The sequence below is a fragment of the Coregonus clupeaformis genome, unplaced genomic scaffold, assembly GCF_020615455.1.
Source record: "Coregonus clupeaformis isolate EN_2021a unplaced genomic scaffold, ASM2061545v1 scaf0811, whole genome shotgun sequence".
Classification (NCBI taxonomy): Eukaryota; Metazoa; Chordata; class Actinopteri; order Salmoniformes; family Salmonidae; genus Coregonus; species Coregonus clupeaformis.
This window is the reverse complement of record NW_025534266.1, coordinates 165,968-238,056: the sequence shown is the minus strand read 5'-3', so window position 1 is coordinate 238,056 and position 72,089 is coordinate 165,968. Positions and strand designations below refer to the sequence as shown.

At 45.7% G+C, this 72,089-nt stretch overlaps 2 protein-coding genes and 1 pseudogene across 3 annotated transcripts; 1 reads left to right on the top strand and 2 right to left on the bottom strand.

The window, feature by feature from the left end:
* Positions 1-12,667: 12,667 nt before the first annotated feature.
* LOC121544513 (pantothenate kinase 2, mitochondrial) lies at positions 12,668-34,668 on the bottom strand. Of its 2 annotated transcripts, XM_041854439.2 has the most exons (8): positions 33,532-34,668; positions 32,571-32,717; positions 27,059-27,264; positions 24,673-24,923; positions 19,245-19,421; positions 18,349-18,472; positions 16,046-16,171; positions 12,668-13,610 (listed from the first exon to the last, which is right to left on the bottom strand). In XM_041854439.2, exons 1-8 carry the CDS (start codon positions 33,821-33,823, stop codon positions 13,560-13,562), a joined length of 1,374 nt encoding a protein of 457 aa, XP_041710373.2. In that variant the 5' UTR covers positions 33,824-34,668; the 3' UTR covers positions 12,668-13,559. The 2 variants fall into 2 exon arrangements, with proteins under 2 accessions (XP_041710373.2, XP_045072759.1); XM_045216824.1 differs by lacking the exons at positions 32,571-32,717; positions 33,532-34,668 and adding an exon at positions 27,368-27,407.
* A 1,614-nt stretch (positions 34,669-36,282) lies between these two features.
* On the top strand, positions 36,283-41,281 carry LOC121544208 (extracellular matrix protein A-like). Its single transcript, XM_045216823.1, has 3 exons — positions 36,283-36,315; positions 37,417-37,584; positions 38,838-41,281. Exons 1-3 carry the CDS (start codon positions 36,283-36,285, stop codon positions 40,731-40,733), a joined length of 2,097 nt encoding a protein of 698 aa, XP_045072758.1. The 3' UTR covers positions 40,734-41,281.
* A 20-nt stretch (positions 41,282-41,301) lies between these two features.
* Positions 41,302-56,866, bottom strand: LOC121544511 (annotated as a pseudogene).
* Between the last annotated feature and the right edge of the window lie 15,223 nt (positions 56,867-72,089).

Genomic DNA, 72,089 nt, shown 5'->3' with positions numbered 1-72,089 from the left:
TCTGTTGGGACTGAATGGTTCTATATAGTTCTGTTGGGACTGAAGGGTTCTATATAGTTATGTTGGGACTGAAGGGTTCTATATAGTTCTGTTGGGACTGTAGGGTTCTATATAGTTCTGTTGGGACTTGAATAACAATAGCATCACTCATACACAATCATACAGTGTGTGATGGAAACAATAATCTGATTGAGAGATTGTAGAGTAGTCTGGGTACCAATTTTCTTAGCTTACATTCCACTCCTTGACAGGAGTGGCGAGTTGACTGTAATAGCTGAACAGAGACGGCAACCAGGTTAATAACTATAGAGAGGGAAAAGTGGGACGCAAGTCTAACACAGAAAATACCAACCTTCAGTTATAGTTTGCTATTGAGAAGAGCTCAAATGCTCTAGAAATGAATAAAGGCTGCAAATAAAATAAATGAATGCCATATGCTGATGGATTCTAAGAGTATTATAATTTACCCATCATAATAATAATAATAATAATAATAATAATAATAATAATATGCCATTTAGCAGACGCTTTTATCCAAAGCGACTTACAGTCATGTGCGCATACATTTTTACATATGGGTGGTCCCGGGGATCGAACCCACTACCCTGGCGTTACAAGCGCCATGCTCTACCAATTGAGCTCCAGAGGACCACAATGTCACGCTCAGGTCTGTGGTTATGGACGTTATACAGTATGTGGGCTTCTGGTCTTTCACGTGTCATTTCAACCCGTAAGTACCTCTCTGTCACCATTAAGGGAGTACCATGCAGATACCTTTATTGAACTACCAGGGGTCAATAGGAATCAGATGAAGTTCCTCCTTAAAGAAACAGGAACCTCCTGGAAATAATCTGAAACAGACAGACTAGAAGAACTGAACTCCTGTGAAAGCAATTCAAATTCCTGCCTATGTTTACTGACTGGCTGACTGACTGAGAGTGTGAGACAGAAAGAGAGAGAGAGAGCGAGAGAGAGAAAGAGAGAGAGAAAGAGACAGAGAGGAGAGAGAGACAGAGAGGGGGAGAGAGAGAGAGAGAGAGAGAGAGAGAGAGAGAGAGAGAGAGAGAGAGAGAGAGAGAGAGAGAGAGAGAGAGAGAGAGAGAGAGAGAGAGAGAGAGAGAGAGAGAGAGAGAGAGAGAGAGAGAGAGAGAGAGAGAGAGAGAGAGAGAGAGAGAGAGAGAGAGAGAGAGAGAGAGAGAAAGAGACCACAGTTAGATATTTCCTTCCTTCATTAGAGCATTCCACAGGATTCCGTTTTCAGTGTAGACGTCTACTTGTCTGTCCAGCCCCCCCAGAACCAGAGAGAGGAGTGATATATTAACGAGACTGGCCTCTCCTTCTGGGTCTAGCAGACAGTCAGTGGCCCAGTCCCAAATGGCACCCTATTCCTTATACAGTGCACTACTTTTGACTAGGGCCTAAAATAGTGCACTATATAGGGAAAACGGTGCCCTTTGGGACGCAGACTGTGAGTGACAGGCAATAGCTCTTGTAAGAAAATCAGGAATTGTAACTCTCTCTCCTGACCAGGACTGGGATGACTTAAGGCCATTAAAGCTACAGGATTTTCTACTATAATAGAAGTCATCGGGCAGTTTAATATGAGAGAATGTCCTCAGTCACTGAAGAAAATACTAAATATCCTCCAATACTCCAATACTGTAGTTCATCCAAGCATCAGCATCAGAGCACTAATAGGATGGTTCTATGTCAGGGACAGACTGAGGCATTGATAAATTGGAGCAGCTTTTGTGACAGATCTGAACGTTTCACATTTTTCCAAGAAGTTAAAAAATTTAAAAAAAAAATATATACCATTTAGCAGACGCTTTTATCCAAAGCGACTTACAGTCATGCGTGCATAAATTTTTTGTGTATGGGTGGTCCCGGGGATCGAACCCACTACCTTGGCGTTACAAGCGCCGTGCTCTACCAGCTGAGCTACAGAGGACCACAGGACCAGTTAAGTTAGATATGACATTTATTGTTTGGAAAGGAAGAATGAAGAAGGCTTTTTTTTTTCAACCTAAAGAAAACTGCTTGCACTTACCTGTTACAAAGTGTCCAGCCTTTAAAGTTTATAACGGTTTTAGACGGTTCCAGGGTTGAACTCTTCTATACAAAATGATATTCCTCTAATGTTTTCAAAAGTCGACAAAATTCCTCCAAATAAAAATTTTGAAAAGTGTTTCGTCTTGATTTATGCCATAGAAGCATTCGGTTTACAGGGCAGAGAGGAGAGGACCGCCTATAGGCAATTACGACTTTCACCCCTTTTGGCTGTAAACTGCCAGCTGTACAGTCTACAGCAGAGAGAGAGAGAGAGAGTCAGGGAGAGAGAGGGGGATTCGGAGCAGAGAGAGAGAGGGAGGAGAGAGAGGGGGATTCGGAGCAGAGAGGGAGGAGTCAGGGAGAGAGAGGGCAGAGTCAGGGAGAGAGAGAGAGAGAGAGAGGGAGAGGGAGGAGTCAGGGAGAGAGAGAGAGAGAGAGAGAGAGAGGGGATTCGGAGCAGAGAGAGAGAGAGGGGGGGGATTCGGAGCAGAGAGAGAGAGAGAGAGAGAGAGAGAGAGAGAGAGTCAGGGAGAGAGAGGGAGGAGTCAGGGAGAGAGAGAGAGGAGTCAGGGAGAGAGAGGGAGGAGTCAGGGAGAGAGGGGGAGGAGTCAGGGAGAGAGAGGGAGGGGTCAGGGAGAGAGAGGGAGGAGTCAGGGAGAGAGAGGGAGATTCGGAGCAGAGAGAGAGAGAGACAGAGAGAGAGAGGGAGGAGTCAGGGAGAGAGAGGGAGGAGTCAGGGAGAGAGAGGGAGGAGTCAGGGAGAGAGAGAGAGAGAGGGAGGAGTCAGGGAGAGAGAGGGCGGAGTCAGGGAGACAGAGAGAGAGTCAGGGCGGAGTCAGGGAGAGAGAGAGAGAGAGGGAGGAGTCAGGGAGAGAGAGGGAGGAGTCAGGGAGAGATAGGGAGGAGTCAGGGAGAGAGAGGGAGGGGTCAGGGAGAGAGAGGGAGGAGTCTGGGAGAGAGAGGGAGGAGTCAGTGAGAGAGAGGGAGGAGTCAGGGAGAGAGAGAGAGAGAGAGAGAGAGAGGGAGGAGTCAGGGAGAGAGGGAGGAGTCAGGGAGAGAGAGGGAGGAGTCAGGGAGAGGGGGAGGGGTCAGGGAGAGAGAGGGAGGAGTCAGGGAGAGGGGGAGCTGACTCGTGGACTTCTGCACGACTTTAAAAGGGGCCGGATTTTCCTGAAGACAGACTGCCTCTTTCATGAATGATTCTGTAACGGTGCATTTCCATACAGGATTTATCACTGCGGTCAACCTATGCTGCAAACGAAAATCCTCGGTCAACCCATCCACTCTGTAGAACATAGATAGTGGAGTAGTTGTACTTTATTAATCCATTGAGTTTGCTGACTACCTATTTGAAACAGTCCTTTAATTGAGTCGCAAACATGGGATAAATGTCATTATCCCATGTTATTCCATATGGCGACTCAATGTCACGTAAGTAGGTTTGCATTTAGAAAATGGTACAATAACGATGCTTCTATGTGAGTAGTTGTATTGCATTAATCGTTTGAGTTTGCTGACTACATATTTGAAACGGTTGTTTAATTTAGTCTTTAATATGGGATAAATGCCATTATCCCATATGTGATGTACAGTAAGTAGGTTTGGATGGGTGCATTTCCAAAATGGTAAAGTAAAAATGCTTATAGTCCGTAACATCGATAGTGGAGTAGTTGGAACCCTGACCTGTTCACCAGACGTGTTTCCCGTACCTGCTGTTTCGTCTCTCTCTCTCTCTCTCTCTCTCTCTCTCTCTCTCTGTATAAGCACTTTGTGACAACTGCTGATGTAAAAAGGGCTTTATAAAATAAATGTGATCAAATAAAATAAAATGTTATTGGCCACATGCGCCGAATACAACAGGTGCAGACATTACAGTGAAATGCTTACTTACAGCCCTTAACCAACAGTGCATTTATTTTTAATAAAAAAGTAGAATAAAACAAAAAAGTGTTGAGAAAAAAAGAGCAGAAGTAAAATAAAATAACAGTAGGGAGGCTATATATACAGGGGGGTACCGTTGCAGAGTCAATGTTGAAGTAATATGTACATGTGTGATTGATTGAGTAGTTGTACGACATAAATACATTGAGTTTGCTGACTAAATATCTTGTACCGGGTCGGACCCCCCTTTGCCTCCAGTACTGTACAATTATTCGGGTCAAACGTTGATCAATTGGTATCAAGGGACCTAACCTGTGCCAGGAAAACATTCCCCACACCAGTACACCACCGCCACCAGCCTGTACCGTTGACACCAGGCAGGATGGGGCCATGGACTCATGCTGCTTACGCCAAATCCTGACTCTACCATCAGCATGACGCAACAGGAACCGGGATTCGTCGGACCAGGCGATGTTTTTCCACTCCTCAGTTGTCCAGTGTTGGTGATGGCGTGCCCACTGGAACAACTTCTTCTTGTTTTTAGCTGATAGGAGTGGAACCCGGTGTGGTCGTCTGCTGCAATAGCCCATCCGTGACAAGGACCGACGAGCTGTGGTGTCCTAGACGCCGTTCCGTGTAACAGATGTGATCTTTACATTTACATTTTAGTCATTTAGCAGACGCTCTTATCCAGAGCGACTTACAGCAAACGCCATGCTCTACCAACTGAGCTACATCCCTGCCAGCCATTCCCTCCCCTACCCTGGACGACGCTGGGCCAATTGTGCGCCGCCCCATGGCTACGACAGAGCCTGGATTCGAACCAGGATCTCTAGTGGCACAGCTAGCACTGCGATGCAGTGCCTTAGACCACTGCGCCACTCGGGAGGTCTTTACTATCTCTGCCGTTGTGTAATAAAGAATAAAAGTAAATGGTTCCAGTTGATCTGTAGTTTATTCTGTAGTTGAATCTGCGCCAATAGACAAACGACAGCACATCAGATGTGCGTAGCTCGATGATGTCGATGGCTGTAGATCAGTGGCGTTGACAGAGTGCCCCATGGTGGTGGTGGGGTTATGGTATGGGCCAGTGGCGGTCGATACAGTTTAAGATGAGGTGTGACAGAGTGCCCCATGGTGGTGGTGGGGTTATGGTATGGGCCAGTGGCGGTCGATACAGTTTAAGATGAGGTGTGACAGAGTGCCCCATGGTGGTGGTGGGGTTATGGTATGGGCCAGTGGCGGTCGATACAGTTTAAGATGAGGTGTGACAGAGTGCCCCATGGTGGTGGTGGGGTTATGGTATGGGCCAGTGGCGGTCGATACAGTTTAAGATGAGGTGTGACAGAGTGCCCCATGGTGGTGGTGGGGTTATGGTATGGGCCAGTGGCGGTCGATACAGTTTAAGATGAGGTGTGACAGAGTGCCCCATGGTGGTGGTGGGGTTATGGTATGGGCCAGTGGCGGTCGATACAGTTTAAGATGAGGTGTGACAGAGTGCCCCCATGGTGGTGGTGGGGTTATGGTATGGGCCAGTGGCGGTCGATACAGTTTAAGATGAGGTGTGACAGAGTGCCCCATGGTGGTGGTGGGGTTATGGTATGGGCCAGTGGCAGTCGATACAGTTTAAGATGAGGTGTGACAGAGTGCCCCATGGTGGTGGTGGGGTTATGGTATGGGCCAGTGGCGGTCGATACAGTTTAAGATGAGGTGTGACAGAGTGCCCCATGGTGGTGGTGGGGTTATGGTATGGGCCAGTGGCGTTCGATACAGTTTAAGATGAGGTGTGACAGAGTGCCCCATGGTGGTGGTGGGGTTATGGTATGGGCCAGTGGCGGTCGATACAGTTTAAGATGAGGTAGGACACCTTTTAGTTTTCATGAGCATGGCCTTATTTCTATTACAGCATATTGGATGACTGTCATTCATATTCCATTCACCCAGCTCAATTTAACATTGATAGGTTTAGGATAATACGTGATACTCACATGTTCCCTATACTCATCATGAGGTTGCTACAACCTAGCCTATGAATGAAAGTTTACAACGTAGGTGCACAGGTCGAGAGAAATTTTTGAGGTGACAGACAGTGACACATGGCCTGCATCTAGCTGATCTAGGGTGTAATCATTAGTCCAACAGTTGCAAACGAGAGTTTCTATTGGACAAATTCAGGTATGTTAATCCCCGTTTCGTTCCGTTTGCTTCCGTTTAAGAAAAGTTTTTCAACAGAATCGGCAGAATGAATACACCCCTGATTACGCTTTAACGCGGTTCACTTTCATAGCAGCCACGTTGTATTCCTTCTCGAATCTATGCACTCTCCTCCTCTCACCTTTTCCCTTCGTTTGTGGACTTCAATGAACAACACATCAGCTGTATGTGACCAGGTGAAAAAACCTTTCCAAGCCAAACCATATCATAACCGCTAACCGCTACACTCAGCCTACATCGTTGTCACCATATTAGCTAAGGTAATGTCCTAGTCAACATAGCTAATAGAACTAATGCGTTATTAAACCCGCTCTAATCATGCAGTAACGTTAGTTTGCAGTCAGTAAGCAGTGTAGCACTGACACTGGCGGGCCCCGGTGGCAATAAACTAGTAAAACCAAAAGCTTACCTTGATGGGGCTGTAGTGGAACAGGTTGAGAGCTTCAAGTTCCTTGGTGTCCACATCACCAACAAAGTATCATGATCCAAACACACCAAGACAGTCGTGAAGAGGGTACGACAAAGCTTATTCCCCCTTCGGGAGACTGAAAAGATTTGGCATGGGTCCTCAGATCCTCAAAAAGTTCTACAGCTGCACCATCGAGAGCATCCTGACTGGTTGCATCACCGCCTGGTATGGCAACTGCTCGGCCTCCGACCGCAAGGCACTACAGAGGGTAGTGCGTACGGCCCAGTACATCACTGGGGCCAAGCTTCCTGCCATCCAGGACCTCTATACCAGGCGGTGTCAGAGGAAGGCCCTACAAATTGTCAAAGACTCCAGCCACCCTAGTCATAGACTGTTCTCTCTGCTACCGCACGGCAAGCGGTACCGGAGCGCCAAGTCTAGGTCCAAAAGGCTTCTCAACAGCTTCTACCCCCAAGCCATAAGACTCCTGAACAGCTAATCATGGCTACCCGGACAATTTGCACTGCCCACCCACCCCCACCCCATCTTTTTACGCTGCTGCTACTCTGTTAATTATTTATGCATAGTCACTTTAACTCTGCCCACATGTACATATTACCTCTACTACCTCAACTAGCCGGTGCCCCCGCACATTGACTCTGCACCGGTACCCCCCTGTATATATAGCCTCCCTACTGTTATTTTATTTTACTTCTGCTCTTTTTTTCTCAACACTTTTGTTGTTGTTTTATTTTACTTTTTTATTAAAAAATAAATGCACTGTTGGTTAAGGGCTGTATTGGGGATTTATTATTCTCCTAAATTGATGGGATGACTAACTTAGAAAGAATGCAGTCTTGACTTGGCTAATGTAGGCTGTGACACCTGGCAAGGCTGTGATTGATGTGAAGAGCTGTTTTAGGGGGTAAAATAAGATAAGGATTGTGTCTTCAAATGCTAGACTATAATAGTTATTTGTGATCTGTGAGCCTTCCTTTGACTAGGAATGATGTCTAAGGGAGCTGGCTCTTCTCACTATGATAGGTTGTTATGATAATCTTGTGCCTGGCTGAAGTGTGTAACAAATGGCGCCGAGGAGATGAGAGCAACCCCTGAATCAACGGATTGGCTGAGAAAGTTTAAACCACGCTCAAGTCTTTACTCTAATTGGCCAGCAGAGAAGTGGGAAACTTTCTGTCAGAGTATTTGGGTATTGTTTCTGAAACAATGTGTTAGTTGTCTGGGGTGTTCTGCGAGACATCTCAGAGAGCCCGTATATACGAAACATCATATTTATCATTGAAGGTTTTTGCATTAATTAAAATAACTAGTATACCTTAGAAGTCGTGTTGACCTCTTTTGTTCCTGATACCAGATTTGAATTGACGCGACTTTGACAGCTGTAAGTAAGCATTTCACGGTAATGTCTACACCTGTTGTATTCGGCGCATGTGGAAAAATATTTTTGATTTGACTTGGAAGAGTTCCAGTGTTGTTTTGGATAGTCATAGCCAGCTAGCTAACGTAGCATCCCTCTGTTTGAGCCGGGTGTTTGAGTAGGCTAAACTAGCTAGCTGCATTTGCTAGCTAAGTAAGTGAGACTGAAAGTGAAAAAAAATTCACAGAATTTCTTTCTCTATCGCTCTCTTGCTTCTCCTTCATTTGTGAAGAAATTAATTAGTTAAAAACTGTTCAGTTATTTTCTCTCTCTCTCTTTGAGTCAACTACTCACCATATTTTATGCACTGCAGTGCTAGCTAGCTGTAGCTTATGCTTCTGTACTAGATTCATTCTCTCCTTTGATTGGGTGGACAACATGTCAGTTCATGCTGCAAGAGCTCTGATAGGTTGGAGGATTCAAAAATGTCTCACTTCGTGGGCTTATTTTGGGTTGAATAAAACCTCTTGCTTCGCCTCTTCCTTTCTGGTTTTACCCAAAAGACTCTGACTTTTCTGTTTTCATCTCCGCAGGCCGGCACCCCTGTCTCATCTACGCAGGCCGGCACCCCTGTCTCATCTACGCAGGCCGGCACCCCTGTCTCATCTACGCAGGCCGGCACCCCTGTCTCATCTACGCAGGCCGGCACCCCTGTCTCATCTACGCAGGCCGGCACCCCTGTCTCATCTACGCAGGCCGGCACCCCTGTCTCATCTACGCAGGCCGGCACCCCTGTCTCATCTACGCAGGCCGGCACCCCTGTCTCATCTACGCAGGCCGGCACCCCTGTCTCATCTACGCAGGCCGGCACCCCTGTCTCCCCTGTCTCACTGAGCCGTGGCTCCGGCGGACCTGCCCTACCTTGGGCCACTGGTACTTTTCAACCTGCATTTACATAACAATGTCCAGCTTTAACACCTCACAAAGCAACTGTTCTGATTATGCAGAGGTTGTTGATTCTGTTCTTCACAAGTCTCACTGTCAGCCCGAGCTATGGAAACACAACTGCACTAGATTTAACATAAAACACTGGCTACACACTGTTGTGGAGGTACAGTTGAAGTCGGAAGTTTACATACACCTTAGCCAAATACATTTAAACTTAGTTTTTCACAATTCCTGACATTTAATCCTAGTAAAAATTCCCTGTCTTAGGTCAGTTAGGATCACCACTTTATTTTAAGAATGTGAAATGTCAGAATAATAGTAGAGAGAATGATTTATTTCAGCTTTTATTTCTTTCATCACATTCCCGGTGGATCAGAAGTTTACATACACTCAACTAGTATTTGGTAGCATTGCCTTTAAATTGTTTAACTTGGTTAAACGTTTCGGGTAGCCTTCCACAAGCTTCCCACAATAAGTTGGGTGAATTTTGGCCCATTCCTCCTGACAGAGCTGGTGTAACTGAGTCAGGTTTGTCGGCCTCCTTGCTCGCACACGCTTTTCCAGTTCTGCCCACACATTTTCTACAGGATTGAGGTCAGGGCTTTGTGATGGTCACTCCAATACCTTGACTTGGTTGTCCTGAAGTCATTTTGCCACAACTTTGGAAGTATGCTTGGGGTCATTGTCCATTTGGAAAACCCAATGTCTTGAGATGTTGCTTCAAAATATCCACACAATTTTCCTTCCTCATGATGCCATCTATTTTGTGAAGTGCACCAGTCCCTCCTACAGCAAAGCACCCCCACAGCATGATGCTGCCACCCCCTGTGCTTCACGGTTGGGATGGTGTTCTTCCGCTTGCAAGCACCCCCTTTTTCCTCCAAACATTACGATGATCATTATGGCCAAACAGTTATTTTTCATCAGACCAGAGGACATTTCTCCAAAAAGTACGATCTTTGTCCCCATGTGCAGTTGCAAACCATAATGGCTTTTTTATGGCGGTTTTGGAGCAGTGGCTTCTTCCTTGCTGAGTGGCCTTTCAGGTTATGTCGATATAGGACTCGTTTTACTTTGGATATAGATACTTTTGTACCTGTTTCCTCCAGCATCTTCACAAGGTCCTTTGCTGTTGTTCTGGGATTGATTTGCACTTTTCACACGCAAGTACGTTCATCTCTAGGAAACAGAACACGTCTTCGACGGCTTCGTGGTCCCATGGTGTTTATACTTGTGTACTATTGTTTGTACAGATGAACGTGGTACCTTCAGGCGTTTGGAAATTGCTCCCAAGGATGAACCAGACTTGTGGAGGTCTACAAATTTTTTTCTGAGGTCTTGGCTGATTTCTTTTGATTTTCCCATGATGTCAAGCAAAGAGGCACCGAGTTTGAAGGTAGGCCTTGAAATAAATCCACAGGTACACCTCCAATTGACTCAAATGATGTCAATTAGCCTATCAGAAGCTTCTAAAGCCATTACATAATTTTCTGGAATTTTCCAAGCTGTTTAAAGGCAGTCAACTTAGTGTATGTAAACTTCTGACCCACTGGAATTGTGATACAGTGAATTATAAATGAAATAATCTGTCTGCAAACAATTGTTGGAAAAATGACTTGTGTCATGCACAAAGTAGATGTCCTAACCGACTTGCCAAAACTATAGTTTGTTAACAAGAAATTTGTGGAGTGGTTGAAAAACTAGTTTTAATGACTCCAACCTAAGTGTATGTAAACTTCCGACTTCAACTGTAAGTCTCCATGGAAATGCGGCATAAGAATTTGTCTACTTTCGTAGCGCAAATCTAACACTTTTATAACGTCAATAAAAATGTAAACAATAATTCAACATAGAGCCTATATAAGTCTTTCCATTTCCAAGAAGGTAAAAATATCTGACTCCATGACCAAGTAAAAAACAGCTTTCATTTTTTTTTTTTTATAATTTTTTTTTATTCCTCTTACTTTATGTGGATAGCTTGCTATCGAAAACACGTCTTGTAGATTTCCATTGCAGAATGTGCTATTATCAAATAAATAAGCATCACCTCAGAATGACATTCAAATAATTTATATTCAACACAAAATAGATTTATTACAAACATTTTGTAATAATAAAAAAAAAAGTACTCCCTTTTTTTTGCACATTGTACGTCACCAACAGAGGGAAAACTTGGTGTATGGAGTCAAAGACAGGTCTGATTATAAAAAGCATGTCTGTCTTTCTACATTTGATAGGCTACAACATATACCAGGCACTTAACAGGATTTATTTTGCTGAAAATGAAGCACTAGTATCTTTAAATTCTACAATTACGCTGCACCATAACACAACAGAAAAACTATAACTTAGAAATTATGATATAGCTGATTTGATAAGAGCAGATTGAACACAACTTGTGTATGTTACTTGCCTTTGGGAAGTAAATAATGTATATAAATAATGTAAATGTCATTACATAGTCCCTATTCCTTATAGACTCCGTGGCCAGTTTATTAGGTGCACTACTCTGTTCACGAAAATGCTTCGCTCCTTCTGACAGTCACGTGGCCGTGGCTTGCTATATAAAGCAGGCAGACAGGCTTTGAGGCATTCAGTTACTGTTCGATTGAACGTTAGAATGGTCAAAACGAGTGACCTAAGCGACTGAGCGTGGTACGATCGTCGGTGCCAGGCGCGCCGGATCCAGTATCTCAGAAACGGCCGGCCTCCTGGGCTTTTCACGCACGACAGTGTCTAGGATTTACCGAGAATGGTGCGGCGATCAAAAAACATCCATTGAGCGGCAGTCCTGCGGGCGAAAACAGCTCGTTGATGAGAGGTCAAAGGAGAATGGCAAGAATCGTGCAATCTAACAGGCGGGCCACAAACAAGACAATCATACCGGGTTCCAGTCCTATCAGTCCATGGTCCCATCCTGCCTGGTGTCAACGCTACAGGCTGGTGGTGGTGGTGTAATGGTGTGGGGAATGTTTTCCTGGCACGTGTTAGGTCCCTTGATACCAATTGAGAAACGTTTCCATGCTCCGAAGAATTCGGGATGTTCTGGAGGCAAAGGGGGGGTCTGACCCGGTACTAGATGGTGTACCTAATAAACTGGCCACTGAGTGTATATATATATATTTGCCAAGATGATTGCAAAGAAAACCCTTATACTGCACAAATACAGCAGATCCAGATCCCTGAAAGTACTCATTGAATGGTAAGTGTTGCCTACTACCGTGTCTTAATGTAATGTAAACTGTAAAGTATTTTGTCTGTAATGTCTACTACCGTGTCTTAATGTAATGTAAACTGTAAAGTATTTTGTCTGTAATGTCTACTACCGTGTCTTAATGTAATGTAAACTGTAAAGTATTTTGTCTGTAATGTCTACTACCGTGTCTTAATGTAATGTAAACTGTAAAGTATTTTGTCTGTAATGTCTACTACCGTGTCTTAATGTAATGTAAACTGTAAAGTATTTTGTCTGTAATGCCTACTACCGTGTCTTAATGTAATGTAAACTGTAAAGTATTTTGTCTGTAATGCCTACTACCGTGTCTTAATGTAATGTAAACTGTAAAGTATTTTGTCTGTAATGCCTACTACCGTGTCTTAATGTAATGTAAACTGTAAATTATTTTGTCTGTAATGTCTACTACTGTGTCTTAATGTAAACTGTAAAGTAGTAGTAAGTATTTTTAGTTATGCGTACGGACTCCAGGAAGAGTAGCTGTTGGCATGGTGATCTGAATAAAGGTAGTTAAAGTAGGTCCAATAGAGAACAGTTGAAACGACAGTAGTACTGTGGCGAGACGGAGAGATCGTCTCAAGGCGGTGTAAAGTTTAATAAGAGTCAGCTTCTTTGGTAACAGTTCATTCAGGTGAACATAAATGTTATTCTATGTCCAAAACAGACCCCACATAATCCCGCTTGGAATTATTGAATATCAAATCGAAACCTCCTCCATCAATATGTAACAATTACTTTGCAGTTGAGCAGCAAAATGTAACAGTGAACAAATGTAAAACAATAAAAAAAATTAAGTTAACGTAACAGACAATCAGGGTTGGGGTCAATTCCAGTCAATTCAGAAAGTAAACCAAAATTGCATTGAAAAGCATTGAAGAGAATTGGAATGTCAGCGTACTTCCTGTATTGACTGGAATTAGCCCTGCAGTTAGTGCCAGTAAAACGGCAAATTGGGCCCCGGCCATTGACGCTTCTCTGGAGGTTAACGTCAGAGCTAACACATCGGCTGCTGATGGTGACAAGAGCAATCAAGCAACTTTATTAAACATGCCAAACAGACATGTGATCATACAGCAGTAAAGGCAACAGTGGTGGCGTTCCTGGAGGGATTCACATTCCTGTCAAACATATGCAGACGGACCAGGCTACCTGGCTACCGTACAGGCTACCTATCTGGCTACTGTACAGTCTACCTATCTGGCTACTGTACAGGCTACCTATCTGGCTACTTGTACATACAAGCACACTGCACCAATGGAGTGAGGATAAACTTAAAGTATAAAGGTGTAGTCCCACTGGACGGACGGTCTTTGGTTTAAGAGCTTAAGTCTAAGTGCTAGTCTGTCCTTGGGTAAGAGCGGTCCTTGGGTAAGAGCGGCCCTTGGGTAAGAGCGGTCCTTGGGTCTTAAGCGCTAGTTTGACCTTCAGGGCCACCGTAGCCATCAGGATGGATCCAGGAGCTCCAGCAAAGCCCCAACTGATCCGAAGTAGCCCTGACGACAACAATCACGTTAGTTTACTGCAGATCTCTCACTTCTCATGGTGTTTGATATACAAACTGAGCAGATGGGATATGTTGTTGTACTCCATCAAGGATTGACCAAGGAAGAGCTTTACCTTGTGTCTTACTTTAGTCCCTGTTCTCATGGTGTTTGATGTAGTTACCAGTATGTGTATCTACAGTGCCTTCAGAAAGTATTCACACCCCTTGACTTTTTTCCCACATTTTGTTGTGTTACAGCCAGAATTTGAAATTGATTACATTGAGATTTTCTGACACTGGCCTGCACACAATACCCCATAATGTCAAAGTGGAAATTATGCTTTTAGAATTTTTTTAAAATTAATAAAAAGCTGAAATATCTTGAGTCAATAAGTATTCAACCCCTTTGTTATGGCAAGCCTAATTACATTTCATTAACAAGTCACATAATAAGTTGTATGGACTCACTCTGTCTGCAATAAGTGTTTAACATGATTTATTAATGACTACCTCATCTCTGTATCCCACACACATACAGATAATTCCTGTGTAGCTCAGTTGGTAGAGCATGGCGTTTGCAACGCCAGGGTTGTGGGTTCGATTCCCACGGGGGGCCAGTATAAAAACATTTATGCACTCACTAACTAAGTCGCTCTGGATAAGAGCGTCTGCTAAATGACTAAAATGTAAATGTAATAATTGTAAGGTCCCTCAGTCAACCAGTGAATTTCAAAACACAGATTCAACCACAAAGACCAGGGAGGTTTTCCAATGCCTCGCAAAGAAGGGCACCTATTGGTAGATGGGTAAAAATGCAAAAAGCAGACATTGAATATCCCTTTGAACATGGTGAAGTTATTAATTACACTTTGGATGGTGTATCAATACACCCAGTCACTTCAAAGATACAGGCGTCCTTCCTAACTCAGTTGCCGGAGAGGAAGGAAACCACTCAGGGATTTCACCATGAGGCCAATGGTGGCTTTAAAACAGCTACAGAGTTTAATGGCTGTGATAGGAGAAAACTGAGGATGGATCAACAACATTGTAGTTACTCCACAATACTAACCTAAATGACAGAGTGAAAAGAAGGAAGCCTGTACAGAATACTAATATTCCAAAACATGCATCCTGTTTGCAATAAGGCACTAAAGTAAAACTGCAAAAAATGTGGCAAAGAAATGAACTTTGTGTCCTGAATAAGAAGCGTTATGTTTGGGGCAAATCCAACACAATATCACTTAGTACCACTCAATATTTTCAAGCATAGTGGTCGTTGCTATGAAAAGCCAACTGACATTTCCTCCTGAGGTGCTGACCTGTTGCACCCTCTACAACCACTGTGATTATTATTTGACCTTGCTGGTCATCTATGAATGTTTGAACATCTTGAAGAACGATCTGGCCTTAAATGGCCATGTACTCTTATAATCTCCACCCAGCGGCACAGCCAGAAGAGGACTGGCCACCCCTCAGAGCCTGGTTCCTCTCTACCCAGTACAGCCAGAAGAGGACTGGCCACCCCTCAGAGCCTGGTTCCTCTCTAGGTTTCTTCCTAGGTTCCTGCCTTTCTAGGGAGTTCTTCCTAGCCACTGTGCTTCTACATCGCTTGCTCTTTGGGGTTTTAGGCTGGTTTCTGTATAAGCACTTTGTGACATCTGCTGATGTAAAAAGGGCTTTATAAATACATTTAATTAATTGATTATGTTATGGGTATGCTTGTCACCGGCAAGGACTGGGGAGTTTTTCAGGATAAAAAAGAAACGGAATGGAGCTAAGCACAGGCAAAAACCCAGAGGAAAACCTGGTTCAGTCTGCTTTCCAATAGACACTGGGAGAGAAATACACCTTTCAGCAGGACAATAACCTAAAACACAAGGCCAAATATACACTGGAGTTGCTTACCAAGATGACATTGAATGTTCCTGAGTGGCCGAGTTACAGTTTTGACTTAAATCTACTTGAAAGTCTATGGCAAGACCTGAAAATGGCTGTCTAGCAATGATCAACAACCAATTTTCTAAATAATAAATGGGCAAATATTGTCCAATCCAGGTGTGCAAAGCTCTTAAGAGACTTACCTAGAAAGACTCACAGCTGTAGTCGCTGCCAAAGGTGATTCTAACATGTATTGACTCAGGGGGTTGAATATTTATGTAATCAAGATATTAGTGTTTAATTTTGCATTAATGTTTGACAAATGTTAGTTAATTTTTCTTCCACTTTGACAGAGTATTTTGTGTAGATCGTTGACAAAAAAAATTGACAATTAAATCCATTTTAATACCACCTTGTGACACAACAAAATGTGTTTGTTAAAAGTCAAGGAGGTGTGAATACTTTCTGAAGGCACCATTCAGACTGAACCAAGCAGATACATCGTCAAGGTACATTTTAAAACATCTTGTTTTCCTCCAGGCCTCAGGGACGGACTGAATACCTTACCTCGTGTCTGAGGAACAGGGCTTTCAGCTGGCCTTTAGACCAGTAGTCCATGGCATAGGCCAGCAGCTTCATGGACAGGGTGTTCACCCTCAGGAAGTTCCCTACGAACACCACCCTCTCAATGTTCTGGCCAGAAATACAAACAGAGGGGTACGTTGACACTTTATTTCTTACATGGTTCATGGTTGTAAAAACGGATGATTACAATGGGTCATTTCAGCCTTCCATTCATTTAAATATCTTAAGATTAAGTCTAATTTCTCAAATCAATGACAACAGACATGAAACAACACGTGTTTCAATGCAGACTGGCTGAAGCAGAGCCCGGTGCCTTCAGATGCAGACTGGCTGAAGCAGAGCCCCGTGCCTTCAGAGCCCTGTACAATGCAGACTGGCTGAAGCAGAGCCCCGTGCCTTCAGATGCAGACTGGCTGAAGCAGAGCCCCGTGCTTTCAGAGCCCTGTACAATGCAGACTGGCTGAAGCAGAGCCCCGTGCCTTCAGATGCAGACTGGCTGAAGCAGAGCCCCGTGCCTTCAGATGCAGACTGGCTGAAGCAGAGCCCCGTGCCTTCAGAGCCCTGTACAATGCAGACTGGCTGAAGCAGAGCCCCGTGCCTTCAGATGCAGACTGGCTGAAGCAGAGCCCCGTGCCTTCAGAGCCCTGTACAATGCAGACTGGCTGAAGCAGAGCCCAGTGCCTTCAGAGCCCTGTACAATGCAGACTGGCTGAAGCAGAGCCCCGTGCCTTCAGATGCAGACTGGCTGAAGCAGACCCCGGTGCCTTCAGAGCCCTGTACAATGCAGACTGGCTGAAGCAGAGCCCCGTGCCTTCAGATGCAGACTGGCTGAAGCAGAGCCCCGTGCCTTCAGAGCCCTGTACAATGCAGACTGGCTGAAGCAGAGCCCCGTGCCTTCAGATGCAGACTGGCTGAAGCAGAGCCCCGTGCCTTCAGAGCCCTGTACAATGCAGACTGGCTGAAGCAGAGCCCCGTGCCTTCAGATGCAGACTGGCTGAAGCAGAGCCCCGTGCCTTCAGATGCAGACTGGCTGAAGCAGAGCCCCGTGCCTTCAGATGCAGACTGGCTGAAGCAGAGCCCCGTGCCTTCAGATGCAGACTGGCTGAAGCAGAGCCCCGTGCCTTCAGATGCAGACTGGCTGAAGCAGAGCCCCATGCCTTCAGATGCAGACTGGCTGAAGCAGAGCCCCGTGCCTTCAGATGCAGACTGGCTGAAGCAGAGCCCCGTGCCTTCAGAGCCCTGTACAATGCAGACTGGCTGAAGCAGAGCCCCGTGCCTTCAGATGCAGACTGGCTGAAGCAGAGCCCCGTGCCTTCAGATGCAGACTGGCTGAAGCAGAGCCCCGTGCCTTCAGATGCAGACTGGCTGAAGCAGAGCCCCGTGCCTTCAGATGCAGACTGGCTGAAGCAGAGCCCCGTGCCTTCAGAGCCCTGTACAATGCTGCTTGATCCAGATTCCACAAGGCAGCATCATAAAGAGGCTGAAGGCAAAGAGAGAACATCCAACACCACCACCCTGAACATCCAACACCACCCTGAACATCCAACACCACCCTGAACATCCAATGCACCCTGAACATCCAACACCACCACCCTGAACATCCAACACCACCCTGAACATCCAACAACACCACCCTGAACATCCAACAACACCACCCTGAACATCCAACAACACCACCCTGAACATCCAACACCACCCTGAACATCCAACACCACCCTGAACATCCAACACCACCCTGAACATATCTCTGTGTGATGTTAATCTGTCTCCACGGTCTTCAGAGCAGCACTATACCGCCACAACATGCAAACAGTGTCTGAAATTGAAGCCTATTTCCTATATTTATTATCGGTATATTTATTCACAATTTTAATAGTAGAAATACACTATGGCAGTTTAGATATAGTGCACTACGTTGGACCAGGGCTCTAGTAGTGCACTATATAGGGAATAGGGTGCCATTCTCTGGTCTAAAGTAGTGCACTATGTAGGGAATAGGGTGCCATTCTCTGGTCTAAAGTAGTGCACTATGTAGGGAATAGGGTGCCATTCTCTGGTCTAAAGTAGTGCACTATATAGGGAATAGGGTGCCATTCTCTGGTCTAAAGTAGTGCACTATATAGGGAATAGGGTGCCATTCTCTGGTCTAAAGTAGTGCACTATATAGGGAATAGGGTGCCATTCTCTGGTCTAAGGTAGTGCACTATATAGGGAATAGGGTGCCATTCTCTGGTCTAAAGTAGTGCACTATATAGGGAATAGGGTGCCATTTCATAGTGAAGTACCTCGTTGAGCGCAACCATCCTGGTGATGGAGCCGATGTTATTGGTGATGGAGACCAGGGTGGCTCTGGCTAGGTCCTCTTTAGAGATGGCCTCCCGCTTCTCTTTACACACCATGTTCCCAAAACTACAAGACAGAAATACATGTTCCCAAAACTACAAGACAGAAATACATGTTCCCAAAACTACAAGACAGAAATACATGATGTTCCCAAAACTACAAGACAGAAATACATGATGTTCCCAAAACTACAAGACAGAAATACATGATGTTCCCAAAACTACAAGACAGAAATACATGATGTTCCCAAAACTACAAGACAGAAATACATAATGGCCAGAGCGACTTACAGGAGCAATTAGGGTTAAGTGCCTTGCTCAACGGCACAGACAGATTTTTCAGTTAGTCGGCTCGGAGATTCGAACCAGCAACCTTTCCTTTACTGGCCCAATGCTCTTAACCGCTAGGCTACCTGTTGCAAAACATTTTGCTACTGTATTCACTAATGAATACACCCCTGGTAACGGTTTTCCTGGAGGCCACACCCCTGGTAACGGTTTACCTGGAGGCCACACCCCTGGTAACGGTTTACCTGGAGGCCACACCCCATGTAACGGTTTACCTGGAGGCCACACCCCTGGTAACGGTTTACCTGGAGGCCACACCCCTGGTAACGGTTTTCCTGGAGGCCACACCCCTGGTAACGGTTTACCTGGAGGCCACACCCCTGGTAACGGTTTACCTGGAGGCCACACCCCTGGTAACGGTTTACCTGGAGGCCACACCCCTGGTAACGGTTTACCTGGAGGCCACACCCCTGGTAACGGTTTACCTGGAGGCCACACCCCTGGTAACGGTTTACCTGGAGGCCACACCCCTGGTACTAATAACGGTTTACCTGGAGGCCACAGCCCAGCCAGGGAGGCCGAAGCGCTCGTAGTCCCCTCCGTAGATGTCCCGTACTAGCTTATCCACGCGTGTGCTCTCCCCCTGCGACGCCATCTGCAGAGCCTCCTCGAAGCTGGAGCAGCCAGTCAGTAAACAGCACAGCCCCAGGAACGTCCCTCCGCCCAGACTGCATGGGAAAACACAGGACACTGTTATAACCATATTATTAAAAGCACTCCAAATGTTCCAGGCTCTTCCTTCCCAGGCTCCGGGGAGACGTTTTCCCCTAGATATAGAAACAACTTCCCCTCCCCAAATTCTAACCTTTAACCAATGGTGGTTGAAATTCTAATGTGACCCAAGATCAGCGTCTAGGGGAAACACCACTCCACTCCAGTGGAACAACTTCCTGTCTCCTCCTCTTGACTCTAGCCATGCAGCACAGAGGACTATTATGGCAGACAGGGCCTGAGCAGCCAGACTCAGTGAAAGAGTCTCTTTCAGGGCAGGCAGACGGGGAAACCACCAGGGACAACAAACAGAGGCGAGGGGAGCAGCCATAGCCTGGGTACCAGTCTGTTTAGCTCCATAGCCTGGGTACCAGTCTGTTTAGCTCCATAGCCTGGGTACCAGTCTGTTTAGCTCCATAGCCTGGGTACCAGTCTGTTTAGCTCCATAGCCTGGGTACCAGTCTGTTTAGCTCCATAGCCTGGGTACCAGTCTGTTTGGCTCCATAGCCTGGGTACCAGTCTGTTTGGCTCCATAGCCTGGGTACCAGTCTGTTTGGCTCCATAGCCTGGGTACCAGTCTGTTTAGCTCCATAGCCTGGGTACCAGTCTGTTTAGCTCCATAGCCTGGGTACCAGTCTGTTTAGCTCCATAGCCTGGGTACCAGTCTGTTTAGCTCCATAGCCTGGGTACCAGTCTGTTTAGCTCCATAGCCTGGGTACCAGTCTGTTTAGCTCCATAGCCTGGGTACCAGTCTGTTTAGCTCCATAGCCTGGGTACCAGTCTGTTTGGCTCCATAGCCTGGGTACCAGTCTGTTTGGCTCCATAGCCTGGGTACCAGTCTGTTTAGCTCCATAGCCTGGGTACCAGTCTGTTTAGCTCCATAGCCTGGGTACCAGTCTGTTTAGCTCCATAGCCTGGGTACCAGTCTGTTTAGCTCCATAGCCTGGGTACCAGTCTGTTTAGCTCCATAGCCTGGGTACCAGTCTGTTTAGCTCCATAGCCTGGGTACCAGTCTGTTTAGCTCCATAGCCTGGGTACCAGTCTGTTTAGCTCCATAGCCTGGGTACCAGTCTGTTTAGCTCCATAGCCTGGGTACCAGTCTGTTTAGCTCCATAGCCTGGGTACCAGTCTGTTTAGCTCCATAGCCTGGGTACCAGTCTGTTTAGCTCCATAGCCTGGGTACCAGTCTGTTTAGCTCCATAGCCTGGGTACCAGTCTGTTTAGCTCCATAGCCTGGGTACCAGTCTGTTTAGCTCCATAGCCTGGGTACCAGTCTGTTTAGCTCCATAGCCTGGGTACCAGTCTGTTTAGCTCCATAGCCTGGGTACCAGTCTGTTTAGCTCCATAGCCTGGGTACCAGTCTGTTTAGCTCCATAGCCTGGGTACCAGTCTGTTTAGCTCCATAGCCTGGGTACCAGTCTGTTTAGCTCCATAGCCTGGGTACCAGTCTGTTTGGCTCCATAGCCTGGGTACCAGTCTGTTTGGCTCCATAGCCTGGGTACCAGTCTGTTTGGCTCCATAGCCTGGGTACCAGTCTGTTTAGCTCCATAGCCTGGGTACCAGTCTGTTTGGCTCCATAGCCTGGGTACCAGTCTGTTTAGCTCCATAGCCTGGGTACCAGTCTGTTTAGCTCCATAGCCTGGGTACCAGTCTGTTTGGCTCCATAGCCTGGGTACCAGTCTGTTTGGCTCCATAGCCTGGGTACCAGTCTGTTTGGCTCCATAGCCTGGGTACCAGTCTGTTTAGCTCCATAGCCTGGGTACCAGTCTGTTTAGCTCCATAGCCTGGGTACCAGTCTGTTTAGCTCCATAGCCTGGGTACCAGTCTGTTTAGCTCCATAGCCTGGGTACCAGTCTGTTTGGCTCCATAGCCTGGGTACCAGTCTGTTTGGCTCCATAGCCTGGGTACCAGTCTGTTTGGCTCCATAGCCTGGGTACCAGTCTGTTTAGCTCCATAGCCTGGGTACCAGTCTGTTTAGCTCCATAGCCTGGGTACCAGTCTGTTTAGCTCCATAGCCTGGGTACCAGTCTGTTTGGCTCCATAGCCTGGGTACCAGTCTGTTTAGCTCCATAGCCTGGGTACCAGTCTGTTTAGCTCCATAGCCTGGGTACCAGTCTGTTTAGCTCCATAGCCTGGGTACCAGTCTGTTTAGCTAGAATTCCACTCCTTGTCAGAACACAGAGTACAAGGAATGACCTCTAAAATATATGTAAACAGACCATACGTGTATCAGATTTTGTTTTCTTGGAAAGCTGTGAGTGCCATTATATGATACAATATCAGTACTTATTGCATTTACAACTTGTCTAAGCACCATCATCAACTGATTTCAGACAGTGTGTGGCTGTGGATTGACTGCATTGTTTGAATGGAATGTTGGCATATTGACAGTTAATTAAAACAATTAATGGAATAATTCCTCTGTCTGGCTAGTTAGCCAACACACATAAAGTGCAGAAAAATTATTCACATTCATTGATTTACACAATATATCTTATCACAGCACTGGCAAACAATGGTTGATCATATCCCTGACCAAAATGGTTGAACTTTATCCCGTCATAAGAAGGTTCATGTCCATTCAAGTATTCTAATTCCTAATTCTATGCAGATAATATTGGTTGTTTCAATAAAAAATAAACCTTCACAATACGGTGCAAAGTGTTCGAGTTACCTGCTGGGGGGCAAGGAGACCCCAGCTCCGCTAAAACCATTGACAACTGTGTGCCGTTGTCAAGGGATTGTTAAATAAATGTTATAACTATTTGGATTTAATATAATGACCTCTTGAAGAGCAATTTTCAAATTATTCAGTGCAAAACAATTGCCCACATTTAGCTTTATCATCAGAGTTATAAAACAAGTTACCACCTGGGGGCGGCCCGTCAGGAAGTCCAGGATCCAGTTGCAGAGGGAGGTGTTTAGTCCCAGGGTCCTTAGCTTAGTGGTGAGCTTTGAGGGCACTATGGTGTTGAACGCTGAGCTGTAGTCAATGAATAGCATTCTCACATAGGTGTTCCTTTTGTCCAGGTGGGAAAGGACAGTGTGGAGTGCGATTGAGATTGCGTCATCTGTGGATCTGTTGGGGCGATATGCAAATTGGAGTGGGTCTAGGGTTTCCGGGATAATGGTGTTGATGTGAGCCATGACCAGCCTTTCAAAGCACTTCATGGCTACAGACGTGAGTGTTACGGGTCAGTAGTCATTTAGGCAGGTTATCTTAGTGTCCTTGGGCCACGGGGACTATGGTGGTCTGCTTGAAACATGTAGGTATTACAGACTCGGACAGGGAGAGGTTGAAAATGTCAGTGAAGACTCTTGCCAGTTGGTAGCGCATGCTCTGAGTACACGTCCTGGTAATCCGTCTGGACCCTGCGGCCTTGTGAATGTTGACCTGTTTAAAGGTCTTGCTCACATCAACTACAGAGAGCGTGATCACACAGTCGTCCGGAACAGCTGGTGCTCTCATGCATGCTTCAGTGTTCCTTGCCTTGAAGCGAGCATTTAAAGACATTTCGCTCGTCTGGTAGGCTCACGTCACTGGGCAGCTCGCGGCTGGGTTTCCCTTTGTAGTCCGTAATAGTTTGCAGGCCCTGCAACATCCGACGAGCCTCAAAGCCGGTGTAGAAGGATTCAATCTTAGTCTTGTATTGACTCTTTGCCTGTTTGATGGTTCGTCTGAGGGCATAGCGGGATTTCTTATAAGCGTCCGGACTAGTGTCCCGCTCCTTGAAAGCGGCAGCTCTAGCCTTTAGCTCGGTGCGGACGTTGCCTGTAATCCATGGCTTCTGGTTGGGGTATGTACGTACGGTCACTGTGGGGACGACGTCGTCGATGCACTTATTGATGAAGCCGGTGACTGTTGTGGTATACTCCTCAATGCCATTGGATGACCCCTTTCATATTGACCGAGTCACTGGTGCTTCCTGCTTTAGTTTTTGCTTGTAAGCAGGAATCAGGAGGATATAATTATGGTCAGATTTGCCAAATGGAGGGCGAGGGAGAGCTTTGTATGAGTTTCTGTGTGTGGAGTAAAGGTGGTCTAGAGTTGTGTGACATGCTGGTAGAAATTAGGTAAAACGGATTTAAGTTTGCCTTCATTAAAGTCCCCGGCCACTTTGAGCGCCGCTTCTGGATGAGCGTTTTCTTGTTTGCTTATGGCCTTATACAGCTCGTTGAGTGCGGTCTTAGTGCCAGCATTGGTTTGTGGTGGTAAATAGACAGCTATGAAAAGTATAGATGAAAACTCTCTTGGTAAATAGTGGGTCTACAGCTTATCATGAGGTACTCTACCTCAGGCGAGCAGAACCACGAGACTTCCTTAATATTAGACATCGCACACCAGCTGTTATTGACAAATAGACACACACCCCCGGCCCTCGTCTTACCAGAGGGAGCTGTTCTGTCCTGCCGATGCACGGAAAACCAGTATATCCTTCGCGTCGGACTCATTAAAGAAAAATCTTCGTCCAGTTCGACGTGAGTAATCGCTGTTCTGATGTCCAGAAGTTATTTTCGGTCATAAGAGACGGTAGCAGCAACATTATGTACAAAATAAGTTACAAACAATGCGAAAAAACAGCACAGTTGGTAAGGAGCCCGTAAAAACGGCAGCCATCCCCTCCGGCGCCATTATAAAACAATGCCTAGTTGTCAATGGTTTTAGCGGAGCAGGGGGTTTCCAAATCGCACGCTGTGCACCTTATTGTGACGTTGTATTGACAACGACCTATAAGCTAATATACGTCAGGCTAATACAGAACAAACTCCGTTCAAAACGCTAAACCACCTCATAGGTTCAAGGTACAACTTGGCCCCGTTTCAACACGTAGAGAAAAACAGGAAGTGATTCGCTTTCATCACCTCGGATAGGCTACGTTACAAAACCAGTTAAGTGATGTAAAACAGGAATTTAAATCACAAGGACAAATATAACCCAAATGTACGTCTACAGCTTTTTGGTATAAATGTGGTTAATAGACACCGGTGACAGTGGCCAAAAGGCTTACATTTACATTTACATTTTAGTCATTTAGCAGACGCTCTTATCCAGAGCGACTTACAGGAGCAATTAGAGTTACGTGCCTTGCTCAAGGGCACATCGACAGATTTTTCACCTAGTCGGCTCGGAGATTAGAACCAGCGACCTTTCGGTTACTGGCACAACGCTCTTAACCACTAAAGCTACCAGCCACACGCTAACCTTACCTGGTCCCAGTCACTCGTTTGTAGTTGTTCTTGGAGTAGACGGCCAGCATGCTGACGCCAGAGCCGATGTTGACCAGCAGCACAGGGTATGGGTTCTCCAGGGTGAAGGGTTTCTGGACACAGTGTTCGGGGTCTGTAGGGTTCTCGTAGTAGTAGCACTCTGAAGGACTGGACACCACTGAGTCTATGTAGAGGACACCCCGTATCAGACAGTCCAGCTCATCTAGTTTCAGCAGCTGGAGGTCAGCCATCTGAGGAGAGGAGAGAACAGAACAGGAGGTCAGCCATCTGAGGAGAGGAGAGGTCAGGAGGTCAGCCATCTGAGGAGAGGAGGTCAGCCATCTGGGGAGAGGAGAGAACAGGAGGTCAGCCATCTGAGGAGAGGAGAGAACAGGTGGTCAGCCATCTGAGGAGAGGAGTGGTCAGGAGGTCAGCCATCTGAGGAGAGGAGTGGTCAGGAGGTCAGCCATCTGAGGAGAAGAGAGAACAGGAGGTCAGCCATCTGAGGAGAGGAGAGGTCAGGAGGTCAGCCATCTGAGAGGAGGAGAGAACAGGTGGTCAGCCATCTGAGAGGAGGAGAGAACAGGAGGTCAGCCATCTGAGGAGAGGAGAGAACAGGAGGTCAGCCATCTGAGGAGAGGAGAGAACAGGAGGTTAGCCATCTGAGGAGAGGAGAGAACAGGTGGTCAGCCATCTGAGGAGAGGAGAGAACAGGAGGTCAGCCATCTGAGGAGAGGAGAGAACAGGAGGTCAGCCATCTGAGGAGAGGAGAGAACAGGAGGTCAGCCATCTGAGGAGAGGAGAGGTCAGGAGGTCAGCCATCTGAGAGGAGGAGAGAACAGGTGGTCAGCCATCTGAGAGGAGGAGAGAACAGGAGGTCAGCCATCTGAGGAGAGGAGAGGTCAGGAGGTCAGCCATCTGAGGAGAGGAGAGGTCAGGAGGTCAGCCATCTGAGGAGAGGAGTGGTCAGGAGGTCAGCCATCTGAGGAGAGGAGAGAACAGGAGGTCAGCCATCTGAGAGGAGGAGAGAACAGGAGGTCAGCCATCTGAGGAGAGGAGAGGTCAGCCATCTGAGGAGAGGAGAGGTCAGCCATCTGAGGAGAGGAGAGAACAGGAGGTCAGCCATCTGAGGAGAGGAGAGAACAGGAGGTCAGCCATCTGAGAGGAGGAGAGAACAGGAGGTCAGCCATCTGAGGAGAGGTCAGGATGTCAGCCATCTGAGGAGAGGAGAGAACAGGTCAGCCATCTGAGGAGAGGTCAGAAGGTCAGCCATCTGAGGAGAGGAGAGGTCAGCCATCTGAGGAGAGGAGAGGTCAGGAGGTCAGCCATCTGAGGAGAGGAGAGAACAGGAGGTCAGCCATCTGAGGAGAGGAGAGGTCAGGAGGTCAGCCATCTGAGGAGAGGAGAGGTCAGGAGGTCAGCCATCTGAGAGGAGGAGAGAACAGGTGGTCAGCCATCTGAGGAGAGGTCAGGAGGTCAGCCATCTGAGGAGAGGAGAGGTCAGGAGGTCAGCCATCTGGGGAGAGGAGAGAACAGGAGGTCAGCCATCTGAGGAGAGGTCAGGAGGTCAGCCATCTGAGGAGAGGAGAGGTCAGGAGGTCAGCCATCTGGGGAGAGGAGAGAACAGGAGGTCAGCCATCTGAGGAGAGGAGAGGACAGGAGGTCAGCCATCTGAGGAGAGGAGAGGTCAGGAGGTCAGCCATCTGAGGAGAAGAGAGGTCAGTCATCTGAGGAGAGGACAGGAGGTTATTTTCCCCAATTCATCATATACATAGTGGTTTCTTAAAAGATTTGCCTAATACATACACTGAGTATACCAAACATTAGAATTCCTTCCTAATTTTGAGTTGCACCCCCTTTTGCCTTCAGAACAGCCTCAATTCATCGGGGCGTGGACTCTACAAGGTGTCGAAAGCGTTCCACAGGGATGCTGGCCCATGTTGACTCCAATGTTTCCCACAGTTGTGTCAAGTTGGCTGGATGTCCTTTGGGTGGTGGACCATTCTTGATGCACACGGGAAACTGTTGATCGTGAAAAACCCAGCAGCGTTGCAGTTCGACACAAACCGGTGCGCCTGGCACCTACTACCATACCCCATTCAAAAGGCACTTAAATCTTTTGTCTTGCCCATTCACCCTCTGAATGGCACACATACACAATCCATGTCTCAATTGTCTCAAGGCTTAAAAATCCTTCTTTAACCTGTCTCCTCCCCTTCATCTACACTGATTGAAGTGGATTTAACAGGTGACATCTATAAGGGATCATAGCGTTCACCTGGATTCAGTCTGTCATGGAAAGAGCAGGTGTTCCTAATGTTTTGTACACTCAGTGTAACCCCCCCCTCCCGCTAAAAATCTTCCGTTGCCTGTTTACTGGACCCACCTGGCGGAAGTCCAATTCAAACTTGTAGGCCCCCCCGCCGGTGGCACAGAGGGTGGTGTGGAGGCTGGAGAAGTGCTTGTTACGGGCCATCTGCAGGAAGGCCGGCAGATCCTGGGTGGGGAAACGGATGAAGTGGAGGTTCCCTGTGCGCCCGCACATCGTCAGGTCCTTCAGCTCTAGGTGAACATCTCTGATCCCCGTCTTACCTAGCCCCACAGATACACCGTCATAAAAGGTATACTTTCATTAGTCCATATTTTTAAATGGATTTTTTTTTTTTTACCTCAAAACCCTCAGATATACACTTACACATTAGGTTGGGGAGGCTGGAGCGGAGTAGCCTCGCAAAGCCGCCTGATCCCATGAGCTTAGGGTTAAGGTTAATGAAGAGATGGGGGGGATATCAGTCTGGCAGGGCTGCAGTTGCACACTATTGCGGATATCAGTCTGGTAAAGCTGTGAAGGTGTGAGCTTGGAGCCCTCACCGTTTCGTAGGACCAATCAGCGTCCCCCTTGATGGTTTAGGTGGTGCCGACCACGAGAAGCGCCTGTACTGGGGCCACGGAACGAAAACAAAATCAACCTATCGAGGAGGTTAGTGTTGATGCTGCTATAGCATCAGCTATATCAGGACTGGAGGGCAGCTTGATTTTCCAGCTGGCTTCGCTGGTAGTCAAGAAAATGGGACGGATCGACAACCCAATACTGATAGTGGTGTTGCCGTTGGTCGCCCTCATGGAGGACCAGATCAGAGAGGCTGCGAAGCTATGCAGCTCTGTGGGAATAATGATGCAGAACATCCTCCATGGACGTTGCCAGATTGTTTTCGGTGGCCCAGAGAGTCCTGGTCGCTAAACGACAAGTGGAGGAATTGGAATCAAGTGTTTTAAGAAAACCTCATGGGGAAGGGTAAGGGGGATACCTAGTCAGTTGCACAACTGAATGCATTCAACCAAAATGTTTACTCCGCAATTAACCCAACCCCTTTGAATCAGAGAGGTGCGGGGGGGGCTGCCTTAATCCACGTCCACGTCATCGGCGCCCGAGGAGCAGTTGTTGTTGGGGGTTAACTGCCTTGCCGGCTTGGGGATTTGAACCAGTGACCTTTCTTAAACGCTAGGCTACCTAACGCTCTTAAACGAAATGGTAAATATAGTTAGCTACGTTAGCTAGCTAGCTAGTAGTGCATACGTAAACAACCTTCTCAAAAAGACAATAAGCTAACTAGCAAGCCAGCTTTATGTCTTGCCCTTGCGCTAACATACCGTTTTAACGACTTATGTTTGCAAGTCCGTAACTATGCATCTTATTATTACACCTTCTGATTAAGACTCATTGTTGGATCTTACTTTCTTTCAACCAGGGGAGAGGGTGCCTTCAGAGAAGACTTTGCAAAGCTGGGAGGACTCTGATCCATTGCCAAAGAGGGGGAGTACACCAGTGCCAGTTCAAGTCATTGGCCCATATTCATTAAGTGTCTTAGAGTCCTGATCAAGGATCAGGTCCGACCTGTTAGTAACTTGCCAAATATGGGCCCTGGTGATTTTCAAAACCTTCCCAACCCTATCCTGTAGTAGTAAGCTTAACCCCTGCTGATTGCCCATCATTTAACAGGACAATATCTCTATGCCATGCTGGGTGGAGAGTCTCTACGTCTGTGTGAGGGACATGCAAGAACACGGTCATGTGCACTTTTGATAGTGTTTGCTAAAATGAAGGATTAAACAATATCGTATATGCTTCACATACTCCCACCCCTATTTAAAACAACTATTATTTACATTTTAGTCATTTATCAGACGCTCTTATCCAGAGCGACTTACAGTTAGTGAGTGCATACATATTTTTTTTCATACTGGCCCCCCCGGGAATCGAACCCACAACCCTGGCGTTGCAAACGCCATGCTCTACCAACTGAGCTAAATGGGGCCCATCACCCTTACTCAGCTCAACCAACGTTCTTTGGCTGTTTTTCAGCCTTGGGTGAATTTTGACTCGTTCTATTGTCCAGCCTACCCTTAACAGCATTGGCAGAAAGCGGGTGTTGCCGGGTCAGGAATAAAGTATTTTCAATCCGCCTCAGGCACCTTTGTAGGTCGTCACTAGTTACCACAGCCACAAAGTCATAAACCCCGCCTCTTTCCACAATTTATCTTCTTAAAATGTTTATTTTAAACTTAACCCCACTGCTACTCTTATGCCTAACCTGAAATTAAGACCAAAAAGCTCATTTTTGTTTCCATGAATTTTTACGATACAGATGACTATGTGGCTGTGGTAGCTAGTGGAAACAGTCTTTATACGCCTGCTACGTTAGGTTAGGTTTCCAAACACTAACTTATGTCGATCCACCCACTTATTTTGCAACGCCCACTTTCAGACACACTCCACATATGCAGTACTCCAATACTTGTTTATCTGGAAACACAGCAGTATACCCCCACCCCTATTTAAAACAACTATTATCTCTGGAAACAAAGCAGTGTGTATATAACTGCTTTTGTAGAGGCCTCCCCGAGTGGCGCAGCTGTCTAAGGCACTGCATCGCAGTGTTGCGGCGTCCTCTGGGTGGTCCTATGTAGCTCAGCTGGTAGAGCACGGCGCTTGTAACTCCAGGGTAGTGGGTTCGATCCCCGGGACCACCCATACACAAAAATGTATGCACGCATGACTGTAAGTCGCTTTGGATAAAAGCGTCTGCTAAGTGGCATATTATTATTACTACCGGGAGTCCCATAGGGTGGCGCACAATTGGCCTAGCGTCGTCCGGGTTAGGGGAGGGTTTGGCCGGAGGGGCTTAACTTGGTTCATTGTGCTCTAGCGACTCCTTGTGGCGGGCCCGGGCGCCTGCAAGCCGACTATGGTCGTCAGTTGAACGGTATTTCCTCCTACACATTGGTGCGGCTGGCTTCCGGGTTCAGCGAACGGGTGTTAAGAAGCGTGGCTTTGGCGGGTCATGTTTCGCAGGACACATGACTCGACCTTCGCCTCTCCCGAGCCCGTTGGAGAGTTGCAGCGATGAGACAAGATCGTAATCGGATCGCAATTGGATAGCACGAAATTGGGGAGCAACACCTTGTCAATGAACAATCATCCCCAGTCTATGTAAGTACTATACATGGAGCAACTATGTCTTCTGGGTAGTTATGGTTAATCTTTTCCACATGGTCACACGTGGAAAACCTGTGGAGAATCCTCAAACATACTTAATCAAGGTTATAATGTTGCCTATAAGATTTGATAATAAGACACTGTTTTTAATGAGGTTGTTTATGTTTAAATATTTCTAAAAACATGTTTTCACTAAGGGGTAATGTGTGTAGATAAGTGAGATATAAATAAAAAAAATCAATTTTGAATTTAGGCTTTAACAACAAAATGAGGAATAAAATCAATGTGTATGAGTACTTTCTGAAGGCACTGTGCACTACCGGTCAAACGTTTTAGAACATCTACTCATTCAAGGGTTTTTCTTTATTTTTACTATTTCCTACATTGTAGAATAATAGTGAAGACATCAAAACTATGAAATAACACATATGGAATCATGTAGTAACCAAAAAAGTGTTAAACAAAATAAAATATTTTATATTTGAGATTCTTCAAATAGCCACCCTTTGCCTTGATGACAGCTTTGCACACTCTTGGCATTCTCTCAACCAGCTTCACCTGGAATTATTTTCTAAACCAGCTTCACCTGGAATGCTGCCTAAATGAGTACCGACCCGTAGCACTCACGTCTGTAGCCATGAAGTGCTTTGAAAGGCTGGTCATGGCTCACATCAACACCATTATCCCAGAAACCCTAGACCCACTCCAATTTGCATATCGCCCCAACAGATCCACAGATGATGCAATCTCTATTGCGCTCCACACTGCCCTTTCCCACCTGGACAAAAGGAACACCTATGTGAGAATGCTATTCATTGACTACAGCTCAGCGTTCAACACCATAGTGCCCTCAAAGCTCACCACTAAGCTAAGGACCCTGGGACTAAACACCTCCCTCTGCAACTGGATCCCGGACTTCCTGACGGGCCGCCCCCTGGTGGTTACTTGTTTTATAACTCTGATGATAAAGCTAAATGTGCGCAATTGTTTTGCACGGGGCAGTATGAAAAATGTATCCACTCACTAACTGTAAGTCGCTCTGGATAAGAGCGTCTGCTAAATGACTAAAATGTAAATGAATGCAAAGCGCTATGTCTGGAGAAAACCAGGCACAGCTCATCACCCATCTAACACTATCCCTATCGGGAATGCATGGTGGTGGCAGCATCATGCTATTTGGGATAGTTTTCAGAGGCAGGGACTGGCAAGGATAGCGGGAACAATGGATGGAGCCAAATACAGGCAAATCCTTGATGAGAACCTGCTTCAGAGTGAAAACGACCTTAGACTGGGGCGAAGATTTACATTCCAACAGGACAATGACCCCAAGCAACGCTGGAATGGCTTCAGAACAAGAATGTGAATGTCCTTGAGTGGCCCAGCCCCAAACCCAGACATGAATCCTATTTGAAAAATCTGTGGAGACTCGGAAGATTTCTGGTCACCACAACTCCCCATCTAACTTAACATAACTTAAGAGAATCTGCAAGGAATAATGGGAGAAAATTCTCAAATCTAGATGTACAAAGCTGATCCAGACGTACCCAAGACGACTCAAAGCTGTAATCGCCACCAAAGGTGCTTCTACAAAGTATTGACAACACAACACTTATTATGTGTTGCTGTGGAATAAGTCAAGGGGTATGAATACTTTCTGAAGTCTTAACTCATTATATTTTGTTATGCAGAGACACATGATGTAAATGTTGGGCTCTTTCTCATTATGGGGTACGTACCAGTTGGATTTGTACATATGCTTTGTTATAGGATTTAGTGAACCTTCTAGATGGACTGTCTGTAAACCTTATAATGTAAACCTCATCTATAGGATCTTCTCTCCAGAGGTTCCAATGGAAATGAATGTACTTCCGGTGTACCAAAATGCAATGACGCTGTCGGTGTGATCGAGGTCTATAGTCTGGGCCAGGTGAGGTCTTACCGTAGGCTGTTGGAGGTCTATAGTCTGGGCCAGGTAAGGTGTTACCGTAAGCTGTGTTGTAGGTCTATAGTCTGGGCCAGGTGAGGTCTTACCGTAAGCTTTGTTGGAGGTCTATAGTCTGGGCCAGGTGAAGTCTTACCGTAAGATGTGTTGGAGGTCTATAGTCTGGGCCATGTGAGGTCTTACCGTAGGCTGTTGGAGGTCTATAGTCTGGGCCATGTGAGGTCTTACCGTAGGCTGTTGGAGGTCTATAGTCTGGGCCAGGTGAGGTATTACCGTAAGATGTGTTGGAGGTCTATAGTCTGGGCCATGTGAGGTCTTAACGTAGGGTGTTGGAGGTCTATAGTCTGGGCCAGGTGAGGTCTTACCGTAAGCTGTGTTGGAGGTCTATAGTCTGGGCCAGGTGAGGTCTTACCGTAAGCTTTGTTGGAGGTCTATAGTCTGGGCCAGGTGAAGTCTTACCGTAAGCTGTGTTGGAGGTCAGGTAGCGCCGGATGCTCTTCAGGTTCTCTACCTCCTCCTGCTCCTCCTCGGCTGTGATGTCTTTGGGCTCAAAGTAGACCAGCTTCACCAGGGTGCCACCGATGTCCATCCCAAACCAGGGGAAGGCTGTACAGACACAGACACCAAACAGAATGAGAGGAGGAACACATCTTTGTTAATAAAATGTCAGCAACAGTACATACAAATGGTTGCAAAATGTTGCTGCATAGAGACAGCTCTGGAAGTGATTAGGAGGGAGGGTGAACAGCAAATCAAATGTCAACTACACATTACAGTACACAACGAGTTATCATTGACAGTGTTGGTTACTGCACAATCCAACACCCATTTTTACATATGGGTGGTCCTCTGTAGCTCAGCTGGTAGAGCATGGCTCTTGTAACGCCAGGGTAGTGGGTTCGATCCCCGGGACCACCCATACGTAAAAATTTATGCACACGTGACTGTAAGTCGCTTTGTATAAAAGCGTCTGCTAAATGGCATATTATTATATGTAAGGTTTGGCATCAAATAAAACTACAATATATATATTACATGTCAACTGTTTCTAAAAAATGTCAGGTAATCGTGACACAAAGCTTGTAGAACGATGTTCTTCAATACAACGCTAAGAAATATGGCAATAATAGTAGACCGCTCTGTATGCAGTGTCCTCCCCCTGAGCAGTGTTTACTGAGACGCCATCTTGTCTGCCTGCTGCTGCAAAACATTCACGATGCGCAAACAAGAGGGACGTTTTTCCTGATGGACACACGAGCAAAAATATTTTGACTGGAAAGCCAACAGCTTGTTCACATTGTAGAACTGAAAAATGACATGGCAAACAGAGAAGACGGCCGTTAGCTCGCTAGTTAGCTATTATGCTGCCGTTTGTTAGCCAACATTAGCTACATTAGGTAAAGTTAGTGTTCCAACGTACGTGGCCTGATCTTTCTCAGGGAGTCCATCCTTTGCCTTGATGAATAGTTGGATGTGCGTCGTTCATCGGCGGCACTTCCCCCGGCCGTAGTTGTCTCCATGTTGCTACCGTCTAATCCTAAATGATTCGACACGTCACTCCTTGAACGGGACCGCTTCAGTGGAGGCTGCGCCGCGTCTTCGTTTCCCCCCCCGGTCTCTGGTTCATTCTCGCCGTGGTGCCGCGCCGCGTCTTCGTTTCCCCCCCCGGTCTCCGGTTCATTCTCGCCGTGGTGGCCATTCGGCTGTTCCATTGGATACAACTGAAGAATGACGTCTTGATATACAATTAGTAATAGCTTCTGCGTTCCGGACTGCTAGATTATTTTTCCACCAGTGTTTTGATGTGTCAATTCGCTTTCACAACAAGATGAAGCTGAAGAGCGGCAGGAGCTCTGAGCCAATTCGATCTAACCTAACGTCCCTTCAAGAATGTTCTAGTCGGTCAAAGGGATCCAGTTTTTGTCAAATAAACGTCAAAAGTAGATACTTTTTTTTGCATTTAAGCTAACCCTAAGCCTTTTCATAACCTTAACCTAATTCTCCTGCTACGATAATTCTCACAATATGCTACGAAAAGTCAAATCGGACGTTATTTTGTACAAAAGCTGGATCCCTTCTAGCCATGACCGTTCTAGTCATTTGATTGGACAATATTGGTTCCGCGTCCAATAGAAGGCGGGGGATACAGCACCGAGAGTTTACATTTTAGTAATTTAGCACGGTGGTTCCCAAGCGTTTTCGGTTACTGTACCGCCAACTGAATTATGCTTTCCCCTCATGTGCATTTTACCAGAAGGGCTACGGTGTCAGTCTTCTCAAGTACCCCATATGGATAGGCCAAGTTTCGGTTATTGGCCCAACGCTCTCAACCGCAAGGCTATCTGCAACCCTCTTTGCTCTTTAGCATACATTTACAATGTACACTTATTTTCACAACCTATTGAGAGGAAATTAGTGAATTGCTCACTGTTTAGACATCATTTATAGAATAGATAATTAAACTCCCATATCTTTTGGGTGACATATCACAGCAGCAAGATTTCAGACCTTGTTGCCACAAAAAAAGGGCAACCAGTGAAGAACAAACACCATTGTAAATGCAACCCATATTTATGTTTATTTATTTTCCCTTTTGTACTTTAACTATTTGCACATCATTATAACACTGCATATAGACAATGACATTTGAAATGTCTCTATTCCATTGGAACTTTTGGGAGTGTAATGTTTACTGTTAATTGTTTGTTTATTATCTATTTCACTTGCTTTGGAAATGTAAACATATGTTTCCCATGCCAATAAAGCTCTTCGAATTGAAATAATCATGTGTGAGCAGCAGAATTGTATTGATTGTCCATTACAGATGTACACAGGGAACATGTATAGCCTACAGAAGGTTAAAACACCTCTGGAGAGAAGATCCTATAGATGAGGTTTACATTATAAGGTTTACAGACAGTCCATCTAGAAGGTTCACTAAATCCTATAACAAAGCATATGTACAAATCCAACTGGTACGTACCCCATAATGAGAAAGAGCCCAACATTTACATCATGTGTCTGTCTCTGCATAACAAAATATAATGAGTTTAATTACAAGACTATACAGTGCCTTCAGAAAGTATTCATACCCCTTGACTTCCACATCAACACATAATACCCCATAATGACAAATTGAAAACATGTTTTTAGAAATGTTAGCACATTTTCAGGCTGTCACACAACAAAATGTGGAATAAGTCAAGGGGTATGAATACTTTCTGAAGGCGCTGTATACAGTTGATTTCATGGTATTCCTCTCACTAGGATGTGCAGCATGGCCACACACAGGGCGTTTTCACATACCACACCACCACCACCATGCTTCACATACCCCACTACCACCACCATGCTTCACATACCCCACTACCACCACCATGCTTCACATACCCCACTACCACCACCATGCTTCACATACCACACCACCACCACCATGCTTCACATACCCCACTACCACCACCATGCTTCACATACCCCACTACCACCACCATGCTTCACATACCCCACTACCACCACCATGCTTCACATACCACACCACCACCACCATGCTTCACATACCCCACTACCACCACCATGCTTCACATACCACACTACCACCACCATGCTTCACATACCCCACTAACACCACCATGCTTCACATACCCCACTACCACCACCATGCTTCACATACCACACTACCACCACCATGCTTCACATACCACACCACCACCACCATGCTTCACATACCACACTACCACCACCATGCTTCACATACCCCACTACCACCACCATGCTTCACATACCACACTACCACCACCATGCTTCACATACCACACCACCACCACCATGCTTCACATACCACACTACCACCACCATGCTTCACATACCCCACCACCACCACCATGCTTCACATACCACACCACCACCACGCTTCACATACCACACCACCACCACCATGCTTCACATACCACACCACCACCACCATGCTTCACATACCACACCATCACCACCATGCTTCACATACCACACCACCACCACCATGCTTGACCGTTGGGTTGAGGTTCTTACTGTGGAAGGCAGTGTTATACTTTGACTCATCTGTCCATAGAACATTCTACCAAGAGTCTTGATGATCATCCAGGTGCTTTTTGGCAAACTTGAGTCAACTTTTTTGGACGAGATGGTTCCCATTATGTCTGGCGAAAACAAAACACTGCCTTCCACAGTAAGAACCTCATACCAACGGTCAAGCATGGTGGTGGTGGTGTGATGGTTTGGGGATGCTTTGCTGCCTCAGGACCTGGACGACTTGCCTTAATAGAAGGAACCATGAATTCTGCTCTGCATCAGAGAATTCTACAGGAAAATGTCAGACCATCCGTCTTGTGAGCTGAAGCTGAAGCGCAGCTTGATGATCATGCAGCAAGACAATGATCCAAAACACACAATCAAGTCTACATGAAAATTGCTAAAAAGCAACACATTTGAAGTTTTGGAATGGCCTAGTCAAAGTCCAGACCTAATCCCAATTGAGATGTTGTGGCAGGACTTGAAATGAGCAGTTCATGCTTGAAAACCCACAAATGTTGCTGAGTTAAAGCAGTTCTGCATGGACGAGTGGGCCAACATTCCTCAATAGTGACATGAGAGACTGATCAACAACTACAGGAAGCGTTTGGTTGGAGTCATTGCAGCTAAAGGTGGCACAATCAGTTATTGAGTTTAAGGGGGCAATTACTTTTTCACACAGGGAAATTGTGTGTTGCGTGACTTTGTTAATAAAAAAAATAAAAAAAGTATATATATATATTTTTGGTGTTATTTGTAAACTCAGGTTCCCTTGATCTAATATTAGGTTTTGGTTGAAGATCTGATAACATTCAGTATCAAAAATATAGTACATGTACGTATCGTCAAGTGAACATATATTTACAGTCAGCATAGATAGGGCCTGAGATCCTAGTGAATATATATTTACAGTAAGGATAGATAGGGCCTGAGATCCTAGTGAATATATATTTACAGTAAGGATAGATAGGGCCTGAGATCCTAGTGAATATATATTTACAGTAAGGATAGATAGGGCCTGAGATCCTAGTGAATATATATTTACAGTAAGGATAGGGCCTGAGATCCTAGTGAATATATATTTACAGTAAGGATAGATAGGGCCTGAGATCCTAGTGAATATATATTTACAGTAAGGATAGGGCCTGAGATCCTAGTGAATATATATTTACAGTAAGGATAGATAGGGCCTGAGATCAGAATGAAGGACTTGAGATCATAGTGAACGTGTTCTTTAAGAGTACACAATATACACTAGTATGGGCAGGTTTCCTGGACACAGATTAATCATAGTCCTATAGTTCAGGTTAATCATATTCCTATAGTTCAGGTTAATCTGTGTCCTATAGTTCAGATTCATCATAGTCCTATAGTTCAGATTAATCATAGTCCTATAGTTCAGATTAATCATAGTCCTATAGTTCAGGTTAATCATAGTCCTATAGTTCAGGTTAATCATAGTCCTATAGTTCAGGTTAATCATAGTCCTATAGTTCAGATTAATCATAGTCCTATAGTTCAGATTAATCATAGTCCTATAGTTCAGGTTAATCATAGTCCTATAGTTCAGGTGAAACATAGTCCTATAGTTCAGGTTAATCATAGTCCTATAGTTCAGGTTAATCATAGTCCTATAGTTCAGATTAATCATAGTCCTATAGTTCAGGTTAATCATAGTCCTATAGTTCAGATTAATCATAGTCCTATAGTTCAGGTTAATCATAGTCCTATAGTTCAGATTAATCATAGTCCTATAGTTCAGGTGAAACATAGTCCTATAGTTCAGGTTAATCATAGTCCTATAGTTCAGGTTAATCATAGTCCTATAGTTCAGATTAATCATAGTCCTATAGTTCAGATTAATCATAGTCCTATAGTTCAGGTTAATCTTAGTCCTATAGTTCAGGTTAATCATAGTCCTATAGTTCAGGTTAATCATATTCCTATAGTTCAGGTTAATCATAGTCCTATAGTTCAGGTTAATAATAGTCCTATAGTTCAGGTTAATCATAGTCCTATAGTTCAGGTTAATCATAGTCCTATACAGTGATCCCTCGCCACTTCGCGGTTCACTTATCGCGGATTCGCTATTTCGCGGATTTTCATAATGCATTTTTTTTTTTTTGGTGCATTGTGCTCTGCATTCTGATTCGCTAAAAACTCACTCCCGCTTCTTGTATCAAAACATGCTACGAATTGTGCTATCATTTTGTCGTCTCGTGCAGTTATGTGTACGTACATAAAACAGCTTGGCAAATTTACATTAAGTTGGCCAAATTATCTTGTAATTTCGAACATCTCCTAATGAAATGGGACCCTTTGATGAGCCGTTCGTTACAGTTCTCCAACGTAATCGATGGTGGCATGTCGGTGTACAAGGATCTTTTTGCAAAGAAGAAAAAAGAGCGACAACAGCTGCCTATCACTATGTTCTTCTCCCGAACAAACACACCTGCACCGCGGGCTTCAGAAGAAGAGAACACTGCAGAGCGCAGTCAGGATGCAGCGGCCCAGTCTGAAGAGCAGTGAAACGGCCTACACGTGAGTCACTGTATTTGTATACATGTAATAGTTGCTAATTGTAAAAAAAAAAAAGTTTTCTATTTCGCGGATTTCACTTATCGCGGGTCATTTTCGGAACGTAACCCCCGCGATAAACGAGGGATTACTGTAGTTCAGATTAATCATAGTCCTATAGTTCAGATTAATCATAGTCCTATAGTTCAGGTTAATCTTAGTCCTATAGTTCAGGTTAATCATAGTCCTATAGTTCAGGTTAATCATATTCATATAGTTCAGGTTAATCATAGTCCTATAGTTCAGGTTAATCATAGTCCTATAGTTCAGGTTAATCATAGTCCTATAGTTCAGGTTAATCATAGTCCTATAGTTCAGGTTAATCATAGTCCTATAGTTCAGGTTAATCATAGTCCTATAGTTCAGGTTAATCATAGTCCTATAGTTCAGGTTAATCATATTCCTATAGTTCAGGTTAATCATAGTCCTATAGTTCAGATTAATCATAGTCCTATAGTTCAGGTTAATCATAGTCCTATAGTTCAGATTAATCATAGTCCTATAGTTCAGGTTAATCTTAGTCCTATAGTTCAGGTTAATCATAGTCCTATAGTTCAGGTTAATCATATTCCTATAGTTCAGGTTAATCATAGTCCTATAGTTCAGGTTAATCATAGTCCTATAGTTCAGGTTAATCATAGTCCTATAGTTCAGGTTAATCATAGTCCTATAGTTCAGGTTAATCATAGTCCTATAGTTCAGGTTAATCATAGTCCTATAGTTCAGGTTAATCATAGTCCTATAGTTCAGATTAATCATAGTCCTATAGTTCAGGTTAATCATAGTCCTATAGTTCAGGTTAATCATAGTCCTATAGTTCAGGTTAATCATATTCATATAGTTCAGGTTAATCATAGTCCTATAGTTCAGGTTAATCATAGTCCTATAGTTCAGGTTAATCATAGTCCTATAGTTCAGGTTAATCATAGTCCTATAGTTCAGGTTAATCATAGTCCTATAGTTCAGGTTAATCATAGTCCTATAGTTCAGGTTAATCATAGTCCTATAGTTCAGGTTAATCATAGTCCTATAGTTCAGATTAATCATAGTCCTATAGTTCAGGTTAATCATAGTCCTATAGTTCAGATTAATCATAGTCCTATAGTTCAGGTTAATCTTAGTCCTATAGTTCAGGTTAATCATAGTCCTATAGTTCAGGTTAATCATATTCCTATAGTTCAGGTTAATCATAGTCCTATAGTTCAGGTTAATCATAGTCCTATAGTTCAGATTAATCATAGTCCTATAGTTCAGGTTAATCATAGTCCTATAGTTCAGATTAATCATAGTCCTATAGTTCAGGTTAATCATAGTCCTATAGTTCAGGTTAATCATAGTCCTATAGTTCAGATTAATCATAGTCCTATAGTTCAGGTTAATCATAGTCCTATAGTTCAGGTTAATCATAGTCCTATAGTTCAGGTTAATCATATTCATATAGTTCAGGTTAATCATAGTCCTATAGTTCAGGTTAATCATAGTCCTATAGTTCAGGTTAATCATAGTCCTATAGTTCAGGTTAATCATAGTCCTATAGTTCAGGTTAATCATAGTCCTATAGTTCAGGTTAATCATAGTCCTATAGTTCAGGTTAATCATAGTCCTATAGTTCAGGTTAATCATAGTCCTATAGTTCAGATTAATCATAGTCCTATAGTTCAGGTTAATCATAGTCCTATAGTTCAGATTAATCATAGTCCTATAGTTCAGGTTAATCTTAGTCCTATAGTTCAGGTTAATCATAGTCCTATAGTTCAGGTTAATCATATTCCTATAGTTCAGGTTAATCATAGTCCTATAGTTCAGGTTAATCATAGTCCTATAGTTCAGATTAATCATAGTCCTATAGTTCAGGTTAATCATAGTCCTATAGTTCAGATTAATCATAGTCCTATAGTTCAGATTAATCATAGTCCTATAGTTCAGATTAATCATAGTCCTATAGTTCAGGTTAATCTGTGTCCGGGAAAACGGACCTGTAAGTATATGGTCTACTAATAACAATCTGTGTTGCTGTAAGTCATCATGACAGGGAAAGGTACCTCAACTTGGATAGAGACATACTATATCATGCTACTAATGACTCATTGATTTAGACCAGGGGGTAGGAGACCCTATTCCTGCAGGATATTGTTCCAACTAGGCACCACACCTGACCAACTGAGCTAATGGATCAGGTTCAGCCTAAATTCAACACACCTGGTCTTCATGCTGCACTCCATGACCAGGTTTGCCAGCCCCTGATTTAGACTGTCGATCAAAGTCCTGGATAAGCGCTGCTATTGGTCACCTATAAATAATTCATTTCGGCACCTTCACTACTATCAACACAATAAATAAAGCATAATAATATCTTAAAATCTTGAACCACAATCTTCCCTTCTTTTCACAGCAATTCAGCTCTTTCGCAATTCATCTTTCTTTGACATCCTCTCTTCTCACCTCCTTCTCAAATCTCACAAGAAAATCAGAGGAGAGCGACTCTTCCAATAAGGAGGCAAGGAGAAGGAACGCAAGGAATCACGGAAATACAAATTGAGAGACAACCTCCTTCTTTCCTAAACCCTTATTTCTTCATCCTCCAGGCCACGAACAGGGCTGAGACGCCCAGGGCAGCAGTCCACAGGAGGAAGTAGCCCCCTCCCCCCCTGGCTCCCTCCTCCTCCTGTTTCTGCTTCAGTTCAGGGACAGCGCTAGCCATCATGGCCTTGAGCATGACCTCTGCCTCCACAGCCTCCGGGAGATGACAGTTATCAGTGGAGGAGCCGTTGACGACGGTGACAGAAGGAGAAATGGCTGGAGGAGGAGGAGGATCAGGCTGTTTGGTTGAGGGGCTGGTGTCTTGGTCGTTAACAATCATAATCAGACCCTGAGATTCTTCAGACTTACTGACTGCTTTCCCCAGACTGTCCTCAGTTTGGCCGTCCTGATTTGGACCAGACGACAGGTCAAGGTCTGTGGAGCCAGAGAGAGGTGTGATCTGGGATTGGCTGTTGTGGTTCTGAACTGGTGGGGGGGTTTCAGACACACACATATCATTATTACCCAGCATTCTTGGCGTTTGGCCTTCCTGATTCTGGAGGGACGGGTCCTCCTCGGACACGTGGTCTACATTACCCAGCATGCTCGGGGAGTCTGGCTGTCGTTGTTCTGGATGGACGCGTCCTCAGACACATGAACTACATTGACCAGCACCTCCTGGTCCCCCAGGGAGCTCAGACAGGGGGAATGGTACGTGTCCTCCTCAGGCTCGTTGTGGGACAGGGGTTCCTCTAGCTCCTCGGGGACTCCGTTCTCCTGACACGGCAGAGGCCTTGCACCTGGAACACTAGACAAGGGCTCTGGGGCGGGTTCTGGGACCACATCAGGACTGGTCACAGGCGTGGTAGAAGCAGTTACAGCAGCAAGCTCAGGTTCTGGGCCAGACACTGACCCGCTATCCATCTGCAGACGCCATGAGCCCCCTGAATATGGCTGGTTCTCACTGAGGAGGACTTCAGGCTTGCTGAGCTCCCAGTTCTCCTCACCCATGGAGGGGCAGACCTGCCCGGGGGTGGTATCCACCGGGGCCGTGGACGGGCGGCTCTGGTCATCTTCAGTCACCTGGAGGAGAAGTCGCTTTTACTTCATGCTTCTCATCACTGACATTTCAGAAATGTAGATGTGATCAACAGATTTCATTTCATTAGCAAGATAAATTCAGTTTAACTCTATCTAGTCAGCAAACATGTAACATCTCACATGAAATACTATTTACCTGAGTTGCAGTTGGATCAGAGTCCTCTACTGGCTTCTGGTGGAAGGTGGTCACTTTAGCTGTTGGCGGCGTGGTGTCCTGAACCGGACATCTCTCAGGGGCCTGGACCAAGGCGGGGGCAGCAGCGGTGGGGGTGTATTCAGTTTGGGACAGGGCTGGGTTTAGGTCTGACACAGGCAAGGTGAGAGCGGTTTCAGACTGGACTATATGAGATGGGTTATCCTCCAGAGATCCAGTTTCTACAGGACCAGGCTGGGATGAGGCAGCGTTATCAGAGTGAGAGACCGGAGGCTCTGGTTCAGAGACCACTGTGGGCTCCTCCTCCGCTGAGACAGGGGAAGGTGCTGCCTGGGGGGCTGAGACAGGGGAAGGTGCTGCCTGGGGGGCTGAGACAGGGCTCACTACTGCTTCGGGAGCCTGTGAGGCTGGCTCTGGGGAGGTGCCAGCGATGGAAGCCTCAGCAACTGAGCTTGTGGGGGCTACTGGCTGGGCACCGTCCTCCGGACGGGCAGCAATCTCAGGGCCGGGTGACTCTGGAGGTGGGGCTGGCCGAGCTGGGAGAACCAGAGAAGATGTAGAGTCATCAGAGCTCTCTGAGATGGGCAGAGACGGGCTGGTAGGAGGAGCTGGATGGACATGGGCCCTGACTACAGTGGTGGCAGCAGGAGAAGGATCTGGGGAACCAAGAGCAGACTTTAAAAAGGAAATGAGTTGATGCATTTAAGAATAAAGGCACATCCCCAACATCCCCAACATCCCCAACAGATTTACCCTCCATGTTCTGTTTTAGATTGATTGTAAAAGGTGAACCAGGTGGAAAATACATTGTCCTTGGATGAATAAAGTAGTCCAGCCATATACAGCATTCAATCAATCAAATGCATTTCATAAAGCCCTTTTTACATCAGCAGATGTCACTAAGTGCTATACAGAAACCCAGCCTAAAACCCCAAAACAGCAAGCAATGCAGATGTAGAAGCACGGTGGCTAGGAAAAACTCCCTAGAAAGGCAGGAACCTAGGAAGAAACCTAGAGAGGAACCAGGCTCTGAAGGGGGTTGAACAATACCAACAAAAAAAACTACTTTTCCCCTCTTGTCATATACACAATATTGAACTGAGTCACAAACAAAGGTCCTATTGTCCAATGAGGTTCCACTGTAAAGTCTGTTTTTAAACTTTAAATAAAGTTTGATTTGATTTGATGGTGACGTACTGTTCTGGTTGTGCTTGTTCCACTCTGCCCTCAGTTCATCAGCCAGGTCCTGATGCTCCAACGCCTCCAGGGCTGATATCAACTCTTCTGGCCAGTTCATTCTCTTCTGCACATAGTCCAGCAGGAGTTGCATCGCAACTCCGTTACTAATAGAGTCCTTCTTGGCCTGGATTTCCTCCTAAGAATATGATGAATGAGAATATTGTACTTTGTTACAAAATACAGCACTGAAGCAGAGAACATTAAAATATTCATTAAAAATAATTGGGGAATCATCCAAAGTGATACACTACTAAGCCAAGTCTTCCCAGAGCCACCAGTCATGAGCTTTAAGAGATGTCCAACCCTAAATGACAAATGAGTCCACAGTTATCTTCCTGGTGACTCTCAAAAAACTTGGCTAGACCACAAACCCAAGGGCTCTTTTAAACGCAACCAGAGCAACCGTTGCAGAAATATTGCACTGAAAAAGTTTTTTGTTGACACAGCTTCTAAAAATGGAGTATCAAGTCAAGCATTTAATTAACTGCAAAACCACTCATGTCATCTACAGATTGGAATGTCCACAGTGCAAGGTGTTCTACATTGGACGGACAAAGACAGGCCTTCAAGACCGCTTAGCGGAACACAAGTACCCCATACGGGTAGGCAAAGAAGACTACCCCATAGCAAGGCACTACACCATGGCAACCCTGCCAAGACACCACAAGTCATTACACCATGGCAACCCTGCCAAGACACTACAAGTCATTACACCATGGCAACCCTGCCAAGACACCACAAGTCATTACACCATGGCAACCCTGCCAAGACACTACAAGTCATTACACCATGGCAACCCTGCCAAGACACTACAAGTCATTACACCATGGCAACCCTGCCAAGACACCACAAGTCATTACACCATGGCAACCCTGCCAAAGCACTACAAGTCATTACACCATGGCAACCCTGCCAAAGCACTACAAGTCATTACACCATGGCAACCCTGCCAAGACACTACAAGTCATTACACCATGGCAACCCTGCCAAGACACCACAAGTCATTACACCATGGCAACCCTGCCAAGACACTACAAGTCATTACACCATGGCAACCCTGCCAAGACACTACAAGTCATTACACCATGGCAACCCTGCCAAAGCACTACAAGTCATTACACCATGGCAACCCTGCCAAGACACCACAAGTCATTACACCATGGCAACCCTGCCAAGACACTACAAGTCATTACACCATGGCAACCCTGCCAAGACACTACAAGTCATTACACCATGGTGACCCTGCCAAGACACTACAAGTCATTACACCATGGCAACCCTGCCAAGACACTACAAGTCATTACACCATGGCAACCCTGCCAAGACACCACAAGTCATTACACCATGGCAACCCTGCCAAAGCACTACAAGTCATTACACCATGGCAACCCTGCCAAGACACTACAAGTCATTACACCATGGCAACCCTGCCAAAACACTACAAGTCATTACACCATGGCAACCCTGCCAAAGCACTACAAGTCATTACACCATGGCAACCCTGCCAAGACACCACAAGTCATTACACCATGGCAACCCTGCCAAGACACTACAAGTCATTACACCATGGCAACCCTGCCAAAGCACTACAAGTCATTACACCATGGCAACCCTGCCAAAGCACTACAAGTCATTACACCATGGCAACCCTGCCAAAGCACTACAAGTCATTACACCATGGCAACCCTGCCAAGACACTACAAGTCCTTACACCATGGCAACCCTGCCAAGACACTACAAGTCATTACACCATGGCAACCCTGCCAAGACACTACAAGTCATTACACCATGGCAACCCTGCCAAGACACTACAAGTCATTACACCATGGCAACCCTGCCAAGACACTACAAGTCATTACACCATGGCAACCCTGCCAAGACACTACAAGTCCTTACACCATGGCAACCCTGCCAAGACACTACAAGTCCTTACACCATGGCAACCCTGCCAAGACACTACAAGTCATTACACCATGGCAACCCTGCCAAAGCACTACAAGTCATTACACCATGGCAACCCTGCCAAGACACTACAAGTCATTACACCATGGCAACCCTGCCAAAGCACTACAAGTCATTACACCATGGCAACCCTGCCAAGACACCACAAGTCATTACACCATGGCAACCCTGCCAAGACACCACGAAGTCATTACACCATGGCAACCCTGTCAAGACACTACAAGTCATTACACCATGGCAACCCCTGCCAAGACACTACAAGTCATTACACCATGGCAACCCTGCCAAGACACTACAAGTCATTACACCATGGCAACCCTGCCAAGACACCACAAGTCATTACACCATGGCAACCCTGCCAAGACACCACAAGTCATTACACCATGGCAACCCTGCCAAGACACTACAAGTCATTACACCATGGCAACCCTGCCAAGACACTACAAGTCATTACACCATGGCAACCCTGCCAAGACACTACAAGTCATTACACCATGGCAACCTGCCAAGACACCACAAGTCATTACACCATGGCAACCCTGCCAAAGCACTACAAGTCATTACACCATGGCAACCCCTGCCAAGACACTACAAGTCATTACACCATGGCAACCCTGCCAAGACACTACAAGTCATTACACCATGGTGACCCTGCCAAGACACTACAAGTCATTACACCATGGCAACCCTGCCAAGACACTACAAGTCATTACACCATGGCAACCCTGCCAAGACACTACAAGTCATTACACCATGGCAACCCTGCCAAGACACTACAAGTCATTACACCATGGCAACCCTGCCAAGACACTACAAGTCATTACACCATGGCAACCCTGCCAAAACACTACAAGTCATTACACCATGGCAACCCTGCCAAGACACTACAAGTCATTACACCATGGCAACCCTGCCAAGACACTACAAGTCATTACACCATGGCAACCCTGCCAAGACACTACAAGTCATTACACCATGGCAACCCTGCCAAGACACTACAAGTCATTACACCATGGCAACCCTGCCAAGACACTACAAAGTCATTACACCATGGCAACCCTGCCAAGACACTACAAGTCATTACACCATGGCAACCCTGCCAAGACACTACAAGTCATTACACCATGGCAACCCTGCCAAGACACTACAAGTCATTACACCATGGCAACCCTGCCAAGACACCACAAGTCATTACACCATGGCAACCCTGCCAAGACACTACAAGTCATTACACCATGGCAACCCTGCCAAGACACTACAAGTCATTACACCATGGCAACCCTGCCAAGACACTACAAGTCATTACACCATGGCAACCCTGCCAAGACACTACAAGTCATTACACCATGGCAACCCTGCCAAGACACTACAAGTCATTACACCATGGCAACCCTGCCAAGACACTACAAGTCATTACACCATGGCAACCCTGCCAAGACACTACAAGTCATTACACCATGGCAACCCTGCCAAAGCACTACAAGTCATTACACCATGGCAACCCTGCCAAGACACCACAAGTCATTACACCATGGCAACCCTGCCAAGACACTACAAGTCATTACACCATGGCAACCCTGCCAAGACACTACAAGTCATTACACCATGGCAACCCTGCCAAGACACTACAAGTCATTACACCATGGCAACCCTGCCAAGACACTACAAGTCATTACACCATGGCAACCCTGCCAAGACACTACAAGTCATTACACCATGGCAACCCCTGCCAAAGCACTACAAGTCATTACACCATGGCAACCCTGCCAAGACACTACAAGTCATTACACCATGGCAACCCTGCCAAAGCACTACAAGTCATTACACCATGGCAACCCTGCCAAGACACCACAAGTCATTACACCATGGCAACCCTGCCAAGACACTACAAGTCATTACACCATGGCAACACTGCCAAGACACTACAAGTCATTACACCATGGCAACCCTGCCAAAGCACTACAAGTCATTACACCATGGCGACCCTGCCAAGACACCACAAGTCATTACACCATGGCAACCCTGCCAAGACACTACAAGTCATTACACCATGGCAACCCTGCCAAGACACTACAAGTCATTACACCATGGCAACCCTGCCAAGACACTACAAGTCCTTACACCATGGCAACCCTGCCAAGACACTACAAGTCATTACACCATGGCAACCCTGCCAAAGCACTACAAGTCATTACACCATGGCAACCCTGCCAAGACACTACAAGTCATTACACCATGGTGACCCTGCCAAGACACTACAAATCATTACACCATGGCAACCCTGCCAAGACACTACAAGTCATTACACCATGGCAACCCTGCCAAAGCACTACAAGTCATTACACCATGGCAACCCTGCCAAGACACTACAAGTCATTACACCATGGCAACCCTGCCAAGACACTACAAGTCATTACACCATGGCAACCCTGCCAAGACACTACAAGTCCTTACACCATGGCAACCCCTGCCAAGACACTACAAGTCATTACACCATGGCAACCCTGCCAAAGCACTACAAGTCATTACACCATGGCAACCCTGCCAAGACACTACAAGTCATTACACCATGGTGACCCTGCCAAGACACTACAAATCATTACACCATGGCAACCCTGCCAAGACACTACAAGTCATTACACCATGGCAACCCCTGCCAAAGCACTACAAGTCATTACACCATGGCAACCCTGCCAAGACACCACAAGTCATTACACCATGGCAACCCTGCCAAGACACTACAAGTCATTACACCATGGCAACCCCTGCCAAAGCACTACAAGTCATTACACCATGGCAACCCTGCCAAGACACTACAAGTCATTACACCATGGCAACCCTGCCAAGACACTACAAGTCATTACACCATGGCAACCCTGCCAAAGCACTACAAGTCATTACACCATGGCGAACCCTGCCAAGACACTACAAGTCATTACACCATGGCAACCCTGCCAAGACACTACAAGTCATTACACCATGGCAACCCTGCCAAAGCACTACAAGTCATTACACCATGGCAACCCTGCCAAGACACTACAAGTCATTACACCATGGCAACCCTGCCAAGACACTACAAGTCATTACACCATGGCAACCCTGCCAAGACACTACAAGTCCTTACACCATGGCAACCCTGCCAAGACACTACAAGTCATTACACCATGGCAACCCTGCCAAAGCACTACAAGTCATTACACCATGGCAACCCTGCCAAGACACTACAAGTCATTACACCATGGTGACCCTGCCAAGACACTACAAATCATTACACCATGGCAACCCTGCCAAGACACTACAAGTCATTACACCATGGCAACCCTGCCAAAGCACTACAAGTCATTACACCATGGCAACCCTGCCAAGACACCACAAGTCATTACACCATGGCAACCCTGCCAAGACACTACAAGTCATTACACCATGGCAACCCTGCCAAAGCACTACAAGTCATTACACCATGGCAACCCTGCCAAGACACTACAAGTCATTACACCATGGCAACCCTGCCAAGACACTACAAGTCATTACACCATGGCAACCCTGCCAAAGCACTACAAGTCATTACACCATGGCGACCCTGCCAAGACACTACAAGTCATTACACCATGGCAACCCCTGCCAAGACACTACAAGTCATTACACCATGGCAACCCTGCCAAAGCACTACAAGTCATTACACCATGGCGACCCTGCCAAGACACTACAAGTCATTACACCATGGCAACCCTGCCAAGACACTACAAGTCATTACACCATGGCAACCCTGCCAAAGCACTACAAGTCATTACACCATGGCGACCCTGCCAAGACACTACAAGTCATTACACCATGGCAACCCTGCCAAGACACTACAAGTCATTACACCATGGCAACCCTGCCAAAGCACTACAAGTCATTACACCATGGCAACCCTGCCAAGACACTACAAGTCATTACACCATGGTGACCCTGCCTCCCTACAAGCTATGGGTATTGATAATGTTCCGGCCTCAGTTAGAAAAGGGGACCGTCTTCAACGGCTAAACCAAAGGGAACGTTTTGGGATTTACAAACTACAGGCCACTAAGTGTCCTGGTTTAAATGAAGATATGGATTTCTCACCTTTCCTGTAGGGTGGTGAGAGGTGCCTTTGCTGGTATCTAGTGGATGTTTTCCTCTTTTTGCTCTGTTGCCCTCAGCTATGTTTGGATTGTTTTGGTCCATATTTGCTGTGATCTAGTGTCCTATAGAATGGATGGCTCTCCTGTTCATAACACCTGGTCCATGTTTGCTGTGATCTAGTGTCCTATAGAATGGATGGCTCTCCTGTTCTTAACACTTTGCCATGTTCAAGAGTAGAACTACCTTTCCGGGTACTTTCCCTTTTTAATGGATATAGTATTGCTTACTAGGTGTTGTCCAATGAATTCTGTACCCACTCCCTCTTCTAAAGAGGTAATTGTATTATCAAGTGTTTTTAAAACGTTGTTTCCATTGAACATGCAAATAAAGGCATTTTAATGAATTATATGAAGAAGCCTTGATCCTCCTTTCTTTATGAATGAGAATATTTGTTTAAAACACATTTGCAACTGTTGGACTAATGATTACACCCTAGATCAGCTAGATGCAGGCCAGAGTGTGCAAGGCATTATTGATTACTCAAATTTCTCTCGACCTGTGCGCACCTACGTTGTAAACTTTCATTCATAGGCTAGGTTGTAGCAACCTCATGATGGGTACAGGGAACATTAGAGTATCACGTATTATCCTAAACCTATCAATGTTACATTGAACTGGGTGAATGGAATATGAATGACAGTCATCCAATATGCTGTAATAGAAATAAGGCCATGCTCATGAAAACTAAAAGGTGTCCTACCTCATCTTAAACTGTATCGACCGCCACTGGCCCATACCATAACCCCACCACCACCATGGGGCACTCTGTTCACAACGTTGACGCCAGACCATGGGGCACTCTGTTCACAACGTTGACGCCAGACCATGGGGCACTCTGTTCACAACGTTGACGCCAGCAAATCGCTCGCCCACACAACGCCATACACATGGTCTGCAGTTGTGAGGGTGGTTGGACGTACTGCCAAATTCTCTAAAGCTTACGGTAGAGAAATGAACATTCAATTCTCTGCCAACAGCTCTGGTGGACATTCCTGCAGTCAGCATGCCAATTGCACGCTCCCTCAAAACTTGAGACATCTGTGGCATTGTGTTGTGTGACAAAACTGCACATTTTACAGTGGCCTTTTATTGTCCCCAGCACAAGGTGCACCTGTGTAATGATTATCTTGGCAAAGGAGAAATGCTCACTAACAGGGATGTAAACACATTTGTGCAGAACATTTGAGAGAAATAACCTTTTTGTGCGTATGGAACATTTCTGGGATCTTTTATGTCAGCTCATGAGACCTGGGACCAAAACTTTACATGTTGCGTTTATATCTTTGTTCAGTGTATGAGCAAACTGTTTCGACTGGGAAGCATACGGTAAGTTTCAGGCCCCTCTAATTCAACTCTGGACCTCGAAGCCAGTTACACTGCGTATTTTCATTGTTCCTCCTCTAATCAGGGACTGATTTAGACCTGGGACACCAGGTGGGAGCAATTACTCATCAGGTAGAACAGAAAACCAGCAGGCTCCGGACCTCGTAGGGTCAGAGTTGAAGACCCCTGCTTTAGGCGATCCCCCCACCAAAACACTCACGTACAACCAGACATTGATTGATTGGAGACAGCTTGTGTCAATTAAAGAACATTTCCTATAATTTTCGACCTGCAGCAAACCTAGTGGATAATGCTGGATATAGCGGTCAAGGAAAATCCCCACAAAAAACAACTGGCCCTAATCATGACATCCAAAACAACTGGCCCTAATCATGACATCCAAAACAACTGGCCCTAATCATGACATCCAAAACATCTGGCCCTAATCAAAACATCCAAAACATCTGGCCCTAATCATGACATCCAAAACATCTGGCCCTAATCATGACATCCAAAACAACTGGCCCTAATCATGACATCCAAAACATCTGGCCCTAATCATGACATCCAAAACATCTGGCCCTAATCATGACATCCAAAACAACTGGCCCTAATCATGACATCCAAAACATCTGGCCCTAATCATGACATCCAAAACAACTGGCCCTAATCATGACATCCAAAACATCTGGCCCTAATCATGACATCCAAAACATCTGGCCCTAATCATGACATCCAAAACAACTGGCCTTAATCATGACAAGGGATAAGGATAAGGTTACGGTTTAGGGTAGGGTCGTCCCAAGGATCCCACTTAGCATCCACATTGAAGAAACATAATCCCACAGAATAAGCCAATGACCAACATCCAAACAGCTACCCACCCTGTCAGATGGTGTAAGGCAGGGGAGGTTGGGCATGAGGTCTGTGGCTTTCACTCTCTTCACGTACACCGACATTCTGTTACGCAGGTGCAAAGACAGTTTATCACGTGCAAACGACATCTCTATGCTGTTGAGAGAGTTGGAGAGAGCAGAGAGTTGCAGAGAATTGGAGAGAGCAGAGAGTTGGAGAGAGCAGGAGAGAGCAGAGAGTTGGAGAGAGCAGAGAGTTGGAGAGAGCAGAGAGCAGAGAGTAGGAGAGAGCAGAGAGTTGGAGAGAGCAGAGAGCAGAGAGTTGGAGAGAGCAGAGAGTTGGAGAGAGCAGGGAGTTGGAGAGAGCAGAGAGTTGGAGAGAGCAGGAGAGAGCAGAGAGTTGGAGAGAGCAGAGAGTTGGAGAGAGCAGGAGAGAGCAGAGAGTTGGAGAGAGCAGAGAGTATGAGAGAGCAGAGAGTAGGAGAGAGCAGAGAGTTGGAGAGAGCAGAGAGCAGAGAGTAGGAGAGAGCAGAGAGCAGAGAGTTGGAGAGAGCAGAGAGTTGGAGAGAGCAGGGAGTTGGAGAGAGCAGAGAGTTGGAGAGAGCAGAGAGTTGCAGAGAATTGGAGAGAGCAGAGAGTTGGAGAGAGCAGAGAGTTGGAGAGAGCAGGAGAGAGCAGAGAGTTGGAGAGAGCAGAGAGTTGGAGAGAGCAGAGAGTAGGAGAGAGCAGAGAGTTGGAGAGAGCAGAGAGCAGAGAGTTGGAGAGAGCAGAGAGTTGGAGAGAGCAGAGAGTTGGAGAGAGCAGAGAGTTGGAGAGAGCAGAGAGTAGGAGATAGCAGATGGTAGGAGAGAGCAGAGAGTTGGAGAGAGCAGAGAGTTGGAGAGAGCAGAGAGTTGGAGAGAGCAGAGAGTAGGAGAGAGCAGAGAGTAGGAGAGAGCAGAGAGCAGGAGAGAGCAGAGAGCAGGAGAGAGCAGAGAGCAGGAGAGTGCAGAGAGCAGGAGAGAGCAGAGAGCAAGAGAGATCAGAGAGTTGGAGAGAGCAGAGAGTAGGAGAGAGCAGAGAGTAGGAGAGAGCAGAGAGTTGGAGAGAGCAGAGAGTTGGAGAGAGCAGAGAGCAGGAGAGAGCAGAGAGCAGGAGAGAGCAGAGAGCAGGAGAGAGCAGAGAGCAGGAGAGAGCAGAGAGTAGGAGAGAGCAGAGAGTTGGAGAGAGCAGAGAGTAGGAGAGAGCAGAGAGTAGGAGAGAGCAGAGAGTTGGAGAGAGCAGAGAGTTGGAGAGAGCAGAGAGTAGGAGAGAGCATAGAGTAGGAGAAAGCAGAGAGTTGGAGAGAGCAGAGAGTTGGAGAGAGCAGAGAGTAGGAGAGAGCAGAGAGTAGGAGAGAGCAGAGAGTTGGAGAGAGCAGAGAGTAGGAGAGAGCAGAGAGTTGGAGAGAGCAGAGAGCAGAGAGTTGGAGAGAGCAGAGAGTTGGAGAGAGTAGGAGAGAGCAGAGAGTTGGAGAGAGCAGAGAGCAGAGAGTTGGAGAGAGCAGAGAGTTGGAGAGAGCAGAGAGTAGGAGAGAGCAGAGAGTAGGAGAAAGCAGAGAGTTGGAGAGAGCAGAGAGTTGGAGAGAGCAGAGAGTAGGAGAGAGCAGAGAGTTGGAGAGAGCAGAGAGCAGAGAGTTGGAGAGAGCAGAGAGTTGGAGAGAGCAGAGAGTTGGAGAGAGTAGGAGAGAGCAGAGAGTTGGAGAGAGCAGAGAGCAGAGAGTTGGAGAGAGCAGAGAGTTGGAGAGAGCAGAGAGTTGGAGAGAGCAGAGAGCAGAGAGTTGGAGAGAGCAGAGAGTTGGAGAGAGCAGGGAGTTGGAGAGAGCAGAGAGTTGGAGAGAGCAGAGAGTTGGAGAGAGCAGAGAGTTGGAGAGAGCAGAGAGCAGGAGAGAGCAGAGAGTAGGAGATAGCAGATGGTAGGAGAGAGCAGAGAGCAGGAGAGAGCAGAGAGTTGGAGAGAGCAGAGAGTTGGAGAGAGCAGATAGTTGGAGAGAGCAGAGAGTTGGAGAGAGCAGAGAGTTGGAGAGAGCAGAGAGCAGGAGAGAGCAGAGAGCAGGAGAGAGCAGAGAGCAGGAGAGAGCAGAGAGCAAGAGAGAGCAGAGAGTTGGAGAGAGCAGAGAGTAGGAGAGAGCAGAGAGTAGGAGAGCAGAGAGTTGGAGAGAGCAGAGAGTTGGAGAGAGCAGAGAGCAGGAGAGAGCAGAGAGCAGGAGAGAGCAGAGAGCAGGAGAGAGCAGAGAGCAGGAGAGAGCAGAGAGTTGGAGAGAGCAGAGAGTAGGAGAGAGCAGAGAGTAGGAGAAAGCAGAGAGTTGGAGAGAGCAGAGAGTTGGAGAGAGCAGAGAGTAGGAGAGAGCAGAGAGTTGCAGAGAGCAGAGAGTTGGAGAGAGCAGAGAGTTGGAGAGAGTAGGAGAGAGCAGAGAGTTGGAGAGAGCAGAGAGCAGAGAGTTGGAGAGAGCAGAGAGTTGGAGAGAGCAGAGAGTTGGAGAGAGCAGAGAGTTGGAGAGAGCAGAGAGTTGGAGAGAGCAGAGAGTTGGAGAGAGCAGAGAGCAGGAGAGAGCAGAGAGTTGGAGAGAGCAGAGAGTTGGAGAGAGCAGAGAGCAGGAGAGAGCAGAGAGCAGGAGAGAGCAGAGAGCAGGAGAGAGCAGAGAGTTGGAGAGAGCAGAAGAGAGCAGAGAAGAAATGTACATTTTTATTTAAATTAGATTTGACCATTTAAAAACACAATTCAACCACAAATGTGGATACAATGAATTTAAAAGCGTTGAGGATAACACTTAAGCAACTTATTCCCCATTGTGGTCCTCTCGGTCTAAAGGTACTGACCCAGCACTATGACCCAGCACTATGACCCAGCACTATGAAGGATGTGGGTTGCATTGTTAAGCTGAATCCTTACCTGGTCTCTCAGATGATAAATTCTACTTCAGTATGTACCTCAGACTGATCCAGTTGGTAAAACAACATGAAATGAAAGAGGGAAAAATATAGTAAAATCAGATTATGTAAGAATCATGTTTCATTGTCAGTAGGGGTGAAATAACTGCTGAAAATGAAACAGAACACAGGATAACCACTACTGCTGTATGGGGAATCTCCCACTTCTATTGTTCAGGAAAATGAAAGGGAAAGTAAGTGAATAATGATGCAATGGCCCAAATTTGGTTTCAGTGTCTGAGGGTTTAAGGGGATTTCCTGCTTTTTGAACAGGGGCTAAATGCTGCACTCACAGGCCTTGCAGTATTATTCAGTCTCAGGCTGGCCTGCCCTAATCTGGGCATTCAGAGAACCGCAGACGCACTAGTCTAACTGTGACCCGTTACACCTAGGCGACAGGTGGCTTAGTGGTTAAGAGCGTTGTGCCAGTAACCGAAAGGTTGCTGGTTCTAATCCCCAAGCCGACTAGATGGAAAATATGTCGATGTGCCCTTGAGCAAGGCACTTAACCATAATTGCGCCTGTAAGTCGCTCTGGATAAGAGCGTCTGCTAAATGACGTAAAATGTACTAATGTATACAACATTGAAAAAAGGTTGAGGATCTGTCCCAAGTGGCAGTCTATTCCCTATATAGTGCACTACTTTCGACCAGAGAATGGTACCCTATTCCCTATATAGTGCACTACTTTAGACCAGAGAATGGCACCCTATTCCCTATATGTGCACTACTTTAGACCAGAGAATGGCACCCTATTCCTATATAGTGCACTACTTTAGACCAGAGAATGGCACCCTATTCCCTATATAGTGCACTACTTTAGACCAGAGAATGGCACCCTATTCCCTATATAGTGCACTACTTTAGACCAGAGAATGGCACCCTATTCCCTATATAGTGCACTACTTTAGACCAGAGAATGGCACCCTATTCCCTATATAGTGCACTACTTTAGACCAGGGGCCCTCTTCATAAAGCGTCTCAGAGTGCTGATCTAGGTGCTCATTATGATCTAAAAGGAGTTCTGAGCAGCAGAAGTGATAGGAGTCCTGAGCAGCACATTGAGGAGACAAGGGCAATTATGCAGACCTCTGCCAGGTGAATGTCCTCTATTCTAAAACACGTGGTCATCACAACCCTGGATCACCTAGTTACCTGCTCAGGTGTGTAAGGGACATTACTGTTTAGAAGAGCCAAAATACATTATTGATAAGGCCTACAATTTTGTCTGAGTAAATAGTCATTATATGCCAAGTAAGCCTACAAACAGTAGGCTACAATCTTATTGAAGGGTAACAGTCAGAGAGAGAGAGGTAATTAATTAATTGCAGCCTGAATAGTGTAAATGATGTTATATTTTCGATATATCCCAGATTAAATAACATAGATTTGAAGGATAATAATTAGTCCATGTTCACAGTGAGTTCATTGAAAAGATCAAAGGTGGGCCGACAGTTGGTGTATTGGCTATTGTTAGCATTTTGTTAACTGTGGAGCTGAAGAAAAAAACAAAAAAAGGAAGGAACTACATTTTATAAGTGACGTAAAGACCGACGTGTCTGAAGATGCGCACTTCAGAAGAGAATATATCTAAAAAAGGAACCTTCTGGGCTAAGTAAAGACTAAATTCAGATCGGCTAAATTTCCCGGGTACAATGTATCATTTAGAGGTAACACTGTTTTTAGCAGTACGCATCCTAGTGAGTGACTGCTATGGCGTTCTTTTCCTCATTCCGTTTTCTGACCAAATCCAGGACATACTGTGTCGACAATTGCGCTCCATTCAACGATGGAGAAATGTAGTAACAACGCTGGATATAGTGACCGTCAGAAATACACAATTGTCTTACCTTTCGGTGGCAGTAGTTCCGCATCTGTGGAATACTTCTTCTTCAGTGGGGTTTATCGGCGGTTTGCATCCAACGTTATGGTGCATTACCGCCACCTACTGTACTGGAGTGTGGGCCAGAGACAGGGAGAAACTAAATCCTACCTGCCAGCCACGTTGCTCTTTAAAAAATATAACAAAAATATTTGAGACTATATCTAATGACGTTCTATCAATATAGTCTTTAAACTAATTTCCTGTATCCCCTTCTCCCTCATACTAGATCTCATCCTCTCTCCTTCCCTCTGATACTGCCCACACTGTACTGCCCACATGCTCCAGGGTCTCTGTTTCCTGACAATAATCACACTTTCCTGTTGGATGCTTTCCTATCACATTTAAGGTCTTATTCAACTGGCTGTGTCCCACCCTTAATCTAGTAAAATTAGCCTTCTCTCTTCTGTCCCTTCCTGCTGTCCTCCCCGACTTTCCTCTGTACCTGAAATAAATCCCTTCCCTTATTATCTCTATTCCACTGCTCCTGCCATCTCTGCACCATCACTGTCCATATCAGGCTTTTTGCCTCTGCCTTGCTCATTGAAACTACAACATCAACATCCCCACTACTAAGTGCTTGTTTAGCCTGTTCATCTACTGCCTCGTTCCCCTCCACCCCCACATGGGCTGGGACCCAAGTAAATCTGATCTGAATACCCATCTGTCTAATCCTGCCATGGGTTTGTAGTACCTCATAAAGCAGGTCTTGTCTACTACGTTGGCTAAAGGACTGCAGACTCATCAACTCTGCACATGAATCAGAGCAAATAACTACTCTGTCTGGCTTGACTTCCTCCACGCACTTCAAGGCCAACAGTATGGCCATCAACTCCGCCGTATATACAGCCAGACGATCTGTACATCAGAGGAATATCGCACTCCTGTGCGCTGAAGTATCTACCTTCTTCTTCTTCTTCTTCTTCGTCTTTAAGGTTTTATTGGCGGACTACATCCAAAAAAGGTGTATTGTCGCCACCTACTGGGTGGGGTAAAAACTGAGATACTTTAACAAAAGAAGTAAAATAATAATACACATATTATAATAAAAAAAAAGTTTTAAAAAAGTCAATGCACTTGGTCCCTACACAGATTCTGAGGCCTGATCTCTACACAGGTTCTGAGGCCTGATCCCTACACAGATTCTGGGGCCTGATCCCTACACAGATTCTGGGGCCTGATCCCTACACAGGCTCTGGGGCCTGAGAGGGGGAAGCATCTTCAGACAGTATTCCCTGCAATGTTTCAGCCGTGAAATCCTGGAGATCCAAGAACCTTTTAGCCGTTTTTCACAATGATTTCCAGTTTCTTCTATGTTTTGGTAGTTTGTCCTGTACAATCAATCACCTGCACAATAAACGGAACAAAATCAACCTTCTTTACGATGAGTATTTCAGGATCTCTCAACTGACTGACATCCACAGACTGTTGGGCGTCCACTGCCATGGCTTCATCATCTCTACTCGCTGCTTCGACAACTTTCACCACCTCTCCATAGGAAACCTTCTCGAACAGCCCTGATCCTTCATCCTAACAGGGCACTCAGAGAACTCAGAGAACGTGATTGAAGTAGCTACCTACAACAGGTTACACCCCTCCCTCTGGTTGGTTGATCCTTCATCCTAACAGGGCACTCAGGGAACGTGATTGAAGTAGCTACCTACAACAGGTTACACCCCTCCCTCTGGTTGGTTTAGATCCGCTATCTCTCACTCATCATTGGAGGACAGCGGCAAGCGTGACATTGACAGCAAATAGAAAAGCTTCCCTGCTAGAAGGCTATACAGTGGGGAGAACAAGTATTTGATACACTGCCGATTTTGCATGTTTTATCATAGGTACACTTCAACTGTGAGAGACGGAATCTAAAACAAAAATCCAGGAAATCACATTGTATGATTTTTAAGTAATTAATTTGCATTTTATTGCATGACATAAGTCAGAAAAGCAGAACTTAATATTTGGTACAGAAACCTTTGTTTGCAATTACAGAGATCATACGTTTCCTGTAGGTCTTGACCAGGTTTGCACACACTGCAGCAGGGATTTTGGCCCACTCCTCCATACAGACCTTCTCCAGATCCTTCAGGTTTCGGGGCTGTCGCTAGGCAATACGGACTTTCAGCTCCCTCCAAAGATTTTCTATTGGGTTCAGGTCTGGAGACTGGCTAGGCCACTCCAGGACCTTGAGATGCTTCTTACGGAGCCACTCCTTAGTTGCCCTGGCAGTGTGTTTCGGGTCGTTGTCATGCTGGAAGACCAAACAAAATCGGCAGTGTGTCAAATACTTGTTCTCCCCACTGTAGGTTGAACTGCCCTACAAATCAATCTATTGCCAGTCTACAATCACAGACTGCACCCTATTCCCTACGTAGTGCCCTACATTTAACCATGACCCATATAGGGCTCTGGCCAAAAGTAGTGTACTAAATCAAATCACATTTTATTTTGTCACATGTGCCGAATACAACAGGTGTAACCAACAATGCAGAGTTCTTAAAAAATAAGGAAGAAAAATGTGCTAAATACAGTTTTTTACAATCACTTTGGCACTAATTTCAGAACCTTGACGTCATTTTTCAAAACTCTAGACTCAAAACTCACAACCAATGATCAAAATGCACATTTTTCAAAACTCTAACACTTTTTTCAATTGCTTGGATACAATACACATAAAACTAAGATCATTTGTTCATTTAACAAAAATCACCTGTTCAATATGACACAACTTAACATCAAAGTACTACTATTTCAAAAGGCAATTCACACATTACATTTCAGATGAGTGTCTATTCATTTCATTACAATTATCCAACTATCAATTGATACAACTGCTCAAAATGATAAGTAACTGTTGCATTACTCTTAATGCATAGTTATATGGAAACAGACAAACAATATTCCATGTTTAGATCATGAAGGTTTCAAGATAACGAGATTCATGTCACCAATTAGCGTGGAGCATGAACCAATTAGACTACATTATCTATGGATGTAATATTTCATCATAATTCTTTATCAGACACTGTTTCTATGGTCCCATGTACCACCTTTTCAGACTATTTACAGTATTGACAGTACTGCACTGTATGGATGAAGGCCCTTGTAATTGCTTGTTCAATTCTGCCAACTCATTACTGATGATTGAGTTCACATTGTGGAACGAGTATATCAAGAATTGATTGGGATCCACTGGCAACAACATAGCGATATGTACTGTAACATGGAGCCGGCAGGTGATCCAGGTCACAATAGAGGTCAAGCAGTGGTGTGAGGAAGACGAGGAAGACGTGTTGGTCAAAGGAATGGCAGGGGACAAGCACCCCTTCTGAGAGGTGGTCGTGGGCCTCGTTTGAGAGGTGTGGGGGAACGTGGTAGAGGACAAGGCCACGGACCAAGACAGCGGCAGCAACAGCAAAGAGTGTCCAATGAAATCTGAGCAATAGTTGTAGACCATGTCATAAATCATGGCATGACAATGACTGAGGCGGCTACAATGATACAACCAAACCTCAGAAGGTCAACCGTGGCTTCAATAATCAGAACTTTCCGCAATGAGAACCGGTAAGTCGTCAGCATGCACTAAACATTGTGCTACTCTCAATTGTCAAATGACTGCATACCAATGTGTATCACAGAGTAGGTGATGTGACCAAGTGTCTTCTTACTGTAATGTTCCCTGTAGAATTGAGACTAGGCCAAATAGGAGAGGCAGAGGCAAAATTCTGACTGACCAACAAGAGCAGGCTGTGGTCGATTTGGTTCGGGCCAGAAATGATATTCGCCTTACAGAAATTCGCCAGCATATCTTGGACAATGAAGACATGTTTAACAATGTGGAATCCGTAAGTTTGCCGACTATTGCACACATGCTGAAAAGGCACCAGGTGTCTTTAAAACAACTATACTGTGTGCCTTTTGAAAGAAATGCAGACAGAGTGAAGCAAATGAGGACTGAGAATGTTCAGGTATGTTCAGTTTCAAGATGGCTGTTGTAATACAATTCCCTAATAATTCTACATTGTACAGTAATCAGTAAATATTTTTCCAAAATGTATTTTTAGAGGGTGATAGAGCTGGATGCTGATGACAACCAGCACAAAATCATATATTTGGATGAGGCAGGCTTTAACCTGGCCAAGACAAGGAGGAGAGGTCGGAATTTCAACCATCCAAGTACCTGGACAACGTGGGGCCAACATTACCATGTGTGCGGTTATATCAGAAGATGGTGTGGTGGGACGCAGACCTCATATTGGGTCATATAATGCAGCTCTCCTTGTAACCTTCCTTGATGAGCTCGATCAGGTCTGTAGAGCTGATGGCGTGACCTATGTCATTGTGTGGGATAATGTCAGGTTCCACCATGCTCATATGGTGCAAGCATGGTTTCAGGCCCATGCACAATTTACCACCCTGGATTTACCCCCCCATACTCTCCTTTCCTTAACCCGATTGAGGAATTTTTCTCCACATGGAGATGGAAGGTTTATGATAGGCACCCTCATGAACAAGTCACTCTTCTCCAGGCCATGGATGACGCATGCAATGACATCACGGCAGACCAGTGTCAGGCCTGGATTCGCTTCATGCCCAAAGGTTTTTTCCAAGATGTTTGGCTAATGAAAACATCCATTGTGATGTAGATGAGAACCTGTGGCGAAATCCACAAGACAGAGGATGAAAATGTAGAAGTACAGTAATCACTCCTATGTTTTGCTTTTTACAATAGAAGCAAGCAAGTTTAGGAACACTGCATTTGATGTTTTACAGTACTGTATTGTTTTTCATCAATATATTTCAGATTTTGTTCAATGATTTCACTCTGTCTGTAGTATTCTCTCTACTACTGCAGTACTTTTACAGGGATATATTTACATGTAGTACCATAATGAAACATGTATCACCTATTTTGTACTACAATATTTAATGATTGTACGAACAATGACACAATGAAACTATCGGTTGCTTGTGTGTGGGTGATCTAAATTAACGTTTCATTGGTTTTCACAATAAATGTGTTTTTTGAACCAATGATTGTGCAAGTGCAAGATTTCTTTAAAGATATGAATGCACAATGCAATGTTTTGAACATTGGACAGCCTGTGTTACAAGTAATGACCGTTTTGAGTTTTGTGTCTAGAGTTTTGAAAAATGACGTCAAGGTTCTGAAATTAGTGCCAAAGTGATTGTAAAAAACTGTAAACTAAAGGAAAAATAGTAACACAATAAAATAATGATAACGAGGCTATGTACAGGGGGTACCGGTACCGAGTCAATGTCCGGGGGTAGTGGAGGTAGTTGAGGTAATATGTACACGTAGGTGGTGGTAAAGTGACTATGCATACATAATAAACAGAGATAGCAGCAGCGTGTGTGAAGAGTGTGAAGGAATGTGAATGTGTGTGTGTGTGTGTGTGTGTGTGTGTGTGTGTGTGTTAGCGTGTCACTCTAGTATGTGTGTGTGTGTGTGTGTGTGTGTGAATGTGTGTGTGTGTGTGTTAGCGTGTCACTCTAGTATGTGTGTGTGTGTGTGTGTGTGTGCGTGCGTGCGTGCGTGTGAATGTGTGTGTGTGTGTGTTAGCGTGTCACTCTAGTATGTGTGTGTGTGTGTGTGTGTGTGTGCGTGCGTGCGTGCGTGTGTGTGTGTGTGAATGTGTGTGTGTGTGTGTTTAGCGTGTCACTCTAGTATGTGTGTGTGTGTGTGTGTGTGTGTGTGTGTGTGTGTTAGCGTGTCACTCTAGTAGTGTGTGTGTGTGTGTGTGTGTGTGTGTGTGTGTGTGTGTGTGTGTGTGTGTGTGTGTGTGTGTGTGCGTGCGTGCGTGTGTGTGTGAATGTGTGTGTGTGTGTGTTAGCGTGTCACTCTAGTATGTGTGTGTGTGTGTGTGTGTGTGTGTGTGGGTAGAGTCCAGTGAGTGTACATGGAGCCTGTGCAAAACATAATAATAGATCATAATAAAATAAGGGGGTCAATGTAAATAGTCCGGGTAGCCATTTGATTTGCTGTTCAGCAGTCTTATGGCTTCGGGGGTAGAAGCTGTTAAGGAGCCTTTTGGTCCCAGACTTGGCACGCCGGTACCGCTTGCCGTGCGGTAGCAGAGAGCACAGTCTATGACTTGGGTGGCTGGAGTCTTTGACAATTTTTAGGGCCTTCCTCTGACACCGCCTGGTATAGTGGTCCGGATGGCAGGGAGCTCGGTCCCAGGGATGTACTGGGGCGAACGCACTACCCTCTGTAATGCCTTGCGGTCAGATGCCGAGCAGTTGCCATACCTAGCGAAGATGCAACCAGTCAGGATGCTCTCGGTGGTGCAGCTGTAGAACTTTTTGAGGATCTGAGGACCCATGCCAAATCTTTTCAGCCTCCTGAGGGGGAATAGGAATTGTCGTGCCCTCATCACGACTGTGTTGGTGTGTTTGGACCATGATAGGTCCTTACTGATGTGGACAAAGCTCTCGACCTTCTCCACTTCTCCATCACCGTGCTCTGCCCTCCTTTTGCTGTAGTCGATCAGCTCCCTTTTCTTGCTGACGTTGAAGAAGAGGTTGTTGTCCTGGCTCCACACTGCCAGGCCCAGGTTTCTGACCTCCTGGTCATCGGTGATCAGGCCTATCACCATTGTGTCGTCAGCAAACTTAATGATGGAGTTGGAGTTGTGCGTGGCCACACAGTAGTGGGTGAACAGGGCGTACAGTAGGGGACTAAGCACGCACCCCTGTGGGGCCCCTGTGTTGAGGATAAGCGTGGTGGAGGTGTTGTTTCCTACCTTCACCACCTGGGGTCGGTCTGTCAGGAAGTCTAGGACCCAGTTGCACAGGGCAGGGTTCAGACCCAGGGCCCCGAGCTTGGTGATGAGCTTGGAGGGCAGTATAGTGTTGAAGGCTGAGCTGTAGTCAATGAACAGCATTCTCACATAGGTACAGTATTCCTCTTGTCCAGGTGGGATAGGGAAATATTCAGGGCAATGGCAATTGCGTTGTCCGTGGATCTGTTGGGTGGTATGCAAATTGTAGTGGGTCTAGGGCAGGGGTGTCAAACGTCCGGCCCGCGGGCCGGATCAGGCCCGCAAACGGGTTTAATCCGGCCCGCGAGATGATTTTGAAAAAAATTTGAAAAAAATATATATATTTTTTTGTAAAGTATAAAAATGCGCTGCAATTTTTCAATAAAATAAACTGCTGTTCCAATTCGTCCACTGGAAAGCGCAATAGCAATTGTGTTAAGCAAGCAAACTGTTTATACCGGGGGCAGAGCAAGTAGGTCAAGCACGTGCAGCCAATGAGCTACTTTGTTTTTGCCCGCGATATTTATTACGGCTTCTACTTTTAACATTATGTGTCTTTGGCACCCTCATTGCCCCAATATGTCTCTGTCAAAAAGAGAAAAGTGGATGCAGAGTGCAGAGTGTTCCAAGAAAAATGGTCATCGTATTTATTCACGGAATTTAATGGGAAAGCTGTATGTTTGGTGTGTTCAGAGCATGTTGCAGTGCTGAAAGAATATAACCTTCGTCGCCACTATGTGAGTCTTCATGCCCGACAAATATGACAACTTTCAAGGACAGCGGAGATGAGAGAAGGTGAATGAACTGTTGGCGGGTCTGAAGAAACAGCAGTCTGTGTTTACTCACAGCCGAGACATCAGTGACGCTGCAGTGAAAGCTAGCTACCTCATTGCTAATGAAATCGCAGTGGCTTCAAAACCATTTAGTGAGGGTGTTCTTTGTCCTCAGAACTTTCAAATAACTTGAGGTGTTTTATGATTAATAGTGATGTTGTGCTTTTGGACACTGTCCTCAGGCTCCAGCTTTATGTTTATATGTTTTTATGTTGATGTGCTATTGTTTTTAATTGATTTTATTTTATTTGTATATTTAACCTATTCTTGACTCTGTGGTTCTTGCACTTGTTTGGGGGAACAGGATTTCATTATTTGTATCTACATTTCTGCCTGAGAAATGACATCCTGATATAGTTCTGTGATCTGTGAAACAGTTCTGTTAATCACTGAGGCATTGTGTGTTTGTGTGTTCTTTTTCTTTAGAATTTTCAAATAAACTTGACGTGTTTTATGATTAATAGTGATGTTGTGCTTGTACTATTTTGGACACACTGTCCTCAGGCTCCAGCTTTATGTTGTATGTTGATCGTATTAAAACAAAGAAAACAATCTGAAGTTGTTGTTTTTAAGTTATATATACCATGATTTTTCCGGTCCGGCCCACTTTGGAATAGATTTTCCTCCATGTGGCCCCTGAGCTAAAATGAGTTTGACACCCCTGGTCTAGGGTGTCGGGTAAGGTGGAGGTGATATGATCCTTAACTAGCCTCTCAAAGCCCTTCATGATGACAGAGATGAGTGCTATGGGGCGATAGTCATTTAGTTCAGTTACCTTTGCTTTCTTGGGTACAGGAACAGTGGTGGACATCTTGGAGCAAGTGGAGACAACAGAATGGGATAGGGAGAGATTAAATATGTCCGTAAACACTTCAGCTAGCTGGTCTGCACATGGGATGCCTTCTGGGCAGGCAGCCTAGCGAGGGTTAACATGCTTGAATGTCTTACTCACGTCGGACATGGAGATCGGGAGCGCAAAGTCTTCGTTGGCGGCTCAGTGTAGTTTTCCTGGAAGCGAAAGGTGTTTAGCTTGTGAGGCGTCAATGCCTGCAATGTGGCTGGTTTTCCCTTTATAATCTGATTGTCTGGAGTCCCTGCCACATAAGTCTCATGTCTGAGCCGTTGAATTGCGACTCCACTTTGTCCCCGTACACATCACACGTCTCTACGGCCTTTCTACCTTTAAGGTATTAGGGTGTCTGCTGCTCCTGGGCACGTTGCTTGGTCTTTTGGTGGTGGGATCTTCTGTCACGATCGTTGAGAGACGGGTCAGACCAAGGTGCAGCGTGGTATGCGTACATATTTATTAAATGAAGATAATCACTTGACAAAACAACAAAAGCAATGTAACGTGAAGTCCTATGGGCTATACACACAACAAGCCTAACAGGAACACAACCACGAGTCAAGATCCCACAACTAAGGTAGGCAACCAGGCTACCTAAGTATGATCCCCAATCAGAGACAACGAGCGACAGCTGCCTCTGATTGGGAACCACACCCGGCCAGACGTAGAAAGATCAACCTAGATCTACAACATAGAAATACACTAACATAGATCTCAACAGAAACTCACACCCTGACCCAACCAACAAGAGTTCTCTCGATCAGGGCGTGACACCCGTACTGTCGTTTTTTTTTATCTTTGATTGCATTACGGAGGTCATAGCTGGTCTGTTTGTACACATCCATGTTCCCAGTCACCTTGCCGTGGTTAAATGCGGTGGTTCGCGCTTTCAGTTTTGCGGGAATGCTGCCATCTATCTGTGGGTTTTTGGTTTGGATAAGATCTAATCGTCACAGTGGGAACAACATCCTCTATGCACTTCATGATGAACCCAGTCACCGAGTCAGTGTATACGTCGACACTATTACCAGAGGCGACCCAGAACATTTCCCTGCGTAATCAAAACAATCTTGAAGCATAAATTCTGATGGGTCCTTACTGCAGGTGCTTCCTTCTTAAGTTTCTGCAAAAGTATTTGATACTTATTTCCCTCATTAAAATGCAAATCAATTTATAACATTTTTGACATGCGTTTTTCTGGATTTTTTTGTTGTTATTCTGTCTCTCACTGTTCAAATAAACCTACCATTAAAATGATAGACTGATCATGTCTTTGTCAGTGGGCAAACGTACAAAATCAGCAGGGGATCAAATACTTTTTTCCCTCACTGTAGATGGGAGGAGCAGGATGGAGTCGTGATCTGATTTGCTGAAGGGAGGGCGGGAGAGGGCCTTGTAGCCATCCCGGAAGGGAGAGTAACAATGGTCAAGCGTGTTTTCTCTGCATGTAGCACAGGAAAGGTGTTGATAGAATTTCAGGAGCGTTCTCCTCAGATTTCCTTTATTAAAGTCCCCAGCTACAGTAAATGCGGCTCCAGGATATGCGGTTTCCAGTTTACACAAAGTCCAGTGTAGTTCGATGAGAGCCGTTGTGATGGGGGCTTGGGGGGGAATATACACGGCACTGACAATGATCAAAGAAAATTATCTCGAGAGGTAATGTGGTCGGCATTTGATGGTGAGTTATTGCAGATGGAGTTGGAGTGAGTAGTCATGCTGTGCTTCGCTCCGTGCAGGTAATATGACAGACATTACATTACAATGGAATGATTTGATTAGTGTAATGTTGGCTAGCTACATAGTTGTCTTTGTATCAAAGATAAAGGTGTAGTATAGAGAAACTATCGAGTTAGCTAGCCAGCTACATTTGTTCGCAGCGACGCCGTTTTTCAAACAAAGTCAACACACCGCAGCCATTACTAGCTAGCCAACACTACCAGCTAGCAGTACTGTAGCAACTAAATACAATATCATTTTAGTCCATGTGTATTTTGCAACGTAAAGCTTCACTTTCTGAACATTTGAGATGTGTAGTCCACTTGTGTAGCTAGCATGACTGACTTTGTGCTAGCTAGCTAACGTTTAATTATTTCTGCATTATGAAAGGAACTAGACACAGACACAAATGATCTGTTTAGTGTGTTAACACACTATTGGTGGTTTGTTGTAAACAATTATTGGTGCTAAACCGTGTGTTATTGGATGCTAGCATGCTAGTTAGCTATGGCGTCATAGGATACGGTGCCCTGGGCGGTTTTCATGGAAGAATACTGTACCAAGTTAGCTAGCTGAATAAACTAAGTTAGAGTCTAGAAAACATTGAACCGCTGTTATAATTATAGTTTCTAAAGTGGAAGTTGGGAGAGTTATATTTGAGTGTTTCAGTGAAAGGTAAGTGAGGAGGCCCGCTCTCTCGCTTCCCCCAGATGTTTAGTAAATTTTATTCTGATCTCTTTTGCATTATTGTAGCCTTTTTCTGTAGCCTGTCAACTATGTGTCTGTCTATCCCTGTTCTCTCCTCTCTGCACAGGCTATACAAACGCTTCACACCGCGTGGCTGCTGCCACTCTAACCTGGTGGTCCCTGTGCGCACGACCCACGTGGAGTTCCAGGTCTCCGGCAGCCTCTGGAACTGCCGTTCTGCAGCCAAAAAGGCAGAATTCATCTCAGCCTATGCTACCCTCCAGTCCCTCGACTTCTTGGCACTGACGGAAACATGGATTACCACAGAAAACACTGCTACTCTAACAGCTCTCTCCTCTGTCTGATCATGTGTTCTCGCATACCCGAGCATCTGGTCAGCGCTGGGCGTGGCACAGGAATCCTCATCTCTCCCAAGTGGACATTCTCTCTTTTCCCCTGACCCATCTGTCTATCTCCTCATTTGAATTCCATGCTGTCACAGTCACTAGCCCATTCAAGCTTGACATCCTTTATCATTTATCGCCCTCCAGGTTCCCTTGGAGAGTTCATCAATGAGCTTGATGCCTTGATAAGTTCATTTCCTGAGGATGGCTCACCCCTCACAGTTCTGGGTGACTTTAACCTCCCTACGTCTACCTTTGACTAATTTCTCTCTGCCTCCTTCTTTCCACTCCTTTCCTCTTTTGACCTCACCCTCTCACCGTCCCCCCCTACTCACAAGGCAGGCAATACGCTTGACCTCATCTTTACTAGATGCTGTTCTTCTACTAATCTCACTGCAACTCCCTTCCAAGTCTCCGACCACTACTTTGTATACTTTTCTCTCTAACTCTCCTCCCACACTACTCACTCTGCCCCTACTCAGATGGTAATGTGCCGTCGCAACCTTCGCTCTCTCTCTCCCACTACTCTCCTCTTCCATCCTATCATCTCTTCCCTCTGCTAAATCCTTCTCCCTCCGATCTCCTGATTCTGCCTCCTCAACCCTCCTCTCCTCCCCTTTCTGCATCTTTTGACTCTCTATGTCCCCCTATCCTCCCGGCCGCTCGGGTCCTCCCCTCCCCCTGCTCCGTGGCTTGAGCGACTCCTTGCGAGCTCACAGAACAGGGCTCCGGGCAGCTGAGCCGGAAATGGAGGAAAAACTAGACTCCCTGCGGACCTGTCATCTTTTCACTCCCTCCTCTCTACATTCTCTTCCTCTGTTTCTGCTGCTAAAGCCACTTTCTACCACTCTAAATTCCAAGCATCTGCCTCTAACCCTAGGAAGCTCTTTGCCACCTTCTCCTCCCCGCTGAATCCTCCTCCTCCTCCCCATCCCTCCTCCCTCTCTGTGGATGACTCCGTTAACCATTTTGAAAAAGAAGGTTGACACATCCGATCCTCATTTATTAAGTCAAATGACACCGCTGGTCCTGCTCACACTGCCCTACCCTATGCTTTGACTTCTTTCTCCCCTCTCTCTCCAGATGAAATCTTGCGACTTGTGACGGCCGGCCGCCCAACAACCTGCCCGCTTGACCCTATCCCCTCCTCTCTTCTCTCCAGACTATTTCCGGAGACCTTCTCCCTTCCCTCACCTCGCTCATCAACTCATCCTTGACCGCTGGCTATGTCCCTTCCATCTTCAAGAGAGCGAGTTGCACCCCTCCTCAAAAAAACTACACTCGATCCCTCCCGATGTCCACAACTACAGACCAGTATCCCTTCTTTATTTTCTCTCCAAAACTCTTGAGCGTGCCGTCTCTAGCCAACTCTCCTGCTATCTCTCTCAGAATGACCTTCTTGATCCAAACCAGTCAGGTTTCAAGACTGGTCAAGACTGGTCATTCAACTGAGACTGCTCTTCTCTGTGTCACGGAGGCTCTCCGCACTGCTAAAGCTAACTCTCTCTCCTCTGCTCTTATCCTTCTAGACCTATCTGCTGCCTTTGATACTGTGAACCATCAGATCCTCCTCTCCACCCTCTCCGAGTTGGGCATCTCCGGTGCTGCTCACTCTTGGATTGCGTCCTCCTACCAGGTGGCGTGGCGAGAATCTGTCTCGGCACCACGTGCTCTCACCACTGGTATCCCCCAGGGCTCAGTTCTAGGCCCTCTCCTATTCTCTCTATACACCAAGTCACTTGGCTCTGTCATATCCTCACATGGTCTCTCCTACAGTGGGGAAAAAAAGTATCAGCCACCAATTGTGCAAGTTCTCCCACTTAAAAAGATGAGAGAGGCCTGTAATTTTCATCATAGGTACACGTCAACTATGATTGACAAATTGAGAGAAAAAAATCCAGAAAATCACATTGTAGGATTTTTAATGAATTTATTTGCAAATTATGGTGGAAAATAAGTATTTGGTCACCTACAAACAAGCAAGATTTCTGGCTCTCACAGACCTGTAACTTCTTCTTTAAGAGGCGCCTCTGTCCTCCACTCGTTACCTGTATTAATGGCACCTGTTTGAACTTGTTATCAGTATAAAAGACACCTGTCCACAACCTCAAACAGTCACACTCCAAACTCCACTATGGCCAAGACCAAAGAGCTGTCAAAAGGACACCAGAAACAAAATTGTAGACCTGCACCAGGCTGGGAAGACTGAATCTGCAATAGGTAAGCAGCTTGGTTTGAAGAAATCAACTGTGGGAGCAATTATTAGGAAATGGAAGACATACAAGACCACTGATAATCTCCCTCAATCTGGGGCTCCACGCAAGATCTAACCCCGTGGGGTCAAAATGATCACAAGAACGGTGAGCAAAAATCCCAGAACCACACGGGGGACCTAGTGAATGACCTGCAGAGAGCTGGGACCAAAGTAACAAAGCCTACCATCAGTAACACACTACGCCGCCAGGGACTCAAATCCTGCAGTGCCAGACGTGTCCCCCTGCTTAAGCCAGTACATGTCCAGGCCCGTCTGAAGTTTGCTAGAGTGCATTTGGATGATCGAGAAGAGGATTGGGAGAATGTCATATGGTCAGATGAAACCAAAATAGAAAATTTTGGTAAAAACTCAACTCGTTGTGTTTGGAGGACAAAGAATGCTGAGTTGCATCCAAAGAACACCATACCTACTGTGAAGCATGGGGGTGGAAACATCATGCTTTGGGGGCTGTTTTTCTGCAAAGGGACCAGGACGACTGATCCGTGTAAAGGAAAGAATGAATGGGGCCATGTATCGTGAGATTTTGAGTGAAAAACCTCCTTCTATCAGCAAGGGCATTGAAGATGAAACGTGGCTGGGTCTTTCAGCATGACAATGATCCCAAACACACCGCCGGGCAACGAAGGAGTGGCTTCGTAAGAAGCATTTCAAGGTCCTGGAGTGGCCTAGCCAGTCTCCAGATCTCAACCCCATAGAAAATCTTTGGAGGGAGTTGAAAGTCTGTGTTGCCCAGCGACAGCCCCAAAACATCACTGCTCTAGAGGAGATCTGAATGGAGGAAAGGGCCAAAATACCAGCAACAGTGTGTGAAAACCTTGTGAAGACTTACAGAAAACGTTTGACCTGTGTCATTGCCAACAAAGGGTATATAACAAAGTATTGCGAAACTTTTGTTATTGACCAAATACTTATTTTCCACCATAATTTGCAAATAAATTCATTAAAATCCTACAATGTGATTTTCTGTATTTCTGTATTTTTTTTCCTCATTTTGTCTGTCATAGTTGACGTGTACCTATGATGAAAATTACAGGCCTCTCTCATCTTTTTAAGTGGGAGAAGTTGCACAATTGGTGGCTGACTAAATACTTTTTTCCCCCCACTGTATCATTGCTACGCAGACGACACGTGCTCTCACCACTGGTGTCCCCCAGGGCTCAGTTCTAGGCCCTCTCCTATTCTCTCTATACACCAAGTCACTTGGCTCTGTCATATCCTCACATGGCCTCTCCTATCATTGCTACGCAGATGACACACAATTAATTTGCTCCTTTCTCTCTTCTGATAACCAGGTGGCGAATCGCATCTCTGCATGTCTGGCAGACATATCAGTGTGGATGTCGGATCACCACCTCCAAGCTGAACCTCGGCAAGACGGAGCTGCTCTTCCTCCCGGGGAAGGACTGCCCGCTCCATGATCTCGCCATCACGGTTGACAACTCCATTGTATCCTCCTCCCAGAGTGCAAGGAACCTTGGCGTGACCCTGGACAACACCCTGTCGTTCTCCGCTAACATCAAAGCGGTGACCCGATCCTGCAGGTTCATGCTCTACAACATTCGCAGAGTACGACCCTGCCTTACACAGGAAGCGGCACAGGTCCTAATCCAGGCACTTGTCATCTCCCGTCTGGATTACTGCAACTCGCTGTTGGCTGGGCT

Coding starts and splice junctions, on each gene's coding strand:
- LOC121544208 (XM_045216823.1), top strand. CDS start 36,283: ATGTCTGGCGAAAACAAAACACTGCCTTCCACA. Junction 36,316..37,416: donor ACAAAACACTGCCTTCCACA/GTAAGAACCTCA, acceptor AATATACACTAG/TATGGGCAGGTTTCCTGGAC. Junction 37,585..38,837: donor ATCATAGTCCTATAGTTCAG/GTTAATCATAGT, acceptor ACTGTAGTTCAG/ATTAATCATAGTCCTATAGT.
- LOC121544513 (XM_041854439.2), bottom strand. CDS start 33,823: ATGGAACAGCCGAATGGCCACCACGGCGAGAATGAACCGGAGACCGGG. Junction 24,924..27,058: donor TTGAATTGGACTTCCGCCAG/GTGGGTCCAGTA, acceptor TCCTCTCCTCAG/ATGGCTGACCTCCAGCTGCT. Junction 18,473..19,244: donor GGCTGGGCTGTGGCCTCCAG/GTAAACCGTTAT, acceptor TCTGTCTTGTAG/TTTTGGGAACATGGTGTGTA.